At 41.5% G+C, this 63,441-nt stretch overlaps 1 protein-coding gene across 2 annotated transcripts; it reads right to left on the bottom strand.

Moving 5' to 3' along the window:
- Nucleotides 1-12,665: 12,665 nt before the first annotated feature.
- mfsd9 (major facilitator superfamily domain containing 9) lies at nt 12,666-45,826 on the bottom strand. 2 transcript variants are annotated; one of them, XM_072263227.1, is made up of 6 exons: nt 45,676-45,826; nt 39,854-39,941; nt 38,328-38,371; nt 21,141-21,270; nt 17,378-17,587; nt 12,666-16,203 (listed from the first exon to the last, which is right to left on the bottom strand). In XM_072263227.1, the coding sequence occupies exons 1-6, from the start codon at nt 45,754-45,756 to the stop codon at nt 15,401-15,403; spliced, it is 1,356 nt and encodes a 451-aa protein (XP_072119328.1). In that variant the 5' UTR covers nt 45,757-45,826; the 3' UTR covers nt 12,666-15,400. The 2 variants fall into 2 exon arrangements, with proteins under 2 accessions (XP_072119328.1, XP_072119329.1); XM_072263228.1 differs by lacking the exon at nt 21,141-21,270.
- Between the last annotated feature and the right edge of the window lie 17,615 nt (nt 45,827-63,441).

The raw sequence follows: 63,441 nt of genomic DNA, 5'->3' as shown, positions 1-63,441 counted from the left end.
GGGGTAGTGCTGAGCAAACTTGTGGGCCTGAAGATAGACAGATCCCCTGGTCCTGATAGAATGCATCCTAGGGTACTGAAAGACATGGCAGTAGTTATAATAGCGGCTTTGGTGATAATTTACCAAAATTCTCTGGTCCCAGTGGATTGGAAGATGGTGAATGTCATGCCACTGTTCAAAAAAGGATATAGGCAAAAGGCAGGTAAGTATAGGCCAATTAGTTTAACATCTGTTGTTGGGAAAATGCTTGAAGCTATCATTAAAGAAGAAATAGCAAGGCATCTGGAAAGAAATGGACCTGGCAGACACAGCATGGATTCAGAAAAGGATATAACATAGTGGATAGAGGGGAACAGATGGACGTTGTTTACTTGGATTTCCAGAAGGTATTCAATAATGTGCCACATAAAAGACTTATCCATAAGATAAAGATGCGCAGAGCTGGGGGTAATGTATTAGCATGGTTAGAAAATTTGTTAACTAAAAGAAAGCAGACAGTTGGGATACATGAGTGTTACAATCAGTGATGAGTGGTGTGCCACAGGGGTCAGTGCTGGGCCCACAACTGTTCATGTAATACATTAACGATCTGGAAGAGGGGATCGAGTGTAGTATATCTAAGTGTGCTGATGATACTAAACTGAGTGAAAAAACAAATTGTGCAGAAGATACGGAGATTCTGCAGCGAGATATAGATAGATTAAATGAGTGGGCAAGGGTCTGGTGGATGGAATACAATGTTGGTAAATGTGAGGTCATCAACTTTGGAAGTTAAATAAAAGAGCAGATTATTATTTAAATTGTAAAAAATTCCAGCATGCTTCTGTGCAGAGGGACTTGGGAGGTCTTGTGCGTGAATCACAGAAGGCTGGTTTATAGGTGCAGCAGGTTATCAAAAGGCAAATGAAATGTTGGCATTCATTGCTAGAGGGGTTGAATTTAAGAGCAGGGAGGTTGTGCTGCAACTGTACAGTGTACTGGTGAGACTGCAGCTGGAGTACTATGTGTAGTTCTGGTCTCCTTACTTGGGAAAGGATATATTGACTTTGGAGGCGGTACAGAGGAGCTTCACCAGGATGATTCCAGAGATGAGGGGTTTTGACTATGAGGAGAGATTGGGTCACCTGGGACTGTACTCACTGGAATTCAGAAGAATAAGAGGAGATATTACAGAAACATATACAATTACAAAAGGGACAGATAGGCTAGACGCAGGAAAGCTGCTTCCACTGGTAGGTAAGACTAGAAATAGGGGATATAGCCTCAAGATGTGGGGGAGTAGATTTAGGATGGAGATGAGGAAGAACTGCTTTTCCCAGAGAGTGGTGAATCTGTGGAATTCTCTGCCCAATGAAGCAGTGGAGGTGACCTCAGTAAATATATTTAAGACAAGGTTGGATAGATTTTTGCATAGTAAGGGAATTAAGGGTTATGGGGTAAAGGCATGTAGGTGGAGATGAGTCCATGACCAGATCAGCCATGAACTTATTGAATGGCAGAGCAGGCTTGACAGGCCAGATGGCCGACTCCTGCTCCTATTTCCCTATTTCTTATTTTCTAATGAGAAATAGGCCCTTCAGGCCTAAGAAGCTGCACCGCCCAAACCAACTAGTTAATCCAGGCCTAATCACACGACAATTTACAATGACCAACTGAGCTACTAACCCTTTGGGATGTGGGAGGAACACCAAGCAGAAACCCACGCGCTCACAGGAAGGACATACAAATTTCTTACAGAGGACCCCAGAATTGAATTCTGAACTCCGGAATGCCCCAAGCTGCACTAACTACTATGCTACCCTAGCACCGCAAAATTGAGAATGTAAGACAATAATTCTGTGCTGAATGGTCATTTACCAGGCAGTAATTCAGACTCTTAATCTCTGGGGAAAGAGATGTTGGATATTTGAGAGTAGGCTGATTAAATAGGGTATATGCAATATTTTCTAGGGACCAGGTGAGGAGTAAGATGGTGTGGATGGGGAAGGAAGATGAACTAAGAAGCTGGGAGGTTATACATGAAGAAGGTAAAGAGCCCTGAAGAAGGAAACTTAGAGAACTGTGGGCCACAGAAGAAAGGGGAGGAGAAGGGGTACCAGAGGGAGGTGATGCACAGGTGAAAAGAGAAGGGGTAGCCAGAATGAGGACTGGAAAAAAAGAGGTCAGTGGGGAAAAATTACTGGAAGTTGGAGAAATCTATGTTCATCCATCAGGTTGAAGGCTACCCAGACAAAATATGAGGTGTTGCTCTTCCAACCTGCTTTTGGGCTTATCATGCAGAGAGGCCATGGACAGACGTGTCAGAATAGGAACGGGAAGTCAATTTGAAATGACTAGCCACCAGAAGATCCTGCCTTTTGCAGTGGATAGAGCAAAGGTGCTTGACAATTTCAGAGACCTTCAGTCTCCCTGATAGCTACATCTGCATGAAGTGAATCGAGCTGTACCTCCTCAGAGACTGTGTTAAGAAAATGGAGCTGCAGCTTGATGACCTTCAACCCATACAGGAGAATAAGGAGGTGACAGATAGGAGCTACAGGGAGGAAGTCATCCCTAAATTGCAAGAAGCAGGTCCTTGGGTGACTGTCAGGAGAGAGAAAGGGAACAGGCAGCCAGTGAAAAGCACCCTTATGACCATTCCTCTCAATAATAAGTAAATTGCTTTAGAAACTGTTGGGGGGGGAGGTGGTGATCAGGGGGAAGGCACAGTGACTGGGTCTGTGGTTCAGAAGGGAAGGGGACAGAAGACAGGTGTAGTAGTGACAGGGGATTCCATAGTTAGAGGAGCAGACAGTAGATTAAGGGACACCCGGATGATATGCTGGCTCCCAGGTGCCATGCTTAGGGATGCTTCAGATCAGGTCCACAGAATTCTAAAGAGGGATGATGAACACCTGCATCATGGTACATATTGTTACCAATGACATAGGTAGGAAAGGGAGGAGGTCCTGAAGAGAGAATATAGGGAGTTGGGCAGAAAGCTGAAAAGCAGGGAACACTAGCAGGGATGACAGCTGAATAGCAATAGCAGGTGTTGCTGGGCAGAATTTGGAAGGTGCAGGAAAACAACAGAGACAATAATAAAGCCATATAAAGAGAAAAGATGGAATATGAATGTAAACTAGCCAATAACATAAAAGAGGAAACAAAAAGATTTTTCAGATATATTGTATAAAGAGTGAAAGAGAGACAAAAGTAGATGTCAGACTGCTGGAAAATGACACTGGAGAGATAGTAATGGGGGAAAATGGTGGAGGAATCTAATAAGTATTTTGCATCAGTCTTCACTGGGAGACACTAGAAGAATGCCAGAAATTTGAATGTCAGGATGCAGAAGTGGGTGTCCTTTATATTTCAGTACTAAGGACAGGGTGTTTGGGAAACTGAAAAGTCTGAAGGTAGATAATTCACCTGAATCACATAGACTACACCTCATGCTTCTCAAAGTGGTAGCTGAAGAGATTGTGGAGACAATAGTAACGATCTTTCAAGATTCACTAGATTCTGGCATGGTTCCTGAGGTCTGCAAAATTGCAAATGTTACTCCAAGAGGGAGGGAGGCAGAAGAAAGGAAATTATAGGCCAGTTAGCCTGACTTCAGTGGTTGGGAAGATACTGGAGTAGATTATTAAGGATGACACTTCAGGGTGTTTGGAAGCACATGATAAAATAGAGCAAAGTCAGCATGATTTTCTGAAAGGGGAAACCTTACCTGACAAATCTGTTGGAATTCTTTGAGGAAATAACAGGCAGAATAGACAAAGGGGAGTCAATGGATGTTGTTTATTTGGATTTTCAGAAGGCCTTTGACAAGGTGCCACACATGAGGCTGCTTACCAGAATAAGAGTCTATGGGATTTTGGAAAAGCTACTAGAATAGATGGAAGATTGGCTGACTGGTAAGAGACAAATAGTAGAAGAAAAGGGGACCTTTTCTGGTTAGTTGTTAGTGACTAGTGGTGTGCCACAGGAGTCAGTGTTGGGTTCATTTAGTTTCACATTGTACATTTCGTTTTACATTGTGACCAAGTTAGTGGACGATATGAAGATATGTGGAGGGGCACATAGTGGTGCGGAAGCAAGGTCTCGGCAGAAGGACTTAGACTGGGGGAATGGGCAAAGGAGTGGCAGATGGAATATAATGTAGCAAAATGCATAGTCATGCAATTTGGCAGAAGGAATAAAGCCATGGACTATTTTGTAAATGGGAGAAAATTAAAAAAAATCAGAGGTGCAGATAGAGGGACTTGGGAGTCCTCATGCAAAAATCTCCCGAAAGGTTAATTTGAAGGTTGATTCGATGGTGAGAAAGGCAATTGCAATGTTAGCATTCATTTTGAGAGGACTAGAATACAAAAGCAAGGATGTAATCCTGAAGCTTTATAAGGCATTGGTCAGACCACACTTGGAGGATTGGGAGCAGTTTTGGACCCCTTATTTAAGAAAGGGTGTGCTGGCACAGGAGAGAGTCCAGAGGAGGTTCACAAGAATGATCCCAAGAATGAAAGGTTTAACATATGAGGAACATTTGATAGCTCTGGGCCTGTATTCACTGGAGTTCAGAAGAATGAGGGGTAATCTCATTGAAACTTACTGAATATTGAAAGGTATGGATAGGGTGGATGCAGAAAGAATGTTTCCTCTCGTGGGGGAGTCTAAGACTAGAGGGCACAGCCTCAGAATTCAGGGATGACCATTTAGAACAGAGATGAGGAAACATTTCTTTAGCAGAGGCTGGAGAATTTGTGGAATTCTTTGCCACAGATGGCTGTGCAAGGGAAGTCATTGGGTATATTTAAAGGTGAGGTTGATAGGTTAGTGAATAATTGGGGCTCAAAGGTTGTGGGGAGAAGGTAGGAGAAGGGGGATTGTACGGAATAATAAATCAGCCATGATGGAATGGCAGAGCAGACTCGTTAGGATCAATGGCTTAATTCTCTCCTAGGTCTTATGGTGTTTTGGACAAAGCAGTCTCCCAATCTGCATTGGGTTTCACTGATGTAGTGGAGGCCGCATCCGGAGTGAAGTGTTATGAGTGCTGGATATGAATCAATAAAGGCGGTGAAAATGGGAGTCATTATAGGAGAAGCGAGAGGCGAATGGCTGTTGGAAGTGGGTGAAGTCTGTACTTTTATTCTTTTTGATATAAACTCCAAGATATATTAGCATGACAAGTGTAGGCAGACAGAATTAGAAAACTGACAACCTGAATTCCTTGCAAAGTTGAACATCTTGATCAAGAAAAAAATGCATAACTTTTTTAAAGAATGAAAATACTTATAAACCAATCCTCATCAGCAATGTAAAAAGGGTGTTTTCTGAGACTATCAAAATAATATGCAGGCTGGAGGACAAAAGTCCTTGGAAGGGGAGGTATTCTCAGCCACTTAAGACAAATCCATGAAACAATACTTTTCACTCTTTGTAAGCAATTAGTTCTGCAAAATATCAAGTGTCTGATTTAAGTCCAATCTGATATTGCACTCGCAACGTTAGAACTGAAGTGGGGACTATGGTCTAGTTTTAACTTTTTTGCAGGAGATTATTTCCACATATAACCATATAACAATTACAGCATGGAAACAGGCCATCTCGGCCCTTCTAGTCCATGCCGAACTCTTACTCTCACCTAGTCCCACCGACCTGCACTCAACCCATAACCCTCCATTCCTTTCCTGTCCATATAGCTATCCAATTTAACTTCAAATGACAACATCGAACCTGCCTCAACCACTTCTGCTGGAAGCTCGTTCCACACAGCTACCACTCTCTGAGTAGAAGTTCCTCCTCATGCTACCCCTAAACTTTTGCCCTTTAACTCTCAACTCATGTCCTCTTGTTTGAATCTCCCCCACTCTCAATGGAAAAAGCCTATCCATGTCAACTTTATCTATCCCCCTCATAATTTTAAATACCTCTATCAAGTCCCCCCCTCAACCTTCTACTCTCCAAAGAATAAAGACCCAACTTGTCCAACCTTTCACTGTAACTTAGGTGATGAAATCCAGGTAAAATTCTAGGAAATCTTCTCTGTACTCTCTCTATTTTGTTGACGTCTTTCCTATAATTCGGTGACCAAAACTGTATACAATACTCCAGATTTGGCCTCACCAATGCCTTGCTCAATTTCAAAATTACATTGCAACTCCTATACTCAATGCTCTGATTTATAAAGGCCAGCATACCAAAAGCTTTCTTCACCACCTTATCCACATGAGATTCCACCTTCAGGGAACTATGCACAATTATTCCTAGATCCCTCTGTTCTACTGCATTCTTCAATGCCCTACCATTTACCATGTATGTCCTATTTTGATTAGTCCTACCAAAATGTAGCACCTCACATTTATCAGCATTAAACTCCATCTACCATCTTTCAGCCCACTCTTCTAACTGGCTTAAATCTCTCTGCAAGCTTTGGAAACCTACTTCATTATCCACAACTCCACCTATCTTAGTATCATCTGCATACTTACGAATCCAATTTACCACCCCATCATCCAGATCATTAATGTATATGACAAACAACATTGGACCCAGTACAGATCCCTGAGGCACACCACTAGTCACCGGCCTCCAACCTGACAAACAGTTATCCACCACTACTCTCTGGCGTCTCCCATCCAGCCACTGCTGAATCCATTTTACATCTTCAATATTAATACCTAACGATTGAACCTTCCTAACTAACCTTCCGTGTGGAACCTTGTCAAAGGCCTTACTGAAGTCCATATAGACAGTATCCACCGCTTTACCCTTGTCAACTTTCCTAGCAACCTCTTCAAAAAATTCAATAAGTTTAGATCTAACCCTTTATGTTAGTGCAGAATTTTTAAGTATCTTCCACGATCCATAGAGCATGCTGCAACTAAAACTAAACACAAATTTGAACAGTGAACTGCTAAGATATGCATTCATTGGTGCTTCAAGTGGCAGTCCAATTTTCTACAAGCTATTACTCAAGGTTGTGGCAGGGCAAGACTAATCACTCAGGCTAGATTAAGGATCTTGGGGCAAGAGGTGCAGATGTCTGCATCAATTGGGCATCTACTGCCAGTGGGTCTTCAGAGACACCATAAGCTTACCTGAGTTCTTGAATGAGAACAAATATTGTCAGATTCAGGTTTCCCAAGGCTGTCCACTTTAACCAATGGTTCATAAAATGGGCTGGCATCAAGCTAGACTACATCATCTTACTCATTACAATACAGCACCTCCATTTGGAGTACCAACAGCAGCCACCTCAAAGCACAAGGGAGATGGCATCCAAGGTATCGCTGCAAGATCTTGGAAGGACAAGCAAACCAATTTCAATGTCCAGGACAACATTTTCAATTTGTTTCAATGGGCAGGATCAAACACCTATTCCACATACTGAGATCAATTCCAACAGGGGTTCTGTTCTCCATCATAAATAGGCCAGGTTGAGGGCTGATTGCAAATCTGGCCAAAGACTATTTACAATAATACTAATTGTACGTCTCATAGCGTGCTCTTTCAGCAGTCCTAAATATTGTTCAATTTTCCATAATATTTTCTGTATATATTCTTCTACAGACTCACCTCTACCTTGTTGTGTGTCCATGATCTTAGACCAGTTAGACCTTTTAGGAAAGGCAGTATGTGATGCATTATACATGATTTTATAAAATCTTCATTTGGCATGGTAGCATTCCTGGCCTGGCACTATTATGGTGTTCTTGAAAGCCCTGAAATTTGACCTCATAAAATCCGTATTTGTGGCCTAGCCATGTCCTCATTACAGTTTCCAAATCCATAATACAAGCTTTTTGACACAAAACAATAGTTTTAAGTTTCTGAATAGCTTTTTCCAATCTTGTCCCCAGTCACGCAGTTCTTCTACCATGGTCCATAATTCTCCTGCTGTCCAAGACTGATATACCACTTGGTTCCCCCGCTGCCCCAGCAGGGAAATACCTTAAGGGAAACGCACACACCAGGAACTGATCCCAGTTGATCCGGTTGTCCCTCCTGATCCTAACTCTGACCAATGTTCGATGCACTCCATAATTCCATACCATACTGAGACTTGGGAGGATGTGGTTTGGGTCTTTGAAGTTGCTGAGTGACAGGTTATTCGGGATAAAATGATCGGACATCCATTGGGATTTGGTCCACTGAACCTAGAGGAGTTTCAGGACTAGGTGACATCACTCCCCCACTTTGTGTTAGGGGAGACATATATAGAGGAGGAGTGAAATTCCAATCATCATCCTCCTTGGGAGTGGCCAATACCATAGCAGCCAACCTCTCCTCCTCCTCCTCCGGTTTCCTACTTTTCTCATGATGCTGTTCTGGTTCCTTCTCCCAGTCCTCAAACACTGGCCATCTCGAACGTTTAATTCTTCTCCTAAAAGGGCCCCTTTCCTCCTATACAATTTACAATTGCTGAATCTTATCCCAATTTAAAGATCCATCTGGTGGGAAGGGTTTGTCAGTATCCCTTGTGAATTTAACCCATATAGACAATTCTTCCACTGATCCCTTCCCGTAATTATTAAACATATACCATGCTTATTTGGGACAGGGAAAGACTCCCCTTGTCCTAATACCACCAATTTCTAGTCTCTCCTCCTCAACCTACTTATTGACTTTCTCTTATTCACTACAGCATCCTGTAGGGATTAAATTTATGAGCTCAGTTTCCACAAATCTCACTCTTTCTCACCAATACCGTTGCATCCCCGACACCAGACCTTAAGTGTCACTGACACTCTTACCGGTCAAATCTGGTGCATCACTGATACCACAGTTGTCCCTGACACTCTTACCCGTTAAATCTAATCATTGATACTCACGTGTTTCTGGTCACCGTGCCAAAAGTGGAGAGAGAAACTGGTCCACTCAATAGACAGTAGCGTAATCAGTGCATAGAACGAGGGTGGGGCTGACCCCAGCACAGTGTTTGCTACTCACCTGGAAAGGCCACACAGAGCAAAAAGCGAAGTTACTTTTTGGTGATCACTCCTCTGACAGAGTTTTCCCAGGAGCAGGCATTCACCAGAATCTCCTTTAGTCTGCTACAGTGCCTAAACATGCAATCTCGATGCAACCTCCAAATTCTGTTGAGCACCTTTTTGTCACGTCTTAAAACAAACAACAATTAACTCACAGTGGATCACTTGTAAGCATGTTTATTATACTTGCTGCAAGGGAAGACCATCACTGCACAAAACCCCGTGATAGCTTTGAAAAGACAGACAGCATAGTCACTCCTTTATACAAGTATTATCTACCTATGCTTAATTAGTGTACTTGGTATTCCTTCAGTAACCAGATCCACTTATCTTTCTGCAGTTTGTCAGATACTCAAGGTCCTTCATCATAATGTTGCACAAACACTATAGGCAAAGCACTCTGGTACAATGCAGGTTCCATTTTGTTACTCTAAGCAGGCAACATATTTTGCATGCCAAACTCCATAACAAGCTTTGTTCACAGCAGTAAATCACTAAAGTGAATGAAGGAAATGATTGAAAAATAAAGTCTTCTTTAAAAAGTGTAACTGACTCAAGGGAATCTGCAATCCATAATATGGAGCATTCAGGATGACATTCAGCAGGACCTGTGTTAAGTAGCAGAAAGAATACATCACCATGCACCTGTGGCAGAGTCTGCACGTCAACTTTGCCAGCTACACCAGGAGCCCCCAGAACTGCAGTGAAATCCAGACTTTCTTGATTCTCTACAAGTCCTCTTGGACAGTTCTCAGAATAAGAAGAATTAAGTAAAGTTCCAACTCTTTCCATCAGGTTTGATATTCCTTGAGTGGAGTTTTTGGGGGGTGGGGGGTGTTGTCAACTAATGAATTATACAGGCTGATCAATCAGAAGTAACAACCTGGAATTGATCTGCTTTACCAATGCAAATACCAAAGCATGTCTGAGTTACATCCTTCCCTTCAGAGAGGTTGAGGTAACAAATAAGGAATATTTGAGTATTGGCAGCCACTGTCTGAGAAAGTAATGACTAATTGCACATCACACAATTTTTGCAGAAAGGAGTATTCCTGATGGGCTAGAGCATACAGTACTGTACAAAACCATATTATATATACATATACACACACATACACACACACACAGTGGCATGCAAAAGTTTGGGCACCCCGGTCAAAATTTCTGTTACCGTACTGTGAATAGCTAAGCGGCCAAAAAGTTCTATTCGGTAGATTCAAAGGAACATCTAAGCAAGCCTGATGCATTTTGGAAACAAGTCCTGTGGACTGATAAAGTTAAAATAGAACATTTTGGCCGCAATGAGCAAAGGTACGTTGGGAGAAAAAAAAGAGTGCAGAATTTCAAGAAAAGAACCCCTCTCCAACTGTTAAGCATGGGGTGGATTGATCATGCTTTGGGCTTGTGTTGCAGCCAGTGGCACGGGGAACATTTCACTGGTAGAGGGAAGAATGAATTCAAATAAATACCAGCAAATTCTGGAAGCAAACATCACACCGTCTGTAAAAAAAGCCGAAGATGAAAAGAGGATGGCTTCTACAACAGGATCATCATCATCATCACACCTCAAAATCCACAATGGACTACCCCAAGAGGCGCAAGCTGAAGGTTTTGCCATGGCCCTCACAGTCCCCTGACCTAAACATCATGGAGAATCTGTGGATAGACCTCAAAAGAGCAGTACATGCAAGATGGCCCAAGAATCTCACAGAACTAGAAGCCTTTTGCAAGGAACGATGGGCGAAAATCCCCCAAACAAGAATTGAAAGGCTCTTAGCTGGCTACAAAAAGCGTTTACAAGCTGTGATACTTGCCAAACGGGGTGTTACTAAGTACTGCCATGCAGGGTGCCCAAACTTTTGTTTTGGGCCCTTTTCCTTTTTTGTTATCATGAAACTGTAAAAAATGGAAATAAAAAAAGTTTTCTTGCTTAAAATATTAAAGAAATGTGTCATATTTAACTTTATGCCTTTTGGAAATCAGTTCATCTTTTACTCACTTAGCTATTCACAGTAACAGAAATTTTGACCAGGGGTGCCCAAACTTTTGCATGCCACTGTATATAAAACACACCCTAACAATATATGTGCCTAAGACTTTTGCACAATACTGTATTTGTCAATGTGGAGTACTGTGGGAGGAATATGGGACAGGTGGCAGAGGAGGAGCGCCAGGGATGGGGGGGGGGGGGGCAGGTGCAGACATACCCAGCCCTGAGACACCAGGCAAGGTCATTTGATTCCAAACAATTTGTTTATTGATCACTATGGAATGTCCCTCTGATGTTTCCCACTCTCAGTCCACAATAGAAATTTACATCAGAATCAGGTTTATCATCACTCACATATGTCATGAAATTTCATTTTCTTTGTGGCAGCAGTACAATGCAATACATAAAATTACTACAGTACTGTGCAAAAGTCTTAGACACCCTAGCAATATAGATGTGCCTAAGATGTTTGCACCGTACTGTAGAACTACTCCTTTGGAACATAGCAAGCAGTGCATTGCTGCCATCTTTCTGACTGCAACATAAGCACAAACATTATAACGGTTTCATCAAAAGAGTGTTGAGCTGATACAGCACAGATGATGTTAAATTATGTGTATGAGTGAATGTTTGCACAAGTAGCTTTGAGACAGTGATATCCAGCAATTGGATACAAAATTATTTAGGGTAATGAGGAATTTTCATTTACTCAGGGGAGAATGAGGCCATGGCAACCATTCACAATTATCATAAACTAAGATTTGACTGAGAACATGCCAGAAAGAATGTAAAGAAAGATATCTGTCTTATCATGGGAGCCACTGTTCCTGTGGATGATGGCAGTGCAGACTGCTTGGACCAACGACCCCCTAAACTTTACCTTGCATAACGATGGGGAGTTGCAGAATTTTGATGTCCAAGAATGATGATGATACACCCAAGTTAGGATAGTCTGGACATGGAAGAAAATTTGGGAGTGACCATGTATTTGTACTTTGTGCCCTTGTCCTTCTAACTGGTGGTGAATGTAAGTTTGAGACGTATTGTTAAAAAGGAACACTTGCAATTACAAACCTTCAAGCATGATGATCTCAAGCAACCAATGAAATTTGACAACTATAGTAAGGGTAGCTTCCACTTTGTATACAGTAAGGTTCCAAAAATATCATTAATAATAACCATATAATTATTTTTTGCCAGTGAATGACTCCTTCAATATGATCCTGTATTGTTGACCTAAAGTATATGTTCAGGTATCTGGAATGGGACCTGAATCTAAAAACTTGTGCTTCATTTTGTTGCTGCTAGTGAACAATAGCTACTACCAAAATAAAATCCAGAATAAATGGGAGAATAACAATCTTTTTTCTTATTACCATTGGTGCTATTAATCTGTAATGTATCCTAGAGCTAGGACACATTGTACTTACCATTGGACATCATGGAGGGATGGATATTTTGGACAGCGGATGAGCTAGTGAGTATGAATATCTTGTCCTGAAACTACACAAAATTCCCATCATATACATGTGGAATTAGGAGAGTCATTCACCACAACAGTATCCAGCCTATTCCAGAGGCCATCATGTTTATCTGATTGATTCTACTGGCCATCATACAGGATGTGTGTATATCTGATGGTGTGGTTAATACAGATGGATGCTCCACAGAACAAGTACATTTTCATCCAAATACGGTTTACGTGTCAAAAATTATAAATTTAATTGAATTTCATACAATTAGCAACCAGAAAGAAAGAACATGGTCAAGTGAGCTGAAGGGTTGAGGCCTAAAACATAGCCTCAGTTATTTGCTGTGATATCCCAAGGCTTCCAAATGCATCCTGATTGACTTCCAACAAAAGTAACCATTTTTAATTCAAGTAAACCTTGAAGAATAGCTTGTCAGCTCTTCACCCAATAACTCTTACAGACTTTACACTCAAGTTCCATTTATGATATAGCATTTGATTGTTATTTTGATTTCTAGACTGTTACCTATCACCCCTGACATTCAATTCTTTTGTCCATATATGGTCCAAGGCTATAATAACATCTGTAAGAAGATGTCCCAACAAGGGTTTAGTGAACAAATTGCAAGACTAAAGGATTGCTATTCTCAGCAGCCTAAAATTTTACCAGTTCATCAAATTGTTTGAATGACATTTCACCATTGCATGTTCCACAACAGGTAAGATTCTCTCAGTAAACATAAGCTTCCTTTCTGACTGCTGTTGCTTCTGAACAGATTTAGATGTGTTTTTATACTGATGTTTACTTTCTGGCAAAGGCATGAACTTTGCAGGTTGTTTTTCTGTCATCTGGGTCAACATGCAAAATTTTAAAGTGACTTTCGCTTAAACACAAATTGTTTCAAATATATAAAAGTTGCTGGTGAACACAGCAGGCCAGGCAGCATCTCTAGGAAGAGGTGCAGTCGACGTTTCAGGCCGCGACCCTTCGTCAGGACTAACTCTGTTCCTAGAGATGCTGCCTGGCCTGCTGCGTTCACCAGCAACTTTCATGTGTGTTGCTTGAATTTCCAGCATCTGCAGAATTCCTGTTGTTTGATTCAAATATATATACTTCAACCTTTGTATTCATTAACTTTAAATTGTTCCTTGAAAAGTTTAAAAACGAACCCACTTGCAACTATTTAACACAAGGATAATGTTAACTATACACATCAGTGTGATCACATTCACATTAGTGCAAATTAAAATTTGTATTCAGATTTATGAAATAACTTAAAATAAAATAACAAGTTTAAGGCTTAGGGGAGGGGAAGGCTTACATTATGATCAATTTTACTTGTACACAAACGGTCTGCTCTCTACTCATTCAGTATAACAAAAATTGCACTTAAATAAATCATGTTTAGATAGCAGCTCTAATGGAATGAAACATCCCACAAGACAATGCGGGGGGGGGGAGGGAACGTCGACTCAGACCATGAGAGGCCTGTGTCGGGCATATTCATGCCTTACAAGGTGCAGATTGGAAGTCTGTGTGGGGCGCCACTCCTCGCACAGACACTAGAGCAACGTGTGATTAAGTGCCTTGCTCAAGGGCACAAACACGCTGCCACAGCTGAGGCTCGAACTAGCGACCTTGAGATCACTAGGCGAACGCCTTAACCTCTTGGCCACATGCCCAACACAATGCAGAAGTTGTCCTTCACTGCTCCAAAGCCATCAGAAGATAAAGCAAAGAATGGGGATAGCAAACTTTAAATAAATATGCATGTTTTAAGGAAAGTTTTGAAGAAGGGGAAGAAATTCCTGAAAATGAAAGTTAGGTAGCCAAGGGTTAATTATAGTAATGTTAGTCAATCAGTAATTAAGTCCTTGGGATTTATGATACAAATAGGTGAAATAGGAACAAGAGCATGGAATGTTGATAGCTTGGAGACCTTGAATAGCTAGCTATTGGTTATCTGGGAGAATAATCGGGTTGAAAGAGACAGTCGGGGAACGTGGAAGAAGTTGGCACCTTTACAAATATATCCATAATCGGTAATAGGTTGTAAGGCATAGGAGTATTGGGAAGAAGGTTACAGGGCATGCTGAATAAAAAGGTGAGGGGTAGGAGGTGGGAGCAAATGACCAAGGAACAGTGGTATCAGTCCAAGGAAAGTATTTGTGCTAGGGTGAGTGCAGTATTAGGGCCAGAATGGGGACTTTTACTCCAGATGGTTCAATGTTTAGTCAATGGTTTAGAAAGGGTGCGAAGATTAGGTGTGCCAGTAACAGCAGATATCTATATTGGAAAGCAGGATGGTACAGACTAAAGTAAATGACGCTGCAGAGAATAGTGCCAAGGAAGCAGGTTGTTTATCAACGTAACAGTAAATACGCTTCACAAATACAGTCTAGTTGTCAAAAAAGATATGAGAAGATGCTACAAAACACAAGATTGTTTGGATTAGGGAGGCAAGTACATTAAATATGATTAAAATTAACTCGGATATGATGAAAATGGTATGGTTTGAAGTTTCTATACACAGGCAGAGTACATCTTTGCAAAATATAATCCATGATGGTCATAAATAAAATTCATCATGCAAGTTTGTTGTAGTAAAAACAGTAATGGCTGGCCAGCAGTGTAGTGCCATCTGCACCGGACTTTGAAGTGAGTGGTCCTAGGTTCTAATACAGCCGGCTCCTTGCACTCTTTCCATCCATTCTGGGCTGAGATTCAAGCTAGCAACTTGGCCTTATATAAAACAGCCACAAGGCACAACAAGGAACAACAAAAGCAAACAATGGTGCCTTGACTCCTTCCATATAGTTACTCTGTGCATTCATTCACGAGGAAGGGAAAAATCAGTAATGAACCAGTACAGAAGATTGGTTACACATGAGTACAATAATTTGGTCCACGTATTCTTTCAGGAAAAAGTCAGTTTATCTGACATCATTTGCAGTAATCCCTTACTCCAACTTGGTTTTAGCCTCTGTGGTTTTGCAGAACTTTGAGCGAATAGAAATCATATGTAAAATAGCCAGCAAAGCCAAGACTGCCCCAAGCCTTGGTGGACCACATACGTTCACCTCCTGAACAAGTCCAGAAAGCAACGGGGCAAGTATCCGAGCAACCGCAGTCACTGACTGTCCTGCTCCTATGAGCGTGCCTCTGGCCTGCCTCTCAGTCCTGCTCAGCTCTACATCAGTGACGCACATACGGCCAGTAGCGGTTGAAAACCCTAGTAGAGTAGTGCACAGTACAACAACCTGAATGGATGTAGCAAAAGAGTAAACTGCCATAGTGCAGCAGGTGAGGACGCTGGAATGCAAGAGCAATAAGGAAGTGTTATTGTTGTACAGTCGAGCAACAGAGCCTGCTATAAAACCCGACAGGGCTCCCATTATTCCACCATAACTGATGAGATACCCTATTAGGCTTGGTGGCACACTAAATCTTTCTTCAATGGCCAGAACAAAATTGCTGAAATACAGGAGGTTAGCTAGAGCCATCAGAAATCTTACCAGAAAGACGTCCCATAAATTAGAACACACTAGTCCTTTTATCTTTAGTCCCACAGATATACACTGACTCCAGAAAGGATCTGATGCTTTGTGTCTCGCTATTCCGTTGCTTGCTGTGTCCAACAATTTCCTGTTGTCTTCTTTACCAAGACTAGTCCATGTGCTTTCATAACTGGTTTCCGTCCTTAAGTGCAATTCTTTTGTTGGAATGTATAACCGTTCTTTGTAAGGCAACCACCAGACTACACCTATAATGGTGAAACATGAGAATAAAGACAAAATACACCACTGGAATCTCAATAAAACTATTTATACACTTACAGCAGTCCTCAAATACAGAGAGATATTACATCAGAGGGTAAACGAGAGAAAATCTGCAGACGCTGGAAATTCGAACAACACACACAAAATGCCGGAGGAACTCAAAAGGCCAGCCCCCATCTATGGAAAAAAAGTACAGTCGATATTTCGGGCCGAAACCCTTCAGCAGGAGGGTTACTGCTGAAGCGCTGCGGTCCGAAACGTCAACTGTACTCTTTTCCATAGATGCTGCCTGGCCTGCTGAGTTCCTCCAGCGTTTCGTGTGTGCTGCTCACATCGGAAGATGGCGAACCCTGAACAATTACAGCAAGTGAAGGCAGTAAGATTTTGTTTTAGGATAGGTGAATGCAGTTTTGTGGTTGTACTGGTTACTACAAAAGAACATGGGTCCAATGTCAAGTGGTAAATAAACACTCTCTGCCATCAGTTTTAATGTGAAATAGGGATTCAGAGACAAAGGGCTAAGAGTTTCTTCGCAAATGCGGTGCAGTTTCACCTGTCTACAGTATAGTGAACATGATTTTCAATATACTCCACAACAGGAGTTCCAACCTTTTTTATGCCACTGACCAATACCATTAAGCAAGGGGTCCATGGACCCTAGGTTGGGAACCCCTGCTCTATACATACAAATCCACCCTGGGGGCCCCACTAGTATGTCAACAGTTTCCTTTGAAAATGTACCGACTCAGCCAAACCCCAATACTAATTTGATACAGGGAAACAACTATAGAGAAAATGTTGGAAGTACTCTGCATCTGTGGGAAGAGAAGAGCTAATGTTTCAGGTAGAACTGGGAAGGAGATGAAAGAAGTTTGTTAAACTGAAGAAAGGGTGGGGGAGGATGAGTCTCTGATAGGGTGAAACCACGGTGACTATGGAGAAAAGCTGTAAACAGGATTATCTGCTCAATAAGTGACTGGGAGTAGCTAGTGAATGGAAACAGACAAAAGAGGTTTATTTAGTTGAACCCTAAATATTTTGAGGAACTTATGTCAAGGGTCTTACCAGACCAACAATTGCAAGAGAAAGGTTGAAAGTGATGACTTATTTGAGAATATGCACAATGAATGTACCATGTTACACACAGTGGAAACATACCTGCATTAACCAAGAAAATGAAACAGCAAATGAAGCATGTTATGTAGAAACCTCCATCCAGCTCAACAAGATACCCACTTAGTACTGGGCCCAGGATGAATCCAACACTGGAAGCTGCACAGAACCTTCCAATTACATGTGGGCGTTTATACCCAGGAACCAGGTCTGAGAGAAGAGCTTTTAAAATAGTCTGTGTATGTTTGAAGACACCTGGAAAGTACACAAAACATCAAGACGATGGATACAAGATGACAATTCTGTTTGCCAACCTCGTATGATGTCTATGTATTGGATGCAGAAGATCTACAGGTTCAATAGTAAGTGTAATGAGATGTCTATCTAGGACAAGATCCGAGTGCAGCCCAGACCAGTCAGAAAACAAGTAATAACTAAAGATTTCATGCTATTTATTAAAGACTTAATACACTATATATTGTATGCTAGGGAGATAATTTAATGAAATGAAATACTTACAGCATGCTCATGTAGAAGTATATGCTATGGGTAGCTATAGGAATCAGCTACTGGAAAATTCTTGCAACTCTTATGTAACCTGAGGTCTGTCTGTACTTTTTTCTCACATTGTACTTCTCAGAACTGTTGTGGTTATTAGGTACATCTGTAGACATTCCTCTGTCTATTACTTTTAGAGACAATCTCAAGAAAACTCACTGAATGACCCATGCTTTAGACTGGTTCAGTCAGTTGAGTTTTCTCAAGTGCTCTGTCCGCAATTGTTTTTTGTAATTTCAAAATATATTGCACAATGAGATTTCATCTCTTAAGTGGATCACTGCTAATACAATGTCTTAATCTAAAGGAACAATTCTTCAATGAAAGCAAATGTGAAATTTACAGTGCACCTTCACCAATCCTGTTTCTTTAACCAGTCTTCAGTATGTTTCCTGCTGCGGGTGCAGTTTCATTATTTTCAGCACTGTGTCCTTGAAGCTGAGGATGTGGTTTTGTTTGGTGTTTCTTTAGGCAACAGTTTCCCCGTATTGATATAAAAGGAAATGAACTGGTTAGCAATGCTCCCTCTATTTTTTTTTACAGCTACTCTGAGCAAGAAATTTTTACAAGGCCTGAAAACTGAATGGCACTTTAAATTTTTTTTGTTATATACATTCCATAAATATTTAGAATGAAAACTGAAAAATCACATTCTTCTGATTAACACTTAGCTACCGACTTCCATTCTGTATTTATTGTTAAAATTTGTAACTGAAACACTGACGATGTAAGTACAGGTGTCCCCCGCTTTTCGAACGTTTGCTTTACGAAACCTCACTGTTACAAAAGACCTACATTAGTACCCAGTTTTCGCTTTCAGAAGGTGTTTTCACTGTTATGAAGAAAGGCAGCGCGCGATAAAAAATCAGAGCGTGAAAAAAATCAGCGCACAATAAAAGGCAGAGCGCGCCCCAAGCAGCCGCTCTCCCCCGTATTCGGAACTGCATTGCTTAAACACGTTGCATTGAGCAGCCGTTAGCAAGATGAGTTCTAAGGTGTCGGAAAAGCCTGAAAGAGTAAGGGTGTTACACTTATCGTAAAACTAGACATAATTAAGTGTTTTGATCGTGGTGAACGAAGTAAGGACAAAGTGAGTTTGGCTTGTGGAAGCTGACGAAGATGATGTTGAAGAGGTTGTGGTATCCCATGACCAAGAACTGATAGATGAAGAGCTGATGCAACTGGAAGAGGAAAGGATAACAATCGAAACCGAATGTAGTAGCGAAATGAACGTGAAGCAAATGCGTGAGATTTTCGCTGCAATGATAAAGTACGACTTTAATTTTGAAAGGGTACGTAGGTTTAGGGGATACTTGCAGGATGGTTTGAGTGCTTACAAACAACTGTATGATAGAAAAATGCGCGAGGCTCAGCAGTCAAGCAAGCCTTCCACATCAGCCACAGCAGACGATGAACTTCGACCTTCGACATCGAGGCAGGCAGTCATTGGAGAAGATGAACTGCCTGCCCTGATCGACGATGAGATGACACCCCCGTGTCCCACCACCCCAACCCCCGGACAGATACTGTACCGATTCGCGGAGAATGCAGCAGTAGCCGGGAGGCACACAGCACATCTTTAAGAAAAAAGCCGAAATAAACATGCTAATTAATTAGGTGCTGCCTAGCACGTAATTGTCGGCCCAGATCAGAGGCGATGTAATAGGCAATCGCCTCTGATCTGCGCCGACAATTACGTGCTGGGCAGCACCTAATTAACTAGCATGTTTCTTTCAGCTTTTTGCTTAAAGGTGTGCAGTGTGCCTCCCGGCTACTGCTGTGTTCTTCGTGGCAATGTATCGGTCGGCGGTCTGGAGGGTGAGGGCCACTGCACCACCCCAACCTGCGACTCAGTCTAACACACCATCATCAGTGTGCTCGGCAAGCTATCTCCCGATTTCCGTAAATGATACTACACTGTACATACATTATTTCTACTTTATATAGGCTGTGTATTTATCATATCATTCCTGCTTTTACTATATGTTACTGTTATTTTAGGTTTTATGTGTTATTTGGCATGATTTGGTAGGTTATTTTTGGGTCTGCGAACGCTCACAAAATTTTCCAATATAAATAAATTGTAATTGCTTCTTTGCTTTACAACATTTCGGCTTACAAACCGTTTCATAGGAACGCTCTACCTTCGGATGGCGGGGGAAACCTGTATGTTGAAGTTTTCAAATGTTTCGAAGTGCAGGTTGTGGTACCTTTATTATTTAGAAAATTTATGGATTATTAACACATAATAAACTGGGAATTTCACAATTATATTAGCATACTTTCAACATCATATTAACATTACACATATAAGAAAATGCCTGCTGCATGGCACCAAAGGCTCTGTGCACAGTTACAACTGTGCAGCTTAGAGGAATGGTGTTGATCAGAAATGTGGAGATTTCTGCCTGCTGTGAAATATGTTTTGGGCTACCCACATAGGCAGGTGAGGGACTTGTAAGCACAATTACCACAGGCCTGGCAACAATCCACTCATGCAAGTCAAATTACAGCTGGATTGTGACTAAGAAACAGCAACAGAAAGAACACAAAACAGCACAATCATAACATGCAGGACATAAGGCACATCTTTGAAACTAACTAGTTGTGATGCTTCATCACACCTTCCTTTCATGGGTTTTGAAAATAAGTTGCTAAGAGCTAAGAACGTAACAAAAAAGGAGCCTATTTTATAAATTATCTTTCACTTCTCTATACAGTTCAACAACGTGGTTTACAAAATTTAACGACATAATCTATTCAGCTTCTGACTATTCATGATATGAACTGAAGTATCATCAGATTTACACAGTTTGCTGTTTGTAGAAGTTACCAGTTTGAGACTAAAAGTCAGAATACCTATTATAACTTGCTCACTGTGTGTGAAATGGAAATGCACATGTAAATTCACATGTGTGAGTAATTTTATATTTCATTTTTGTGAAATACAGTTCCATTAACATCAAAGGCTAGATGTGGTGTGCCGCACATTTAACTTTGAAAAATCACACCGGTTTAAAGAAACAAGCAGTTTAAAAATCAAAATTTCCATTACATTATTGGACTCACTGTCATAACTTACATGCTATTAAATCTCCTTTATCTCCAAGCTATCTAAGGAAAAACAACAGCTCCTCATGGACTAAGTAGGTCAAAAGGCCTGTTTCTGTGCGGTAGTATTCTATGACTCTATTACATAGGGCAAACAGTTTGCAGACAATGAAGTTTTATGATCAAATTACAAGCTCACCTGTGGGAATTCTGGCCAGTGTAACCAAACAGATGTTACTGGAGAAACCCAGCAGACCATAGCTAAATCCACAAAGTATCAAGGTGACCAATAATATGCTCTGTCTTCCGACAACATCGCTCCAGGAACCCTAAGCAAAAAGAAATTTAACTGCTTATAATTTAATTTAATGCCTTGTACTTAAATGGATGATAAGTTTCCTCACTGTGAATATGACTTTAAGTTTCAAGAAATACAAGCTCCTGTGAGGCTGATCCCTAATGAGGCTGGCCAGCAATTAAGGAAAAAATTATGAACTGATGATGGCTATGTTCATTTACTACCAGTACTCCATCACTACAGTTATACATTTAAAACATTAAGGAAAAATAGATCAGTTTAAATCGAATATTCACAGCTTGTAATGATAATCTTTCAACATCTTGAATAAAGTTTTCAGCAATGCTTTCTCACTACAAGTACAATATTTGTTTCTTGAGAAACAGTGGTTTACCAAGGGGGCCCTCTGCTGGCTAGCTGAAAACTTACAATACCTGAGTACAGCCACATTAAACATACAACATCTCAGAAGAGGGGAGACCACTAAAGTAGCAACAGTAAATAAATATATGAAAAGGAAGAATAAGAGGTATAGATTGAATGTTACTGTGTGTAGACTGAGGGGACCCGAGTGTTATGAGCTTAAATCCTTGAAGGTGGAAGTGTATTTTGGGAAAGTTATTGCTTAAGTATCTGCAATTCATGAAGAGAAGCACAGATTACAAATGCAGACAAGTTAGATTCAAACTGTACAAATACCAATTAGGCCACATCTAAAATACTGAGTTTGATTCTGATTGACACACTTTAGGGATAATATAAAGGCCCCACTCAGAAAAGATCTGTCCCCAGGTCTGTCCCGGATATGTTAGTTGGAATTCAAACAACATATTTCACTGTACGCTTCAATATGCATGTGACAAATATATATGTGTGTGTGTGTGTGTGTGTGTGTGTGTGCGCGCGCGCGTGTATTTATGTGTAAGTATATACAGGTGTCACCAGCTTTTCGAATGTTCGCTTTATGAAACCTCACTGTTACGAAAGACCTACATTAGTACCCTGTTTTTGCTTTCAGAAGGTGTTTTCACTGTTATGAAAAAAAAGCATCCGCAATAAAAAATCAGCGCATGAAAAAATCAGCGTGCGCCCCGAGCAGCAGCTCTCCCCCGGATTCGGAACGGCATTACCTAAACATGTGCCTGTGAGCAGCTGTTTGCAAGATGAGATCTATGGTATTGGAAAAGCCTAAAAGCGTTCGTAAGGGTGTTACACTTAGCGTAAAACTAGACATAATTAAGTGTTTCGATCATGGTGAACGAAGCAAGGACAAAGTGAGTTTGGCTTGTGGAAGCTGACGAAGATGATGTTGAAGAGGTTTTGGCATCCCATGACCAAGAACTGACAGATGAAGAGCTGATGCAATTGGAAGAAAAAAGGATAACAATCGAAACCGACTGAGTAATGATAAAGTACGACTTTAATTTTGAAAGGGTACATTGGTTTGGGGGATATTTGCAGGATGGTTTGAGTCCTTACAAAGAACTGCGTGATAGAAAAATGCACCAGGCTCAGCAGTCAAGCAAGCCTTCCACATCAGCCACAGCAGACAACAAACCCCAACCTTCGACATCGAGGCGAGCAGTCATAGGAGAAGATGAGCTGCCTGCTCTAATGGAAACAGATGACGAGATAACACCCCAACCCCCGGGCCACGGACAGATACCAATTCACGGAGAATGAAACGGTAGCCGGGAGGCACACAGCACATCTTTAAGAAAAAAGCCGAAATAAACATGCCAATTAATTCGGTGCCGCCAATAATTACATGCTGGGCGGCACCTAATTAATTAGCATGTTTATTTCGGCTTTTTTCTTAAAGATGTGCTGTGTGCTTCCCGACTACCGCTGGACCCCTGCATGCTTCGCGGCAATGTATCGCTCAGCGGCCTGGAGGGCGGGGGCCACTGCGACGACTCAGTCTAACGCACCGTCATCCATTGCTCGGCGCTGTCTTCCCAATTCCGGTAAGTGATACTATACTGTACATACATTATTTCTACTTTTTATAGCCTGTGTATTTTTACGTGTTATTTGGTATGATTTGGCAGCTTCATAGCTTAAATGTTACTGGAGAGCGCTTGCACTGTGTTTTTGCCAACAGTGCTTGTGTGAGATTTTCTGCCGACGGCGCTTGCGTGAGATTTTCGCTACAGGGAATTGTTCAGTAATGATTGTGGAAAAGTATTTCTACTGTATATAGGCTGTGTATTTATCATATCATTCCTGCTTTTACTATATGTTACTGTTATTTTAGGTTTTATGTGTTATTTGGCATGATTTGGTAGGTTATTTTTGGGTCTGCGAACGCTCACAAAATTTTCCCATATAAATAAATGGTAATTGCTTCTTTGCTTTACGACATTTCGGCTTATGAACCATTTCATAGGAACGCTCTACCTTCGGATGGCGGGGGAAACCTGTACATGTATACTTAATTGAATATTTTGAGAGGTCAGAGATTTCAGCAAAAACCTTAAAATGAAGAAATAGGGTGGTTTTAGAGCTGATAAAGATTGAGAAGTGAGGTGTACAGGTTTATGAATGATTAAATTGGGAAAACGGAAATGCAGATTTAAAGTTTTAGACAATAAAAACAAGAGATATGGGCCTCTCATAAGGATGGTGAAACCAGAAGGACCTTGATACGCACCTCTGAATAATTTCTAAGTCTTATAGGAAAGAATAGAGAAATTGGTTTGATGGAATTGAGCTCATCAGGCAGTGATGGCTTTGAGAGAGTAGTCATTGCTAGAATTAACTTCTGCTTGAGCAAGGACCTGGACCTGCTGTAATTTACCAACTGCCACAACAGGTCTACAGTGGACGCAATCTCAATAGCTCTCTGCTGGGCTTTGGACAACCTTGCCTCCTGCAATACCCATGCCAGGATGCTGTTTGTTGAGTACAGCTCAGTGTTCAACTCATCATCACTGCAACTGACTTCCTCACTGGGAGACCTCAGTCGGTGTGGATTGCTCACAATCAACACAGGTGATACATTCACAAGGATACACGCTTACTCCATTCCTCTAATCTCTGTCTCTGCCCATGACTGCATGCCTAAGCACAGCTCAAACACCACCTATAAATTTGCCAATAACACCACAGCTGTTGGCAGAATCTCAGATGGTGACGAAGTGGCGTACAGGAGTGAACTAGATCTGCAGGTTGAGTGCTGTCACAATACCAAACATACACTCAATTTCTGTAAGACCTGCAGCAATCAAGACGAAGGCATGTCAGCAGCTGTATTTCATTCGGAGTTTGAGGAGATTTGGTACATCACCAAATACATTCTGACTGGTATAGAAGTTTCACCACGTTAGGGAAGCACCAATGCACAGGATCATAAAAAGTTTAGATTAGATTATGAGGACACTCAGTCCTCGTTTATTGTCATTTAGAAATGCATGCATGCATTAAGAAATGATACAATGTTCCTCCAGAGTGATATCACAAAAGAAAACAAGACAAACCAAAGACTAACACTGACAAGACCACATAATTACAACATATAGTTTCAGCAGTGCAAAGCAATAACATAATTTGATAAAGAGCAGATCATGGGAACCGTAAAAAAAAGTCTCAAGGCTCCGATCAACTCTCAATAGTCCCCGACAGCAGGCGGCAGAAAGGAGAAACTCTCTCTGCCATAAACCTCCAGGCACCGACATCTGTCAATGCATTGGAAGCACCCGACCACAGCTGACTCTGAGTTTGTCCGAAAACTTCGAGCCTCCGACCAGCCCTTTGACACCGAGCACCATCTATGCCGAGTGCTTCAACCCCCATCCCAGATGCCGAGCAACAAAGCCGAGGATTCAGGGCCTTCCCCTCCGGAGATTCAGGAACACACAGTAACAGCAGTAGCAAAAAAGGCATCTCAGAAGTTTCTCCAGATGTTCCTCCATGCTCTCACATCTGTATCCATCAAATCAGAATTGTGCACGGCACCCTACTTAAGTTTCAGAGGATTGTAGACTCAGCCAGCTCCATCAGGAGCACAAGCTTCTCCAACATTGAAGAAATCTTCAAAAGGCAGTGGCTCTAAAAGGCTGCATCCATCTTAAAGGGCTGTCAGCATCTGGCACATGCCCTCTACTTATTGCTACAATCATGGAAGTGGTACAAGAACCTGAAGACCCACACTTCCATGAAGTTCTATGAAGAGATTCTTCTCCTCTGCTGTCAGATTCCTGAAATGTCGAGGAACTCATGAACACTACCTCACTATTCCCCTTGTGCAATATTTATTTATTTTATTGTTTATTTATATTATTGTTACTAAAAGTAATTTGTTATGCCTGCACTGCACTGCTGCCACAAAACAACAAGTTTCACAACTTACGTTAGGGAAAGTTTGCTAGTGCTTCCCAGGAAGTGGGGGAAGGGGTTAAACTGGAGTTGCAGAGTGCTGAACAGATAGCGGAGAGGTTGTGGAGACAGATGTTGATAAGACCTCAGACAAAGCCAGGAATCAAAAGGTTGAGCATACAGAGACTAATGTTCTGAGCTGCATATATTTCCTATCATACATCTTGCAATGAAAGGTGTATAACTTCAGGGCATGGACTAACACATGGAATAGTGATATTGCAGCCAGTAGTGAGACTTAGTTGCAGGAGGGGCAGGATTGACAACTCAATATTCCAAGGTCCTGTTGTTTTAGACATGACAGAACGGGAGGCATGGACTGATTAAGGATAGTCAGCATGGGTTTGTGCGTGGTAAGTTGTGTCTAACCAACCTTATAGAGTCTTTTGAGGAAGTTACCAGGAAAGTTGATGAAGGCAAGGCACCGAATGTCATCAACATGGATTTAGCAAAGCATTTGACAAGGTCCTGCATGGGAGGTTGGTCAAGAAGGTTCAGTGGTTTGGAATTCAAGATGAGGTAGTAAACTGGATTGGATATTGGCTTTGTGAGAGAAGCCAGAAAGCAGTAGTAGATGGTTGCCTCTCTGACTGGAGGCCAGTAACAGGTGGAGTACCAAGGGATCGATGCTGGGTCTGTTGTTGGCTGTCATGCATATCAATGATCTGGATGATAATGTGGTTATCTGGATCAGCAAGTTTGCAGATGACACCAAGATTGGGGGTATGGTAGACAGCAAGGAAGACTATCAGAACTGGCAGCGGGATCTGCATCAGCTAGAAAAATGGTAGATGGAATTTAATGCTGGCAAATGCGAGCTGTTGCACCTTGATATGACCAACCAGGGTGAGTCTTACACAGTGAACAGTAGGGAACTGAGGAATGTGGTACAACAAAGGAATCTGAGAATACAGGTCCAGAATTCATAGAAAGTAGCAACAAGGGAAGATTGGATTGAAAAGAAAGACACATTTGCCTTCATAAATGAAAGTACTGAGTACAGGAGATGGCCTGGATAGCGTGGGCATGGAGAGGATATTTCCTATAGTGGGTGAGTCTAGGGTCAAAGGGCACAGCCTCAGATACAAGGACATCCCTTTGGAGCACAGGTGTGGAGGAATCTTTTTGGCCAGAGGGTGATGAATCTGTGGAATTCAATGCCATGGATGGCTGTGGAGGCCAAGTCATTGGGTACATTTAAAGGGGAGCTTGATAGGTGCTTGACTGATGAAGAACTCAATAGTTACAGGGAGAAGGCAGGAAATGGAGTTGAGGGAGATAATAAGTCAGCCGTGATGGAATGGTGAAGAGTCTCGATAGGCTGAATGGCCTATTTCTGCTCCCATGTCTATGGTCTTTTATCTTGGCATCTGAGCATATGAGACAGTGAGATAATTGCAGGTATTCATACCTCTGAAGGAGCCACAAAACCTCCTACAGTCACGTGTTACTATACTCAGAGATAAAAAGCATTGGAATTTGTCAGCCTTTAAGATAGTAAGTAAATACAGGTCAGACAAAACACTTTTCTATAACCTTTAGGACAGATGCCACAGTAGAGCAGCTAACTGCCTCTCAGCTACAACGAAGGATTAATGCAAATAGTCTCTTTGGATGCATAGGCCCAGGGATCGGTTTCTGTGGCTTTATATCTGGAAATCTGAAATAAAAGACGTACTAAAATTAAGGTGAAACTGAAAACGAAAGGCTGCATATCTGGAATGACTGAATTCAATATTGAGTCCTGGGTGCTGCAACAAGCTTGGAAGAAAGATGAGATGCTGCTTCTTGATTTTGAATTGGGCTTCACTTGGACACTATAGGAGGCCAAAGACAGAGAAGTCAGAGGGATTCTTGGCACGCATCTGGAAGCCAAGAAACATAGAAAACCTACAGCACAATACAGGCCCTTCGGCCCACAATGTTGTGCTGAACATGTACTTACTTTAGGAATTACCTAAGGTTACCCATAGCCCTCTATTTTTCTAAGCTCCATGTACTTATCCAGGAGTCTCTTAAAAAACCCTATTGTATCCGCCTCCACCACCATTGCCGGCAGCTCATTCCACACACTCTTTGCGTAAAAACCTTACCCCTGACATCTTCTCTGTACCTAATTCCAAGCACCTTAAGGCTGTGCCCTCTTGTGTTCGCTATTTCAGCCTTGGGAAAAAGCTTCTGACTATCCACACAATCAATGCCTCTCATCATTTTATACACCTCTATCAGGTCACCTCTCATCCTCTGTCGCTCCAAAGGAGAAAAAGCCAAGTTCACTCAACCTATTCTCATAAGGCATTCTCCCCAATCCAGGAAACATCCTTGTAAATCTCCTCTGCACACTTTCTATGGCTTCCATATCCTTCCTGTAGAGAGGCGACTGGAACTGAACACAGTACTCCAAGTGGGGTCTGACCAGGGTCCTATATAGCTGTAACATTACCTCTCGCCTCTTAAATCCAATTCCACGATTGATGAAGGCCAATACACCGTACGCATTCTTAACCACAGAGTCAACCTGCACAGCTGCTTTGAGCGTCCTATGGACTCAGACCCCAAGATCCCTCTGATCCTCCACACTGCCAAGAGTCTTACCACTAATACTATATTCACCCATCATATTTAACCTACCAAAATGAACCACTTCACACTTATCTAGGTTGAACTCCATCTGCCACTTCTCAGCCCAGTTTTGCATCCTATCAATGCCCCACTGTAACCTCTGACAGCCCTCCACACTATCCACAAACCTCCAACCTTTGTGTCATCAGCAAACTTACTAACCCATCCCTCCACTTCCTCATCCAGGTCATTTATAAAAATCATGAAGAGTAAGAGTCCCAGAACAGATCCCTGAGGCACTCCACTGATGACTGACCTCCATGCAGAATATGACCCATCTACAATCACTCATCATTGTGTTTAGTCACATCCTCAAAAAATTCAATTAGGCTTGTAAGGCATGACCTGCCCTTGACAAAGACATACTGACTATTCCTAATCATATTATACCTCTCCAAATGTTCATAAATCCTGCCTCTCAGGATCTTCTCCATCAATTTACCAACCACTGAGGTAAGACTCACTGGTCTATAATATCCTGGGCTATCTCTACTCTCTTTCTTGAACAAAGGAACAACATCCGCAACCCTCCAATCCTCTGGAACCTCTCTTGTCCCCATTGATGATGCAAAGATCATTGCCAGTGGCTCAGCAATCTCCTCCTTCACCTCCCACAGTAGCCTGGGTTACATCTCATCCGGTCTCGGTGACTTACCCAACTTGATGCTTTCCAAAAGCTCCAGCACATCCTTTTTCTTAAAATCTACATGCTCAAGCTTTTCAGTCTGCTGCAAGTCATCACCAAGATCCTTTTCCTTAGTGAATACTGAAGTAAAGTATTCGTTAAGTTCCTCTGCCATTTCCTCCGGTTCCATACATACTTTCCCACTGTCACACTTGATAGGTCTTATTCTTTCACATCTTATCCTCTTGCTCTTCACATACTTGTAGAATGCTTTGGGGTTTTCCTTAATCCTGCCCACCAAGGCCTTCTCATGGCCCCTTCTGGCTCTCCTAATTTCCTTTTTAAGCTCCTTCCTGCTAGCCTTATAATCTTCTGGATCTCTAATATTACCTAGCTCTCTGAACATTTGTAAGCTTTTCTTTTCTTCTTGACTAGATTTACTACAGCCCTTACACACCACGGTTCCTGTACCCTACCATAACTTCCCTGTCTCATTGGAATGTACCTATGCAAAACTCCACAAATATCCCCTGAACATTTGCCACATTTCTTCCGTACTTTTCCCTGAGAACATCTGTTTCTAATTTAAGCTTCCAATTTCCTGCCTGATAGCCTCATAATTCCCCTTACTCCAATTAAACGCTTTTCTAACTTGTCTGTCCAATCTCTCTCCGATGCTTTTGTAAAGCAGATAGAATTATGATCACTATCTCCAAAGTGCTCTCCCACTGAGAGACCTGACACCTGACCAGGTTCATTTTCCAATACCAAATCAAGTACAGCCTCGCCTCTTGTAGGCTTATCTACATATTGTGTCAAGAGACCTTCCTGAACACACCTAACAAACTCCACCTCATCTAAACCCCTTGCTCTAGGGAGATGCCAATCAATATTTGGCAAATATAAAATCTCCCACCACAACAACTCTGTTATTATTACACCTTTCCAGGATCTGTTTCCCTATCTGCTCCTCAATATCCCTGTTACTACTGGGCGGCCTATAAGAACACCCAGTAAAGTTATTGACCCCTTCCTGTTCCGAACTTCCACCCACAGAGACTCCGTAGACAATCTCTCCATGGCATCCACCTTTTCTGCAGCCGTGACACTATCTCTGATCAACGGTGCCATGCCCCCACCTCTTTTGTCTCCCTCCCTGTCCTTTCTGAAACATCTAAAACCCGGCACTTGAAGTAACCAACCAGTCCTGTCCCTGAGCCATCCAAGTCTCTGTAATGGCCACCACATCCTATCTCCAAGTACTGATCCACGCTCTAAGCTCATCTACTTTGTTCACAACACTCCTTGCGTTAAAATAGACGCATCTCAAACCTTCGGTCTGAGCGTGTCCCTTCTCTATCACCTGCCTATCCTCCCTCTCGCACTGTCTACAAGCTTTCTCTATTTGTGAGCCACCTCCTCTTCCCCAGTCTGTTCAGTTCGTAGGTGGTGCCTGTGATGTGTTGGGCAGTTTTGTAGAGTCTTCCAGTCCGCTGCAGTGCAGTTGCTGTACCATGCAAAGATGCAGCTTATTAGAATCCTCTCCACTGCGCATCTCTAGAACAATGTGAGTATAGACAACTGAGTCCAGCTCTCTTCAGCCTCCTCAGAGGCATTCCTAATTATGTAGAATGTATCCTGGGACCATGACAGATTATGCGAGATATGCATTTTCAGGAACTCTTCTACCTCCTCTCCATAGGCCATCTCGTTGTTTGTGATGAGCCCCACCATTGTTGTGTCATTGGCGAACTTGACAACGTGATTACTTAGGTGTTTGGCTATGGTCATGTGCAAGCAAAATGTACAGCAATGGGCTCAGCACACTAGCCTGGGGGGCACCCATGTTGAGGATGTTGGGGAGGGAGGAACAGTTGTGCATCCTGACTATCTGAGGTCTGTTGGTTAGGAAGTCTAACACCCAGTTGTTCAGTGGTATGGTTAGACCAAAGAATAGGAGTTTATTCACCAAGTCTGGGACAATAGTGTTGCATACTAGACTGAAATCGAGAAACAACATTCTGACATCAGTATCCTTGTTTTCTAGGTGTCAGAGCCATGTTCATGACAGCTGTTATGGCACTTGTCGTACTGCAGTTCTGTTGGTTAGCATTTGGCAAGTGTCCAATGTGGCAAGAATAGAGTTTTTCATATGTGCCATAACCAGCTATTTAAAGCACTTCATGATGTTTGGTGTCAGTGCCACCAGGCAGTGTCATTTAATTCTGGAAGTGTAGAGTCCTTTGATACATATATAATGGTGGCTGATTTGAAGCATGTGGGGACAGCAGCCTGGACGAATAGAGTGTTAAAGATGGCCGCGATGACGTCAGTGAACTGGTGTGCACCCTCCAGTACTTGGCCTGTAACGTTGTCTGGCCCGAGCATATTACGAGGGTTGACTCACTGCAGAATCCTTCTCACATCTGCTGTTGTTACAGACAGTGGCTGTTCATCTGGGAGGTGGGTAGCTTTCATAGCCAGTGTTAGTGTTGCGTGCCTCAAAGTGTACATAAAGGTTATTTAGAGCATCAGGGAGGCATCACTGGCACAGTTGACGCTGTCTTCCTTGTGTAGTCAGTAATGCCCTTGATGCCCAGCCACATACAGCACAGTCTGCTCAGAAGTTTAAGGTAGGTAAATGCAGCGGTGTTGCATCTGCTGTGGTTGCTTGGGGAAATGTTGTGGAGAACAGGACGAGTTGGTGGTAATGGAAAAATAAACAAGGGAGCTGCAGAGAGAGGTTCCTTTTGCAATCTAAATGGAAAAGGGAGGATATATTTGGTGGTGCAATTTCATTACAGCTAGCAGAAACTGTGAAGGATAAAGTGGCTTGTTCGATAAATTGGCTTGTGGGATAGAAGGTGAAGACCACGGGACATATATCCTTTCTCTGGGAGGGGAAGGGTTGAGAGCAAAAGTATGCAAAACAAGGAAGACATGGATGAGATGTCTGTCATCTAAGAAACTGGCAAAGTCAAAATTAAGAACAGATTTGACAGAACCTATTAACAAGTGTTGAAAAATCTCTATAACCTGGAAATTTTAGTGTTCATGCTTTGCCATATATCCACTCGGCATCACCCATCCTTTCACAACGCTAAACCTGCTTGTTTTCCTAATTTTCCAGTTTTGATGACAATTGGTTGACCTGAAGCATATAATCATTTTAACTACCAGCATTTTCTGTGAGGATCAGAACTACCATTACATCTCCAGCATTTTCTGCTTTTATTTGAACACTCATGACTAAAATTCCAGAAGGACATGCTTAGTTTGCCTGTTAACTATCATACAATGTTTCTATGTTCTTGTGGAGATCAGAACGCCCCTTCTACCAAGGACGCTGCTGTAGCATAGCGGTTAGCATGATGCTAATATGGCTCAAGGCATCAGAGTTTGGAATTCCAACGTAAGGCGTTTGTACTTCCTCCCTAAAGTCCAACAACTTGGTTACTGTATATCTTAAAATCTCTAACCTCTAAACCTCTTTTCCCACTGACACTATTGTTCTTGTAACACAATTTTCTGTACATGAGGTTTCTTACAAATGTAATTGTTGCATTGGGGCAGAACTACCTGTGTATGGAAAAGTACAGAAAAGCATGAAAGGAAGACAATGCCTTTGGACACCATTCCACACTCAAATTGGTTGACTGCACTTTCATTTTCTGTGAATAATTTTGGAATGATTTCCCATTATTTCAAAATAATTTATAAAATCCCTAGAGTATTTAACTTAAGTTTGTTTTCTAAATTACTCAATTTAGCATATTGCTTTATTCAAGTCATTTTCACATTCCAGAGTAAGTCCTGAAGTGATTACCATAACACCATAAGACAAAGGAGCAGAAGTAGGCCATTCGGCCCATCGAGTCTGCTCCGCCATTTTATCATGAGCTGATCTATTTTATCCTATTTAGACGCACTGCCCCGCCTTCTCACCATAACCTTTGATGCCCTGGCGCCTGAGATACCTATCAATCTCTGCCTTAAATACACCCATTGACTTGGCCTCCACTGCTGCCCGTGGCAACAAATTCCATAGATTCACCACCCTCTGACTAAAAAAATTTCTTCGCATTTCTGTTCTGAAAGGGTGCCCTTCAATCCTGAAGTCATGCCCTCTCGTACTAGACTCCCCCATCATGGGAAACAACTTTGCCACATCCACTCTGTCCATGCCTTTTAACATTCGAAATGTTTCTATGAGGTCTCCCCTCATTCTTCTAAACTCCAAGGAATACAGTCCAAGAGCGGACAAACGTTCCTCATATGTTAACCCTCTCATTCCCGGAATCATTCTAGTGAATCTTCTCTGTACCCTCTCCAACGTCAGCACATCCTTTCTTAAATAAGGAGACCAAAACTGCCCACAGTACTCCAAGTGAGGTCTCACCAGCGCCTTATAGAGCCTCAACATCACATCCCTGCTCCTATACTCTATTCCCCTAGAAATGAATGCCAACATTGCATTCGCCTTCTTCACTACTGACTCAACCTGGAGGTTAACTTTAAGGGAATCCTGTACGAGGACTCCCAAGTCCCGTTGCATATCAGAACTTTGAATTCTTTCCCCATTTAAATAATAGTCTGCCCGTTTATTTTTTCTGCCAAAGTGCATAACCATACACTTTCCAACATTGTACTTCATTTGCCACTTCTCTGCCCATTCTTCCAATCTATCCAAGTCTCTCTGCAGACTCTCCGTTTCCTCAGCACTACCGGCCCCTCCACCTATCTTCGTATCGTCAGCAAACTTAGCCACAAAGCCATCTATTCCATAATCCAAATCGTTGATGTACAATGTAAAAAGAAGTGGCCCCAACACTGATCCCTGTGGAAAACCACTGGTAACCAGCAGCCAACCAGAATAGGATCCCTTTATTCCCACTCTCTGTTTCCTGCCAATCAGCCAACGCTCTATCCACGTATGTAACTTTCCCGTAATTCCATGGGCTCTTATCTTGTTAAGTAGCCTCATGTGTGGCACCTTGTCAAAGGCCTTCTGAAAATCCAAATATACAACATCCACTGCATCTCCCTTGTCTAGCCTACTGGTAATTTCCTCAAAAAATTGTAATAGGTTTGTCAGGCAGGATTTTCCTTTAAGGAATCCATGCTGAGTTCTGCCTATCTTGTCATATGCCTCCAGGTACTCTGTAACCTCATCCTTGACAATCGATTCCAACAACTTCCCAACCACCGACGTCAAGCTAACAGGTCTATAATTTCCTTTTTGCTTCCTTGCCCCCTTCTTAAATAGCAGAGTGACATTTGCAATCTTCCAGTCTTCCGGAACCATGCCAGAATCTATCGACTTTTGAAAGATCATCGCTAATGCCTCTGCAATCTCCACAGCTACTTCCTTCAGAACATGAGGGTGCATTCCATCTGGTCCAGGAGATTTATCGACCTTTAGCCTATTCAACTTCCTGAGTACTTTCTCTGTCGTAATTGTGACTGCGCACACTTCTCTTCCCTGCCACCCTTGAGTGTCCGGTATCCTGCTGTCTTCCTCAGTGAAGACTGATGCAAAATACTTGTTCAGTTCCTCTGCCATCTCCTCATCTCCCATTACAATTTCTCCAGTATCATTTTCTATTGGTCCTATATCTACTCTCACCTGTCTTTTACTCTTTATATACTTGAAAAAGCTTTTAGTATCCTCTTCGATATTATTTGCTAGTTTCCTTTCATAGTTAATCTTTTCTCTCTTAATGACCTTCTTGGTTTCCTTTTGTAAGGTTTTAAAGACTTCCCAATCCTCTGTCTTCCCACTAATTTTTGCTTCCTTGTATGCCCTCTCCTTAGCTTTAACTTTGGCTTTGACTTCTCTTGTCAACCACGGTTGCATCCTTTTTCCACTCGAAAATTTCTTCTTTTTTGGAATATACCTGTCCTGCACATTCCTCATTTCTCACATGAACTCCAGCCACTGCTGCTCTGCCGTCTTTCCCGCCAGTGTCTCTTTCTAGTCAACTTTGGCCAGTTTCTCTCTCATGCCACTGTAATTTCCTTTACTCCACTGAAACACCGACACATCAGATTTCGGCTTCTCTTTATCTAATTTCACAGTGAACTCAATCATGTTATGATCACTGCCTCCTAAGGGTTCCTTCACCTCAATCTCTGGCCTCACTATCGCACATGTGGCACATTACCCGAAAGAATATCTTGATATTCCTGAGACTAGGAGAACTATAAACCTTTCCACTTAACACTTGCAATCATGCTTCAATTTATTATTATTCAGAAACTTTCTTCGAACGAAAAGTTAATTTACCCATCTTCTTATTAGTGACAAGCAAAACAATATCAGGCCTTTTTATATAAAATGTGAAAATGTTTTTTAGTTTATCTGAGCTACATTCAAACAACTGTTAAATATACCTCAAGCAAAATCTTGCTACTGTTCATGGTCACACTTAAAACTGAGCGAAGGGGTAAACACTGAAAACAATAAGTTCATGCTGGTGTAACTCTGTCAACAGGAACTGTTGGCAAAAAGAACTACAGTCTACAAATCAGTGAATTCAAATGAATCAAGGACAGTGGAATCAGACAGACTAATTGCCTCTGTTCTTGCCATGATTAAGGAGATGAAGACTGCCATTTTATAAAGAGACTCTGTGTTCTACATTTTGTTAAATGAAGTTGCTTGGCTTCATCAGTGCTTTAAAGAGGACACAATTATGCTCAAAGTAATCTGCTGAACTAGGGATAATTTCCAAATGTTGTTTGTAAGGTGTTCGTTGATTGGATATAACATGCAGGTTTGTGACTGTTGGAGTTTGTACTTGCTCTGCGTAATTCAAGCTGGTCCTGAAGAGAACAAAGAGCCGTGAGTGATCAGTCTTCACTTCTGGATCAGAGCCAATAAGGTGTTAAAGGTCAGTCAAGTGACCCACAGCCAATGACACTGGAATGCAACATTTGAATTGGTAACAAATGAATATAAAAGCAAACGCTTTGAATGTCTGGCAGTGATGACTCTAAGAGATTCACCATCATAGATGTGAGATGCCCCACAGGAGATTCCAATCGGGACTATGAGGAACATATGGCCAGCAGCAAAGACTTCATTTTAACTGGTATTCCTTTTTCAATTCTTTGACTTTCATGGAAGGTGAGGAAAACTTAGTAGATGTACACAAAGGTACAGGTTTCCCCCACCATCCGAAGGTAGAGCGTTCCTATGAAACGGTTCGTAAGTCGAAATGTCGTAAAGCGAAGAAGCAATTACCATTCATTTATATGGGAAAATTTTGTGAGCGTTCGCAGACCCAAAAATAACCTACCAAATCATGCCAAGTAACACATAAAACCTAAAATAACAGTAACATATAGTAAAAGCAGGAATGATATGATAAATACACAGCCTATATAAAGTAGAAATACTTCTCTATAATGATTGCCTGCACAGATCTCCGTAGCGAAAATCTCACGCAAGTGCTCTCAGCAGAAAATTTCACGCAAGCACTGTTGGCATAAACGCGCTCTCCAGTAACCTTTAAACTATGAAGCTGCCAAATCTACCAAATAACACATAAAAATACACAGCCTGTATAAAGTAGAAATAATGTATGCACAGTGTAGTATCACTTACCGGAATTGGGAAAACAGCGTCGAGCACACTGATGATGGGTGTGTTAGACTGAGTCATCGCAGGCTGGGTGGTGCAGTGGCCCCCACCCTCCGGGCCGCCGACCTGATACATTGCCGCGAAAAACACAGCAGTAGCCGGGAGGCACACAGCACATCGTTAAGAAAAAAGCCGAAATAAACATGCTAATTAATTAGGTGCTGCCCGGCACGTAAATGTCGGCGCAGATCAGAGGTGATTGCCGTTTGCATCGTCTCTGATCTGGGCTGACAATTACGTGCTAGGCGGCACCTAATTAATTAGCATGTTTATTTTGACTTTTTTCTTAAAGATGTGCTGTGTGCTTCCCAGCTACCACTGTGTTCTTCGTGAATCTGTATAGTATCTGTCTGGGGCCCAGGTGTTGGGGTGCTGGGACCTGGGGTGTCATCTCATCGTTGATCAGGGCAGGCAGCTCATCTTCTCCTATGACTGCCCACCTCGATGTCGATGTCAGGTTCGTCATCTGCTGTGGCTGATGTGGAAGGCTTGCTTGACTGCTGAGCCTCACGCATTTTTCTATCATACAGTTGTTTGTAAGCACTCAAACCATCCTGCAAATATCCCCTAAACCTACGTACCCTTTCAAAATTAAAGTCGTACTTTATCATTACAGCGAAAATCTCACGCAGTTGCTTCACTTTCTGCATTCGGTTGCATTCGGTTTTGATTGTTATCCTTTCCTCATCCGATTGCATCAGCTCTTCATCTATCAGTCCTTGGTCATGGGATGCTAAAAACTCTTCAACATCACCTTCGTCAACTTCCACAAGCCAAACTCACTTTGTCCTTGCTTCGTTCACCACGATCGAAATGCTTAATTATTTCTAGTTTTACGCTAAGTATAACACCCTTACTCTTTCAGGCTTTTCCGACACCTTAGAACTCATCTTGCTAACAGCTGCTCAATACAACGTGTTTAAGCAATGCCGTTCCAAATCTGGGGCAGAGCGGCTGCTCAGAGCGCGCGCTGATTTTTTCGCGCGTTGATTTTTTATCGCACGCTGCCTTTCTTCATAACAGTGAAAACACCTTCTGAAAGCGAAAACAGGGTACTAATGTAGGTCTTCCGTAACAGTGAGGTTTCGTAAAGCGAACGTTCTAAAAGCGGGGGACACCTGTATTCACAAACAACAGGAATTCTGCAGATGCTGGAAATTCAAGCAACACACATCAAAGTTGCTGGTGAACGCAGCAGGCCAGGCAGCATATCTAGGAAGAGGTGCAGTCGACGTTTCAGGCCGAGACCCTTCGTCAGGACTAGCCTGACGAAGGGTCTCGGCCTGAAACGTCGACTGCACCTCTTCCTAGAGATGCTGCCTGGCCTGCTGCGTTCACCAGCAACTTTGATGTGTGACACCTGTATTCAGATGTGTAAGTTCATGTGTTCTTCCATTGAGACAATAAAGCTACTTATCGACAGTTACAGATTCTTCCTCTGCCTCCCTGATCATTATTACAAAGGGCAATTCTTATAACAAGAACCTTTAAATTAGGTATGTATCAGCTACCTGGCATTAAAGGAGTTTGAAGCACTCATACAAAATTTTCTATTCTGAACATAACCCAATTAGATTGGCACATCTGGGTGGAATCATGACCAAACAGAGCCACGATATTTTCACATAACAAGGCTGTTAACACCCCTCACCGGAAGGTGATTTCACAAATAAGTACATCCCCACTACTTGAATGATTAATTGTATTTAGTGGGGAAAGTTCTATTAACTGAGGGATTTAAAGTAACAATTCAATTTTTAAAAAAATGTTAATTGCAACTTAAATTCTTGTTGCAATACCATGACAACGTAGTACTTACAATTAGTACACTGGAAAACAGTTGGAGTAGTCCATACAGGGAACCTGAAATAAATATATACCATAAATACAGAGATTCTACAGATGCTGGAAACCCAGAACACCACACACGAAATGTTGGAGGAACTCAGCAAGTCAGGCAGCATCTATGGAGAGGAATAAACAGTTGATACCTTGGGCAGAGACTGTTCATCGGAACTGGGTCTCAGCCCGAAACATTGACTGTTTATTCCTCTCCATAGATTCTGCCTGAACTGCTGAGTTTCTCCAACATTTTGTGTGTTGATGAAGAAATACCATTCAGTTTTAATGAAACAAGCTATAACTTCTATGTATCTGGACTTACTTAAAAAGAAAATGCTTGATCACGATTCATGCAAAAGCAGATTGTGGTGGGTGTGGGTGTACAAAGGGGGGCGAGAGTAGGGGGAAGGTTGCGAGATAAAGCAGTAGACACATATAGAACAATGGATTCCCTAGGAAGACTGGATGAATTGGGATAGAGCTTATGGACCAGATGGGGCAGGTGTGCTTCCTCAGCATCTCCTCCTCCCCAAGTTAACCAGCGGACATCATCATGATCTGGCCTTTAATCAGCCTACCTCATCTCCCAGGCTGTGAAGTGACTGTGTGACTCCCTACTCCCAAACTCCCTTGACTTTCCCTCAGATTCAGCACATGCTCTGCTCCCCAGAATTTCAAGCAAATTTAACACCTAGGCCATTACAATTATAATGCAGCTTGGACTACTGGACACCATTAGGCAGTGATGGTCGTTACGTTGCACAGCACTCAGAGTTGAGCAAAGGCCTTATGAATGTGGGGTGAAAGACCGTGAGGTGACGGAGGTGAGTCAAAGATGGGAGATGACAGGAAAAAAGTAGACTTCAATGCCAAGAACCTGGCCAGCGATTGCCACTCCGCCATCACCTTCCTTGAAAAATCCCTTTCATGGATGAGATCACACCACTGCCTTACACTATAGGTTGTTTTTAAACTGGAGTTTTAAAGCAAATGCCATGCTCTACCCAACAACTGGGCTGTTGTGTGTTAATCCAGACATTAAATAATTAGGGTGGCACGGTAGTATAGCGGTTAGCTCAACACTTTACAGTACCAGCAATGCAGGTTCAATTCCCGCCACTGCTTGCAGGGAGTTTGTAACATTCTCAATGTGACCATGTGGGTCTCCCACAGGTGCTCCAGCTTCCTCCCAGTATCTAAAGGTTGGTAGGCTAATTGGTCATTGTAAATTGCACCATGGTTAGGTTAGGATTAAATCGGGGGGGGGGGGTGCTGGGTGGTGTAGCTCAAGGGCTGGATGGGCCAATTCCACAATCAATAATAAATAAATAAAATAAGAAACAATAGTGTCCCAGCTGCCTGGTACCTCAGACTGCATATGAGGGTTATACATTCTTTATTTTAAAGAACAAACATTTCTAAAGTAAATATTTAAACAATATAAACATGCTTAATAACCATCTACTAAACACTTTACAAGGAATGCTGCATGAACACACTGACCTATTAGTCCTGCTACTGTTGAGCTTCCTCCAAGAAGCTTGATGTGTCGACTTAATAAAGGAACTACCAAACTCACACCAAGTAAGTCCTAAGAAAGCACAGACATAATACAAATAAATCTCACAAAGGATATCTCAATATATACAAATATAGACATTTCAACAAGGATAGAGAATCTGGAGTTTCACTAGCTCTTTAAACCATTGCCATGTGATACATCAAGGGTGGACAGGATCAGAAAATTTACTGATCAAAATCAATTAAACATTTAAAACATTAAAAAGTTGTCTTTTTGATTCTTTATTTTTATTGAAAGCTATTGAATATTGAAAAGCCTAGATGGAGTAGACATGAAAGCAGTGTTTCCTATAGTGGGTGAGTCTTGGACCAGAGGGTACAACCTTGGAATAGAGGAATGTCCATTTACAAACGAGTTGAGGAGGAACTTCTTGAGCCAGAGGGTAGTGAATAGGTGGTATTCACTGCCACAGACATCTGTGGAGGCCAAGTCATTGAGTATATTTAAGTGGAGGTTGATAGGTTCTTGTCTAGTCAGGGCAACAAAGGTTACAGGGTGAAGGTAGCAGAATGAGAATGGGGTTGAGAGGGTTAATAAATCATCAATGATGAAATAGCAGAGCAGACTCAATGGTCCGAATGGTCTTATCCTGTCCCTATGTCTTTGAGAATCAGTAACATTTAATTATAGTTCTAAGGCATCTAAGGGAGTAAGTTCACAGAATCTGACAGTTAGTAGTCACTCACAGCCAATTCCTCTTTGCTGGAACTGTGGGTTGGCTAAGCCATATTGATGAAAAGTAAACCCATACAGGCAGGAACCACGATTAGTGAGTTTGAGCAGATCAGATCTAAGACAGTCACTCTCACCATGATCCAGATGTCATTGCCATCCTACCCCCAACCATCTTTATTTCTCATCTTCAACAGTTCACTTCCACAATTTACTGTCTGAGATAAAAGGAGCTGGCTTCACACTCCATTTCCTTATGACCTCACATCAAGCTAATTTCACAATCCTCTATAACCATTATGCCACTTCTTTCACTCTCTTGCTCAATTTGTTGGTTTACTTCTCCATTCCACTTCTATATGGTGTAATCAAATACTGCACCTCTGTGTGCTTAATGGATACAAAGATCTCCAACTTTAAATTTTATTTTTGTTTTACTTCATCACATTATTCTGCTTTCATTACATTACCTCAGATACTCTGCTTAGCTTTGATTTTTGTTTTGCAGCTCATCTCTTTGGAAGATACTATACCCTGCAATAATTGATGCCTTAAGTAGATACACGTAAAAAACACTGACATTTTCTTGTACAAGGCAATGGTAACATTTTAGGAAGAGTTAATGACAAACAGGCCAAGTAAAACTGGTTACTTTCGGACAAACTAACTTACATAATCTTTAAAACGCAAACAACAGGAATTCTGCAGATGCTGGAAATTCAAGCAACACACATCAAAGTTGCTGGTGAACGCAGCAGGCCAGGCATCATCTCTAGGAATCTTCCTAGAGACGCTGCCTGGCCTGCTGCGTTCACCAGCAACTTTGATGTGTGTTACATAAACTTTCATTGTTTCCACTCTTTCTAAAGACAGCTAGCTAATCATTAAACATGGGGCTGAAGTGATATAAAATGCATTTGTACCCCATTACATAGAGCCTGTAACACACTACAGTAACACATTAGTTTGAGATTAGTGCACAGAACAATGCAATAAACTTTAAATTTAGTATAGCTTTTCAATGTATTCTGTAAACACTGAATTTGAAAACATCACTGCACAAATATACATGCACACACAAATACACACACAGTATTACCTGTACTCCACACAAACCATACAGACACACATATACAGTCACACATATACAGTTGCAAGAAAAAGTTTACGAACCCTTTGCAATTACCTGGTTTTCTGCATTAGTTACTCATAAAATGAAGTCTGATCTTCATCTAAGTCGTAATAATACACAAACACAATCTGCCTAAATGAATAACACACAAACAATTGTATTTCTCATGTCTTTTTTGAACACATTGTTTAATTATTCACAGTCCAGGCTCAAAAAACTATGTAAACTCTTGTTTTTAATAACTGGTACCTTCTTTAGCAGCAATAACCTCTACCAAACATTTCCTGCACAATGGCAAGGAGGAATTTTAGACCATTCCTCCATACAAACCTGTTTCAGTTCATCAATATTTCTTGGTACCTTCCATGAACAGCCCTCTTCAGGTGCATCTCAATAGGGTTAAGGTATGGACTCTGACTTGGCCATTCCAAAACATGAACTTTCTTCTTTTTAAACCATCTTTCTTATAGTGGACACATGAATGGACACAAGTTCTAGAGCTCTCTGCAGATCTTTTGCTGTTAATCTTGGGTTCTTTTTCACTTCGTTCAGCATTGCACATTGTGCTCTTGGTGTGATGTTTGCAGAAAGCCCGATATTAAGGACAGTAGCAACAGTATTGAGTTTTCTCCATTTGTAGACAATTTCTTACTGTGGACTGAAGAACACTCAGGTCTTTAGAAATGGTCTTGTAGCCTCTTCCAGCTTCATGTACCTCTACAATTCTTCATTTAAGATTCCCTGAAAGTTTTTTGATCAAGTCATGGCGCACATAAACAGATCTTTCTTGAGAAGAGCAGGCTCTGTCAGTTCCTGTGCCTTTTTTTAAAAATAAATATGGTAGGACACTTCTACAATCAACACCTCCAACCTCATCTCATTGACTGGAACAACTGACTTCAGATAGCTTTTGCTGAAGGCATTATCCCAGAGGTTCACATACTTTTTGTACCTAGACAGTGATTGCTTAAATGGTGTACTCAGTATTGATGAGAAGTAGTACAAATGTTTGTGTGTTATTAGTTTAGGCAGATTGTGCTGTCCATTATTGTGACTTAGATGAAGATCAGACCATATTTTATGAGTAATTAATGCAGAAAACCAGGTAATTGCAAATGGTTCACAGACTTTTTCTTGCAATTGTATTTTCACACATATTCCCGCTGCTGCCTCTAAGGAGTTTGTACTTCTCTCTGGGTGCTCTGACTTTCTCCCACAATCCAAAGACATATGGTTGGTAGGTTCAATGGTCATTGTAAGTTGTCCCATATTTAGGCTAGGATTAAGTCAGGGGATTGCTGGGCTGGGCGGCTTGAAGAGCCTATTTCATGCTGCGCCTCAATAAATAAACACACACACACACACATATATATATGGTACCTTCTAAAATACTCATAAAATATGGTCTGATCTTCATCTAAGTCACAATAATGGACACAATTTATTTATTGTGTGTGTCTCAATATCAAGCTGTATCTCGATAAATAAATACAAACACAAACTCTCTCTCTCTCACACACACACACAATCATGCACACTCCGATACATAAACATGTACATAGACTTAATTGGAATGATCAACCAATTGATCATCCAACTAATAATCCAAAGCAGGAAAATAATTAACCAGAAAGCAAAGAGCTGCAGATGTTGGAAATCAGAATCAAAACTAGGGAACAGGTCTGGCAGCATTTGCAGGAAAAACAAACTTGGTATTTTAGGTTTAAGACAAGGCTCTGTGGTAGACCTCACTTCTCACTCAGGAATCTAAGCTTGTCTGCATCAGTGGAAGGCAGGAAATAGAAGTGCCAGCAACACACATCAAAGTTGCTGGTGAACGCAGCAGGCCAGGCAGCAGCTCTAGGAAGAGGTGCAGTCGACGTTTCAGGCCGAGACCCTTCGTTCTTCCCGGCCTGAAACGTCGACTGCACCTCTTCCTAGAGATGCTGCCTGGTCTGCCGCGTTCACCAGCAACTTTGATGTGTGTTGCTTGAATTTCCAGCATCTGCAGAATTCCTGTTGTTTGCGTTTTTAAATAGAAGTGCCATCTACTTTACATGCCACTGATCAAAAAGGGACTACCCGGAAGGTTTTTTTTTACCCTGAAGGTGGTGGGTGCTTGGAACAAAATGCCAAAAGGCATGGTTGAATTAGCTGTAATTATGTTTAAAAGACATGTGAACAAGTACGCAGTTATGAAATATCCAGGGGAATATAAGACAAATACAAGCAATTGGGATTGGCATTGAAGGGCACCTTGGACAGCATGATCAAGTTGGGTCTAAGTTTGTTGTGGTTTTACAAATGACAAGGAGACGCCGAAGATTCTCCAAGAAATTTTAAACTTTAATTTGCAAATCAAAGCTGAGACAGACAGTGGGCTAGCTTCTGTAAGTCTGCCACTGAATGCCTGCCTGTCTGTTTCACACAGCATTTTTTATAGCACCCCTTCTGGGTTAACTGCATTAGCATATTGCTGTAAGTTTTACTCTAGCTAATAAATCAATTACTTTTATCTCTCTTACTTGGCTACATTTGTTTTTCTCCAGGGGTCAAAAGTACACAGGTTTCATTCTAACTAATGAATCAATGGTTACATGTGAAATACCATAGGAATCCCCTACACACTCAATAACAGACACTTAATGCAGAGTAAACACCTGAATAAACACTTGAGGTGCAATAAAAGCACACTAAAATAAACACTTAGAAAACAGAGTGCTACAATGTTTTCCAATAAGTTCTGGTTTCTGTGCTGTCTACCAATGAATTAATGAATATAGTTTGTGTCCGTGCTATCTAACGATTAATTTATAGATTTCCTTTGACTCGGGCAAGGCAATCAGATGAGCTCCAAGAAAGGGGGAGACTTTATATATCACTTGTCTAAACTTCATACATTATGTCCTGATGTCCAAAGGAAGGAACAATTGTACTGATTATTTATATCCATCACTTGTGTCAAATATATTCTTTATAGCCAAAACCACCAAAAATATTCCATCACCCTTCCAAAATTTATAACGCTCTTTGCTTCTGACTTTTTGGTCATTAGCTTCGTGCATAGAAATCTATCTTAAACAGTTATTTCACAACTAAAGCTGAACTCATGATACTGCATTCTAGAGTATAGGTCAAATGTAAAATTCTCAGTTGATTGCCTTTCTTCTCATAATTATCTTTATTACTTATCTTTGAGTTCAGAATGTCACGAGGGACTGAAATTAATTTCTTAACACTAGTCAGCTTTGAGAAATTTCTGAGTCTAGGCTTTTATTTGCTATTCCTGCTCCAAGAATGAGTGAGGACACTGGAAGTTCCAGTCAATAATCACTAAATAATGAATGGATAATTACTAAATATGCATCTCATCACATGGGAACTTCAAAATTAAAATTAAATATAACTATTGAAATGCAACTTGTAAATTGATTTAAAGTGCTTGCTTGGCTGAGTATTGAGACGTCCTTGAAATGTAAACAATACTTTAACTTCCTCCTGTACATTGTTCTTCACAGTTCCCTTCAATTTGAGCAAGACTTCAAACCTCTGATCATAGTCTGTGTAAACAATACTTAACAAGGTATTTCAAGAATCACGAAGAAACTTCACTTGCGTTTATATCAACCGCTCATTAAATGGAAATCAGTAAAAAGCAATATTAGCTTTGCCAACTTTAGAGCTGTGATGTATTGATTTTAAAAAAAGCTTGCATCTCTAAAGCTGTAAGGTTTGTAGTTTATTCCTGCTCCAGATTTACAACCGTTCAGTAGTTACTATCAGAATGTATGAAGAGTGCTTATTTCTAGGACCAAAGACTAGAGATGCTGTGAAAGGAAGACTCTACATTCTTTAATTTAAGTTCCACTTCCTGGAAGAACAGCAGCGCAAGGTGTCGTTCACTGAAGCAGAAAGGCAAACCAAGCAGGTGCACCTTACCAGAAAGCCGACCAGATACACACACGGTATAAGAGGCAGACGACTGGGAGAGCACGAACCACGACGGCATTCCGCCTCCATTAAACCAGTCTCCGGCACAACAACCACGTCCCTTACGCACGCGCTGCCAGCGACCACTGTAACCCGGACATTCTCCCATCAGGAACTGCGCCTGCGCGGTGCTTTCACCGCCCACGCCGCTGAAGTTGCGAAACAGATTCGGAGTTCTGTTGTGGGAGCAGAGGGACGACTGAAAGATTCAGGATGGATCAATGTCTTTTCTCTTTTACACAAGTGTAAAGAAGAAAGAAATAATTGTTACTCCGGAGTCGATGCAGCACAGAACAAAATAATAAGATGCAGAACACTTTAATAAAAAATACGATAAATACATAAGTAACATATATACAGATAGATTGTATGACCATAAAGTAACGCTAGGTACATAAGGTGGCTGATAGAAAATGATAAAGTAGTAGTTGTGGGGGGAGGCATTCTGAAGGTGTGGATGCCACCTAGCCTCCTTCCTAATGGGAATGGGACAAACAGTTCACGAGCAAGGTCGGCTGGGGTGATATACTACATCTGGTGCTCCTGATGTGGCCTTCTATACATTGGCGAGACCCGACGCAGACTGGGAGATCGTTTCACTGAACACCTATGCTCTGTCTGCCAGAGAAAGCAGGATCTCCCAGTGGCCACACATTTTAATTCCACGTCCCATTCCCATTCTGATATGTCTGTCCACGGCCTCCTCTACTTTAAAGATGAAGCCACACTCAGGTTGGAGGAACAACACCTTATATTCTGTCTGGGTAGCCTCCAACCTGATGGCATGAACATTGACTTCTCTAACTTCCGCCAATGCCCCACCTCCCCCTAGTAGCCCATCCATTATTTATTTATTTATATACACACATTCTTTTTCTCTCTCTTCTTTTTCTCCCTCTCTCCCCCTCACTATACCCCTTGCCCATCCTCTGGGTTTTCCCCCTCCTCCCCCTTTCCTTTCTCCCTAGGCCTCCTGTCCCATGATCCTCTCATATCCCTTTTGCTAATCAACTGTCCAGCTCTTGGCTCCATCCCTCCCCCTCCTGTCTTCTCCTATCATTTTGGATCTCCCCCTCCCCCTCCCACTTTCAAATCTCTTACTAGCTCTTCCTTCAGTTAGTCCTGATGAAGGGTCTCGGTCCGAAACATCGACTGTACCTCTTCCTAGAGATGCTGCCTGGCTTGCTGCGTTCACCAACAACTTTCATGTGTGTTGTTTGAAACTCCAGCATCTGCAGATTTCCTCGTGTTCTCGTATGAGCAAGGTGGTTGGGACCCTTTATGATGTTACTGGTCATTTTCTAGTACCTTTCTGTATATATTGGGTATATATTGTTTCAGTAATATCTGAGTAATATTGTAAGCATATTATCTGATTAAGCGTTCCTTGTTGTTTACATAATACATTGCAGGTCATATGTAGAAGTATGTTAATGGCATACATCATCATGCCACCATGTGTTACATGAGCACCTCACGTAAAGTAAAAAAAACAAGTACACGACTTACATGGAGTGGCACTGTAGCATAGTGGTTAACACAATGCTTTACAGTACCAGTAACTCTGGTTCAATTCCTGCTGCTGTCTGTAAGGAGTTTGTACGTTCTCCCCACGATTGCATGGGTTTCATCCGGGTGCTCTAGTTTCTTCCCACAGTCCAGAGTCATACCAGTTGATAGCTTGTCCTGTGACTAGGCTAGGGTTAAATCAAGGGTTGCTGGGCAGTACAGCTCGAAGTGCCGAAAAGGCCTATTCCACACTGTACCTCAATAAATAAATATATTCAAAAGAGTAGTTGAAATTGCTGTATCCACGGAAATAGCAGACAGTATTCCAATTGAGTTGCAGTCAGGAATGAAAGCGAGTGAAACAAAATTGCGGCATCTGAACAGAAACCAATCTGGCCGAACAAGCTGTGTTACCATTGTAGCAGGGGCTCACATACAGCAGAGCAATGCAGGTTTAAAGCCAATATTTGCAGAAAATGCGACAAATTAAGAAACATACAAAAAGCATATCTGGCACGCAAAAATAAGTGGACTACACATGGAAGAGAAAAAAATAAAAGCCCAGTTGCATTTTCAAAAACAGCACTAGTCTGCATGATATTAATGAAAAATCTGACAATGATGAGTAAAGATTTCAGGATTATTTGAGTAACATTGTGAATATATTATTTGATTAAGCATTCTTTATCATTTGCAAAATGCATTGCAGGTTATATGTAAAAGTACATAAACGGCATACGTCAGCACGCCACCACGTGATACGTGCCTGCCTCTCTTAAAGTATAACACAAATTACACAATTTATCTTCCTCCTTCCTTGTTTTCCTTTTGATTCGGTTTTAAGTTTTGGAGTTACAAAACAAATCATAACGGTGGGTAGACTGATGACGTGTTGGACAGTTTTGACTATACGTACATCACAGGGCCTCCCTGTCTGTCACAATACATCTTCCATGCTGTGCAGTGATGCAGCATGTTTGGATGCACTTTAAGGCTGATTTATACTTGTGCGGACGAGCTTGCACCGTAGCCTACACAAGTGGGCTACGGCGTAGTGAGCATTTATACTTGTGCTTTGGTGTGTCTGCGTCGCTCTGCAATTCCAGCACGTCGCACATGTGCACACACCTGCCCGTGCAAGGCTTCATGGTCATGGTAGTCTTTCTCAGGGTAAACAAGTTTAAAGCGAGTGTCTTTTTTCGTAAAAGCGAAATGTGTCCTCCATAATTTCGGAGGTCTGTAAAGCTTTATGGAAAGCATTGCAGCCAGAGTTCCTTCCCTGCCCTTCAGTTGCCCAATGGGAAGCTATTGCAGCGTAGGAGGAAATGCGATGCTACCAAGCGGACAAATCACAGTTGTTGTGGTCTGCATTGCCCGCGACGCATTGTAACAGTTTGGGAGAGGTGCGCGTCAGGCTATGGCGTAGGGATCCGTGTAGGCACTGCGTAGAGTTCGCGGCTATGCCATACCTACGGCGTTGATTTGATGCACAAGTATAAATCAGCCTTTACTGTGCATCTGTAGAATGGCGAGTACAGATGTGCATGGTTCAGCTCTCTTCAGCCAAGTAGAGGTGAGGTGAGCTTTCCTGATTGAGTGGAATACGTTCTGAGACCATGAGATGAGCACTCCCAGGAGTTTGAAACTGGTTGCAGATGTAAAGAGTGGTGTGAGAAGTATGAGTTCGCCTGAAGTTGATAACCATCACCTTTGTCTTGCTGACATTGAGGAAGAGATTATTTGCCACTAGGCCTTCCGCCTCCTCTCTGTTTGCTGTCATCGTCATTGTCCTGTCAAAGGCAAACTTTACAATACTTGGGTGTTGGCCATGTAATCATGTGGGAGCAGAGTGCACAGACAGCAAAGGGATCAGCACACCGCTCTGGGAGGCACCAGGAGGGGAGGACGATGATGGGGTGGGAGGAACAGCTGTGCATCTGACTATCTCTGTGCAAACTGTCCTTTTACTTCCATTATTGACTTTAAACGTTAACAATGTTTTCTTTATTCCAAAACAAATACAACACACTCCTTTAATATACAGACACCATAGAGTTATACATCGGGAGACGATATAGCTCTAAATGCCTCACATTTCAGAAGATCAGTTGACCCTTCAAGCTTGCTCGGAATTTGTGTTCCTATACTGACACGCACTGCAGCTGTCAACATTGCACAAATTGTTCAATGTTAGAAATCAGAACAACTGTTCTTCAGAGCCCAGGGGACTTTCAGTCACCACATAAACCGTATTATCCAGAAATTCCATATATTTTGGGACTACATTTTAACTTAATGAAATGCAAAGTTGGGACATTCCTATTTTAAGATACCGCATTTGTTTTTCTCCATTCAGTCGGCTTATTATCTCATTAGCGCATTCATCGGGGTCGGCTGCTGCCGGATGCTCCAGTTGCTGTCACGTTAACACACCACAGCTTTGTGTCCCGATGAAGAGTGTAGGCCCGAAATGTCCGGCAGTTTATTGCCCTGCATGGATGCTGCCTGACCTGCTAAGATCCTTCAGCATTTTGTGCCTGCTGGTCACAGTGGACAGCTGATACTGCAAGTGAAAACTTCAGTTGCCAAAGGAAGGGTGACATTTGGAGATCCAGCAGGTCCAAGGCCGAAGTAAGCGGCAAGTCAATTTCAATGGAAATTCGAATCAAACTGCACATTAATGTTTCATTGTTTGGCTATTTATTCAGAATTCAGGAATTTGGTTCTGATGACGTGTCATTAAATTAAACGCTAATTTTGTTTCTTCGTCCATAGTTGCCATTTGACTGGACAATCCAAATCTCCTTCAATATGCATCCATGAAAAATGGATCTACTGAGGATGCCACAAGCTCCCTTGCAATACTTACAGCCCTGAGTTACCTCGTGAATAAGATGTGATAATGCCAGGATGTTATTCAACACCATATACCTAACAAGCTCATCACCAAACTTATGTAGGTTGGGCTTGGAAATCCCAATCTGAAACTGACTTCTGGACTTCTTAATCAATAGACTTCAGTTGGTTCAAATTGATCATAATTTCATCTACCCTGGCCCTCAGCTCTGCTCTCTGTACATCCATGACCCCTTAGCCATTTAGAGTGCTAACCTTGAACTTGAAGTTCACCAATGACGTTGTTGTTATTGGCTGGTTCAGGAAAAACATTGATGAGATGGAGTACAGGAAAGAGATCTCAAGTATTGTATCATGCTGTCAGAACAACTACCTAGCATTTGAAAGATGAAAGATGAACGAATTCGTTGTTAACCTGCTTGCAGTTATGGGCTGGTTGTTGGAGGAGGGAAGGAATGGTGGGGTGAATTCAGCCCTCTCTTCTTATGTAATCATAGATGTGGTGAGCAAGAAAGTATATCAGTGTATGTATTTTCTTTGGTATTTGAGAAGGTTCAGCTTGAACTATTGCAGATGTGCCTTATGACATGTCCCATCTGCTTGCTTTGCAGCCTGGAAAGAGTGGTAAACACAACTCAGTCCAGCACAGATGCCACATCGTTCCACCATCTAGTCTATCTTTACAGTATGTTGTACCAGGAAGTATCACCATATCATCAAGGATACCTGCCAACCTGAACATTCCCTTTCTCTCTCTCCTCCCTTCTAGGAGTAGAGACAGAAGTTGGAAATTTTGGACAATTAGACTTTCAAATAGCCTCTTCCCATTCTTATCAGACTTATCAACCAATCACCTCTTTTGCATCCACTTCCCACTTGAGAGGAGATTCTCAAACCTGTAATTCAACATTCGCTCTTATTATCACTTTAGCATTTCTTTTTGCACTCTCTCAGTTTGCACTAGTTTACTTTGTTTGTTGTTTTTGTGCCACTTGGTGTATTTCTTGTCGTATTTATTATTACCTTGCATACTGTTTACTCTGTAAGCTTTGTGTGAGAAAAAGAATTTCATTGCCCAGGGGTTCATGACAATAAACTGACCTCTCTCACCTAATCTATGGTGTTTTGTGTGTGTGTGTGTGTGTGTGTGTGTGTGTGTGTGTGTGTGTGTGTGTGTGTGTGTGTGTGTGTATGTATGTGTGTTTCTGTTCACTGGTGCTTTGCTTTAATGAGGAATTGAGATTCTGTGCTACAGCAGAAATGGTGGACTTTAAGCAGACTTTAGATTAACAGGCAAATTGATTCTGCTACAGCTAGCCAATAAGTCAAGGAGCTTGTTCTTCTAAATTTTGCCAGATACTGTTGATAAAAAAAATATCAAAATGAAAAGCTAGTCTGGAGACTAGCTCTTTCCAAACATGACTAATGGAATGAGGCAGGGCAGGTGACAGAAGTTTGTGTAGGGGGACACTTTGCATCTAATGATCACTGGTTTCAAAGTAAATTTGGAAAAAGATAGGTCTGGTCTGTAGGCTGAGATTCTAAATTGGAGAGAGGCCAGTTTTGATTGGACCAGAAAGAAACTGGCAGGTGTGGATTGGGGCAGGCTGTTTTCTGGCAAAAGTGTAGTTGCTAAGTGGGAGACCCTCAAAAGTGAAATTTTGAGAATATAAAGCTTGTATGTGACTGTTAGAATAAAAAGTAAAGATAACAGGTTTTGGGAATCTTGGTTTTTCCAGCAATTTTGAGGCACTGGTTAAGAAAACAAAGGTGGTGCATAGCAGGTAGAGGCAGGTAGGAACAAATCAGGTACTTATACAGTAAAGAAATGCATGGGAGGTTTGTCAAGAAGATTCATTCGCTCGGCATTCAAGATGATGTAGTAAGTTAGATTGATATTGGCTTTGTGGAAGAAGCCAGAGAGTGGTAATAAATGACTGTGTCTCTGACTAGATGCCTGTGACTAGTGGAGTGCCGCAGGGATTGGTGCTGGGTCCGTTGTCTTTTGTCTTCTGTATCAAAGATATGGATGATAAAGAGGTTAACTGGATCAGAAAGCTTGTAGATCACGCCAAGATAGGGGGTGTAGTGGAGAGCAAGGAAGGCTGTCAGAGCTTCCAGCATGATCTGGACCAGCTGGTAAAATGGGCTGAAACATAGCAGATGGAATTTAATGCAGACAATTGCAAGATGTTGCACTTTGGGAAGCTCAACCAGGGTAGGTCTTACACAGTGAATGGGAGGACACCAGGGAGTGAGGAAGAATAAAGGGATCTAGGAGAGTAGGTTCATAATTTTTTGATAGTGGTGGTACAGGTAGATAGGGCCATAAGGAAAGCTTTGCCACATTGGTCTTCTTAAATCAAAATAATTAGTACAGGAGATGGGATGTTGAAGTTCTACAATTTGTTGGTGAGGCTTAATTTGGAGTATTGTGTGCAGTTTTGTTCACCTACTGACATGAATAAGGTGAAGATATTAGTTCTGCTACAATATGCCTAATGCCAGCAATGGCAACATCCCAAGTTCCATAAGCATATACTTGATAATCTTTCAAGAGGTTCGTACCTACAATTTTGTCAAAAACTTCATAAGTTCTCCAATGACCCCAAGTTATTGCCCAGCCCAGGCTTGTAAACAAGCTACTTACAATAGCTTTCATATTGATTATTCCTGTGCATGAGCATGAAGTTTAGTTAAAAAAAATCTTCTCTCTCAAAGCACACAGGTTCCCACTTCCTGCACCCCTGCTCACATGACAGCTTTCCACGATGATTCGAGAACAGCATTGTTCTTTGTCAGTACACTTAAAATTCTTTCAACTTCTGTTCATGGATTCTTCATTTCATCTTTCTGTATTTTGTCTATAATTTCATATGTAATCACTGTGAAGTTCATATTATGTACAAAATTTGTAGATCTTGCCTTGATTGAAATGATGTCCAGTGAGAGAAGAATCACCTATCACTGTGTCCTTCATTTTCCAATGCTTATTATATTTGACTGTCATTGGGAATGACATGTGGTCTGTGGCTAGGAATAAAAGTGGCTGAATTTCTTGATTCCATGTATAGTGCTTGTGTGTGAATTGTGCATTATTATATTTGGCTCTTTGGAAAGTATGAGAAATAAGAGAAATCAACTTCTCTTGGCATTCATCCATGAAATAAACTATTACTGAACCCGCACCATAACTTGACTCTTACATGTTAACTTCAAGTCATTCATAACATTATAGTGAAAAAGAAAGAGTACTTAGCTTCTATGCCTCTTCTTGCATTCATTGTTGTTTCTTGTTCATCCACTAACATTGTTTTTCAACAACTGATGCAATAGTGTGAGCACATCACAAAATCTTTAAAAAATTGTGTTTAGTACTGCATCCCACTGAAGGATAACCATAGCCCTACTATAACGTTGGGTTTTAGCACATTTCTGATAGTTTCTTCCTTTTCTAGTTTCAGTGCTCTAGCATTACTTTCAGACTGAAGTACACTGCCTTTCATTGAAAACACATGCAACTGATTTGCAACTAACTCACATTATGATCATTTCACCTCCTAAACAATTCCTTCAAGAAGTGAAGATTTTTGTCGTCATTGCTCAGGCAATCAACAGATCACTTTGGTCACACAATTAATGATCTCAATAATGCAAGAATTTCCCATTTGTGACCTGGGAAGTCCAGACTTCATAGGATAATGTTATGTATGAGTAGTACCTTTTGCATAAGTTCAGAATCAGTGTTAGAATAGGAATCAGGTTTATTATCAATGGTAGTCTTCTATTAGAGGCAGTGTAGCTGCGGAGATTCTGGTAACCTCCACAGACAACCTCGTCAAAAATGACGGAAACCATATCAAAATTTAGGGATTGAAGAATGCAGTAGAGTAGAGGGATCTAGGAATAATGGTGCATAGTTCCCTGAAGGTGGAATCTCATGTGGATAGGGTGTTGAAGAAAGCTTTTGGTATGCTGGCCTTTATAAATCAGAGCATTGAGTATAGGAGTTGGGATGTAATGTTAAAATTGTACAAGGCATTGGTAAGGCCAAATTTGGAGTATTGTGTACAGTTCTGGTCACTGAATTATAGGAAAGATGTCAACAAAATAGAAAGAGTACAGAGGAGATTTACTAGAATGTTACCTGGATTTCAGCACCTAAGTTACAGAGAAAGGTTGAACAAGTTGGGTCTTTATTCTTTGGAGCATAGAAGGTTGAGGGGGGACTTGATAGAGATATTTAAAATTATGAGGGGGATAGATAGAGTTGACGTGGATAGGCTTTTTTCCATTGAGTGTAGGGGAGATTCAAACAAGAGGACATGAGTTGAGAATTAGGGGGCAAAAGTTTAGGGGTAACATGAGGGGGAACTTCTTTACTCAGAGAGTGGTAGCTGTGTGGAACGAGCTTCCAGCAGAAGTGGTAGTGGCAGGTTCAATATTGTCATTTAAAGTTAAATTGGATAGCTATATGGACAGGAAAGGAATGGAGGGTTATGGGCTGAGTGCAGGTAGGTGGGACTAGGTGAGAGTAAGAGTTTGGCATGGACTAGATGCGCCGAGATGGCCTGTTTCTGTGCTGTAATTGTTATATGGTTATATGGTTAAAATTTACAAGTATTTCCAATTCAGAACTCTATAAGATTGTAACAAGAGTAAACATATGTGCTGCCTCGACCCTGTCCCTACCAGACTTTTGAAGGAGCTCTTTGAATAGTGCTTTCAATTCTGACATATCAGAGGTAAGTTTTTCTACAAAGAATGGTGGGTGCATAGAATGCACTGACAGCGAAGGTGGTAGAGGCGGATACAATGGGGTCTTTTAAGAGACCCTTAGATGGGTACATGGAGCTTTGAAAAATAGAAGGCTATGCGGTAGGGAAATTCAGGGCAACTTCTATAGTAGGTTACATGGCTGGCACAACATTGTGGGCCAAAGGGCCTTAATGTGCTGTAGATTTTCTATGTGTTCTATGTTCTATATCTATTGAATCTGGAGTTTTTCCCAATACCTTCAAAATTGTCGCTGTCAACCCCCCACTTAAAAAGCCAAACCTTGATATTGAGATATTAACTAACTACAGACCTATATCAAGTTTTCCTTCCTGGATAGGGTTCTTGAGAAAATCATTTTCAACCAACCAAACAACTTCCTGAATGAGAATAATATTCTAGCTCAGTCAGGTTTTAGAGCAAACCACAGCACGGAGACAGCCCTTACCAAAACTGTCAATGACCTTAGATTCAGCACTAATGCCAACAGGACCTCAGTTCTAATTCTCCTAAATCTAAATGCTGCCTTCGACACAATTGACCACAACATTCTCCTAGATTGCCTTGAGAACTGGGTTGGCTTATCTGGTAGTGCTCTTAATTGGTTTCACTCAACATCTTAGAGATTTTTTTTTTCTCTTTTGCAGATTATTTTCCTAAGAGAGACAATATACCTTTTGGTGTCGCTCATGAAAGTTGTCTTGGCCCCCAACTCTTCTTCTACCCCTTTAGAAGACATCATTACAGAGTATCAACTTGATTTCCACAGTTATACAGATAACACACAATTGTATATCTCGGTTGAGCCTGGTGATGATAACACCCTATCTTCTCTGATTCTGGTATGGCTGAAATAAACAAATGGATGAGTAATAGTTTCCTAAAACTAAATGAAGATGAGAAACTTCTGTATAAACTTGAAAACTGGTTTATCCTGAAAAATCAAAAGTTGCAAAAGTTACAAGGTATTATCCTTGATTCAGATGTGAATTTTAAATCCCACATAAAGAAATTGACCAGAATAATATTTTTTCCTTAACAAGTATAACAAAGGCACATCCACTTCTGTCACTTAATGATACTGAAAATTTAATTCATGCTTTTATATCGAATAGACTAGGTTGCAGCAATTCACTTTTTACTGTCCTTCCAAAGCAATCTGTTGAGAAATTAATCTGTTGACAAAACAATCTATTGACAATCTTCCGGTAAGATGGTGGTGGGTTCAAACGTAGCAGCTGCTCAGGGGCCAAGCGAAGGTGTACTTGTCTTTTTAAAATGTGTTCTTTTATGACTGTAAGACTATATCGGACTCCAAGAACAATGGGTACAGCAGATGTACCACATCAGTGAGCCGTTTGTTGTTCATAGCAGCTGCTGGGGCTGATAGACGTGTCAGAGGAGAAGAAGCCGGCACTCAGGTTGGAGAAGTAGAAGTGGGCGGGAGCTGTCTTCATAGTACAAATTTCCAGGAATATATCAAGAATGGACAGTGAAGTGTCAGTGCTGAAAACTTTGATCCAAACCATTCAGTGTGCTCAGTCTGTCCTTCTATTAAAGTTGGCCTGCCTTCATCATTTACTACAATGATGGATGGCTGAACTTGCTGCCTGTTGTGCAGCTCTGTGCACTCCATATGGTCATGGGGTCATAGAAAAGTACAGCACAGAGGCCCTTTGGCCCGTTGAGTTCATGCTGAACATTTAACTGTCTTCTCCCATCGATCTGCACTTGGACCATTTCCCTCCATACCCTACCATCCATGTACTGTACCTATCCAAATTTCTTTTAAAGATAGAAATCGAGCTTGCATGCACTACTTCAACTGGTAGCTTGTACCACACTCTCACAACCCTTTGAGTGAAGAAGCTTCCCCCCCATGTTCCCCTAAACCCATTACTTCTGGTAGTAGTCCCACCCAACCTCTGTGGAAAAAGCCTGCTTGCATTTACCCTATCTATACATCTTATAATTTTGTATACTTCTATTAAATCTCCCCTTAATCTTCTACATTCCAAAGAATAAAGTCCAAAATTATTCAATCTTTCCTTATAACTCAGGTCCACCAGTCCTGACAATGTCCTTGTAAATTTTCTCTGTTCTTTCAGCCTTATTTACATCGTTGCTATGGTACTATCTATGATCTCCAATTCATTCACCCTGATGGTTTTTTTATTGTTGCTGGTGATTTCAATCATGTCAACTTAAAAACAGTCTGGCCAAAGTTCTACCAGCATGCCAACTTTGCAACCAGAGGAGAGAATATATTGTCGACTGTACTTCTTCCTATAGATGCTACCTGGCCTGCTGTGTTCCACCAGCATTTTGTGTGTGTTTGCTAGAACATATTAGACTTGGTCTATACCAACATTTGTGGAATGTACAATGCTGTCCCATGCCCTCACCTCAGATACTCAGACCACATCTCCATTTTGCTAATCCCTGCATAGCGACCGCTGGTTAAATGAGTCAAACTAGCTTACAGGCCAGAAGTTGCAAACTCAGCACCGCAGGACTGTTTCAAAAGCACGAACTGGAGCATATTCAGGGAGGCAGCTACCTACAATCACCACGTCAACATGATGAAAATGCGGGATAGATCACTGGCTACATAGGAAAGTGCATCGGTGATATTAACAAGATTAAACCCTACACTGCCAAGGCAAACCAGAGACTATGGCTGACTGCGGAGGTTCATGCACTGCTTAGGGACTGGGATGCTGCTTTCAGATTGCGAGATAAGATGACCCTAAGGTTGGCAACAGCCATGCTCTCCCATAGCATCAGGAAGGCAAAGTGAGAAAACTCACAGAAAACTCACAGGCACTTTTGTGACACCAGAGACACGTGATGCATGTTGCAAGATGTACAAACTATAACAGATTACAAGTACACCCTGCATGTCAATGACAGTGACACTTCCCTTCCTGATAGGCTGAATGCCTTCCATGCATGAATTGATGCAATGAATGATATTTATTTATTTATTTTGGGGGCTACAGCATGGAATAGGCCCTTCGGGTCTTTCAAACCATACCACCCAGCAACCCTCAATTTACCCCAGCCTAATCAAGGGACAATTTACAATGACCAATCAACCTACCAACCATTACACCTTTGGATTTTGGTGGGAAACTGCTGCACCTGGAGGAAAACAGTGGTGGAAATATGCCGTCGAGCACGGCCCTTCTCTGCCTGAAGAACTGGCATTCTGTCTGGTTGCAGCCGAGGTGAGGACGATACTAACCAGGGTAAACCCTTTCAAAGCTGCAGGGTTGGAAACATACCTGGTCAAGGACTAAGGGATTGTGCGGCCCAGCTAACAGAGGTCTTAACGGACAACTCTTTGCAACAGTCCACTGTCCCTGCAGGCTTCAAAGCAGCCCCTATCATTCTGTGCCCAAGAGACCAATAGCATCTGGTCTAATCTACTACTGCCCAATGACGCTGACCTTAAAAATCATGAAGTGCTTTGAGCAGCTGGTAATGGATGATATAAAATCCCACATTCTGACTACATCAGACCCTTTCCAGTTTGCCGACCGCTCAAACTGGTCCGTGTATGATGCCATAGCCTCAGTGCTCCACCTTGTCCTGTCCCACCTAGAAAATGATACTTCATAAGCCAGGAAGTTGTTCGACGACTAAGCTGAGTGTTTAACATGATCATCCTTCAGAGGCTGGTGGGTATACTGTCCTCATTGGGACTCAACACCCCTCTCTGTAACTGGATCTTGGACTTCTTGATGAAAGGACCTCAGTCAGTCCGAGTTGGCATCAACATCTCAAACTCCATCATGCTGAGCAGTGATGCCCCCTTAGGGCTGTATGCTCAGCCCCCTGCTGTTAATGCTGTGTACTCACAAATGCACTGCCAGTTCCAGCTCATACCACATCATCAAGTTTGCTGATAGTGCAACAGTGGCAGGCCTCATCGACAATTGTGAGCCAGTGTTCAGAGAGGAGGTAAAGCGGCCTATGAAATGGTGTGAGGACAACACCCAGTGTCTCAATATGGACAAGATAAAAGAGATGATTGTGGACATCAGGAAGGTATGCACTTACAGGACTGGACCCAAGTGCGGATGAAAGCAGATTCTCTCTGTCACAGTGGTAGCTGGTATCAACTCAACCCAGGTGCGGCAGAACAACAGACTTTGTCACGGTAAGCACTGGCAATGACTTGACTCCATAAACAGAGGACGGCAGACTCCCCATGAAGAGACGGAAGCAAGAAGTTTGACACAAGAATAACAAGACAGCATTGGAGGCATGACAGAGCAATTCTGCGAGACAAATCATTCTCCAACACACTTTAGGAATCCGCGTCCGGAGCACAATGAGAGTCCCCTTTAAATAATTATAGAATCTGGGAAACGTGCTGGTCACAATTCTACCTGCCAAGACCAAACAGAAAGCACCTGGACTGTAACAATTAATAAATACAGGTGCGCTAGAAACCCAGAAACCTAAAGCTCTATGGCAAGCTGGAGAGTTCATGACAGTACCTTCCTCCCTAAGGCTGACACCTGATGGCCCAGGGAGCCCTGGGGAACTAGAGAGAGGACTGGAAAACCCTGAACAGACCTGGTGCTCTTGAGACAGGGCTCGAAAAACCAGGAACGGCATGTGTATAACTCGGAAACAGTGCGTATATAACTCAGGAATATTTGCGCCATAGCTCCGAAACATTGATTTGAGCACACAGCTCGGAAACATGGCATATAACTCGGAAACTTGGCGTATAACTTGGGAGATCTTACGAACCTCGTCGACCCAGAGAACCTCAGAGAAAGTCTTGAATGTACTGGAGAAGATGCCTTCAGGAGATTGATAGATGCAAGGCTCCCCATGCCTATTCTAACAACTTTCTACAGGAGTACCATCGAGTGTCCTGTCTGGTTGCATCATCTGGTGTGGAAGCTCTAAGGCAAGACCCTACCAATAATAAAAACCTCCAAGAGTATCACTGCAGTGTCCCTTCTCCTGATTTGTGATATTTACCGGGAACATTGTATATGAAGGGCCCAAAGCATTGTTGAGGATCCCTACCATCCATCCCACAATCTCTTTGACCCACTACCATCAGGAGGAAGGTATGGGAGCATCAGGATTAGGACTGCTATTCTGGATAACAAGCTGTGGGACTAATGAACACCCTGTCATCACCAAGGTCTCATCATGAGGACAGTGAGTTGTTTACTGTACTGTTGACCTGTGCTGTGCATTTTTGCATTTTGCTGTGTGTGATATATGTATTTGGGAGCACAGTGGCCAGGAGGATCATTGTTTTATTTGGTTGCATATATGTACAGTCAGATGACAATAAACTTGAACTTGAATATTGCTGAATAAGCCTATATGCAATGGAAACATTAGTATCAGCTGATCACAGCAGATGTGGAGGGTGACTAATCTTTCACTATACAACAAAGGACTGCTTTGCATTTAGAGTCATTTGCAAGTAAACATTTTCAGAATGCGCTTTTAGACTTCTATGAAAAGGGAATGGCAGTTTTCTAGTCAGACTGATAGTCACTGAAAGGAAATCAAAGACTCTGAAAACTAGTTTTGAGTAAATTAGTTGCTGTTAATTAATGGGTATGTTAACTATTTTTCATAGTTGCTGGAATAAAAGTGCGGTGGGAAGTTGGGTACAACAATAATCGTGGGCTTGCTGTTCTCTCTGTATCCATTTTGTGTTCATACTGTGATTTCTATTAGATAGCAGAGTCATGGAGCCTGTGTCGGTAGAACTCAGCAATGTCACAGAAACATTTTATTTCTCAATTTAATGTCTTGACATATAAATATTTAAAATGTGAGCCTTGCATTAAACCAACAGGTGCCCTAATGTACTTCTGAAGCCTTTACAAAAATTAAGAAAATCTGCTATTATAAAATCATGAGAAGTGAAGACAGCTAAATTACAGATGGAAATTTACTTCTCATTGGCTCTCCACTCAGCTTTAGTAATGCTGACGTTACGCTGTTGTTTATTGACTACAGCTTAACATTCAACTTAATCATGGTCTTGGTTCTTATCAACAAGTTCAAAAACCTAGACCTCTATACCACACCTTGCAAATGGATCCTTGACTTCCTCACTGGGAGACCACATTTTGTGCAGATCGGAAATAACATCTCATCCTTGCTGACAATTAACACTGGCATACCTCAAGTATGTGTGCTTGGCTCACTGCTCTACTCTCTCTACCCCCATGGTTGCGAGGTTAGGCACAGCTCAAATCCCATCTATAAACTTGAACCCATGAACGTGACCCCTCTCATCTTGCACTATTTATTTAATTTTATATAATTATTTATTTATTATTATGTATTGCAATGTCCTGCTGCACAAAACAACAAATTTCATGACCTCTGCCAGCGATATTGAACCTAATTCTGACTGATGCTTTCCATTGTTGTTACAATTTGGTGGCAGGTCTTTGTTTCTCTGGGAATTTGAACATTTTGAGAGACTAGAAGGACCATATGGGGGTCATTACATACTGGTAGGTTGGTCAGAATGCTTGGATAATGATTAAAATGCCATCTGAAGCCACTTAATTTATATGCCCTTGTTTCTATATTAAGAACAGTTCAGCTGACTCTTTCAGCACACTTCTACATTGTTGCATATTTTTATTCTTTATAATTATACATTTTGAATCTCATAGTTTGCAGATTATCTGCGAGCAGTTTACTTTATTAGTAGAAATACCATTATCAGTTAGAGTTGGAGTTCAAGAACTGAAGATAGAGACTGTGCAATTGATAATTTCCTATGTTAACATGAAGAAAATGTTTTCCTTTTGAACATACTCAGGAAATCATAGCACATATTGGCTTCTTTTTCAAATATGTGGACATAAAACTAACTCTATTTTAAGTTCATCTTCAATCAAAAGGAAGTATTAAAATCAATATTTTATATGAGGCATTAATAATTGTAAGGATCAATACTTTCACAGTACATCATATACATTGACTCTAATATTTGTTGCAATAGACTCTATTGCACATTATAAACTTACAGCTAAGGCAGCACTCAATGTGAGAACATCATATGACTTGCTTTTCAGTATCTCTCTCTTCATGTGCCTTGTGCGTTACACGCTTGGGCAATCATGGCTTTCCACATCGAGCGATCCCACGCAGTGTCAATGATATCTCGCACACTTGGATCTGTTAGTTCTTTCACAGTGTCCAGTATATAGCCTCTCTCAAAGATGAAAACACTACTTAAAGAAAGATAAAGTTGGAGAGGAGAGCCCAAACACAGGAAAAGACAGAATGGCTTCAGAATTTGTAAAATTAGAGCAGGGAGAAATTATATATGTGCAAAGGAAAAAAAAACACTATCAATTAATTTAAATTCAAAATCACACATGGAAGACCGAAGGGAAACTATTATTTCTGAGTGGAAGCTGCATGAGGAGATCTGGCCAACTGCACCGCAGCTGCCTGACTAGAACCAGCATCCTTAGGCTGTTTATAGCTCTGGGCCTGTAAAGATCAAGCTGCTCAGAGATTATCACATCTGCAATGAGGGATGTTTTTTTTTGCAGGTAAGGCTTTGGCAGAGTTTCATAGTTGCGAAAAGAAGAGCCTGGAGAAGAATTGAATGGAGTTGCTTGGAACTAGTCTGTTTGGAATTCAGATTAATGTGTTGAATTCACAAACTGATTCCAGATTGGGAAGGCCAATGGACATAAGGAGCTAGCATGTTGAAAATTTGTTGTTAAATATAAAATAGCATGGTATAACAATAGGTTTCAATAGGTACATTTAATGTCAGAGAAATGTATACAGTATGTCACTCGGTTCGGATATGGCCCAAGTGTGGAGTGAGAGACACTGAAGCAGGTTAATAGTTCACAGACTTTAATGCGAACAGTGTCAAAGGGAAAATAAAACATTTAAAGCTAGGCCAAACAAGACCGTCAACTAAAACTCTCAAATGGAAAACAAAGCCTACACTGCAGCTGAAAAGAACAACTAAGAATAAAAACAAATATCGCTAGTCTTCAGAGTCAGTTGACTCTACAGTCCAGTTTCTCAGACAAGGTGGAATGCAAGCAGGCAGGGAAGCATTGCTGTATTCAAGTCTCGACAAATACTATGATGGAATGAATGGAGTTAAATACTATCACAATGAAATAATAATTAGCTGACACATGCATATTCACAAGTGTAATTGATGTATTTACTGAGCTGCCGAATCTGTGGTTGTGACACAATCTACATCCTGAAATTTTTTTTCTTCACAAACATCCACAAAAACAGATGAAATTTAACATAAGCATGTGTAGAATGGTACATGGTAGAGTGTTTGCATTGCAATTTCTAATGTGGAGCATACGACTGTTAATGAAATGGCAATTGATTAACTTCAATAAATTGGAAATTGTACTAATCTCATTGTTCACATATCCAAATAATTCAGTTATTTTTAGAAATAATTGAATGGAGAATAGACTTAAAAGTAATCTTTTACTTGCTCAGCTACATAGAGAACAACTTTTCTTCATAGGTGGAATTTGTAAAGTTTTGTTGTGAAATAACTTCGCA

Source organism: Mobula birostris, chromosome 7 (genome assembly GCF_030028105.1).
Source record: "Mobula birostris isolate sMobBir1 chromosome 7, sMobBir1.hap1, whole genome shotgun sequence".
NCBI classification, from domain to species: Eukaryota; Metazoa; Chordata; class Chondrichthyes; order Myliobatiformes; family Myliobatidae; genus Mobula; species Mobula birostris.
The sequence above is the reverse complement of the archived record's forward strand: the minus strand, read 5'-3'. Positions and strand labels throughout refer to the sequence as shown.

Bases quoted from the DNA above. Each gene is read 5' to 3' on its own strand.
- mfsd9 (XM_072263227.1), bottom strand. From the start codon at position 45,756: ATGGAGGCGGAATGCCGTCGTGGTTCGTGCTCTCCCAGTCGTCTGCCT. The intron at 21,271-38,327 runs GTAAGTACTACG...CTTTTTGCTTAG, and splicing joins TGTTTTCCAGTGTACTAATT to GGTTCCTGGAGCGATGTTGT. The intron at 16,204-17,377 runs GTATGTTTCCAC...TCACCATTATAG, and splicing joins CATTTTCTTGGTTAATGCAG to GTGTAGTCTGGTGGTTGCCT.